This window comes from Pseudophryne corroboree, assembly GCF_028390025.1.
Source record: "Pseudophryne corroboree isolate aPseCor3 chromosome 3 unlocalized genomic scaffold, aPseCor3.hap2 SUPER_3_unloc_83, whole genome shotgun sequence".
Classification (NCBI taxonomy): Eukaryota; Metazoa; Chordata; class Amphibia; order Anura; family Myobatrachidae; genus Pseudophryne; species Pseudophryne corroboree.
Window position 1 is genome coordinate 333,413 of NW_026967578.1, and position 72,089 is coordinate 405,501.

The 72,089-nt window shown below is 45.9% G+C and overlaps 2 protein-coding genes across 2 annotated transcripts; one reads left to right on the forward strand and one right to left on the reverse strand.

Moving 5' to 3' along the window:
* Window positions 1-2,294: 2,294 nt before the first annotated feature.
* On the reverse strand, window positions 2,295-36,976 carry LOC134984820 (zinc finger protein 572-like). The gene is made up of 7 exons (XM_063950299.1): window positions 36,882-36,976; window positions 10,320-10,503; window positions 8,152-8,230; window positions 7,932-8,033; window positions 7,237-7,773; window positions 3,333-3,425; window positions 2,295-2,512 (listed from the first exon to the last, which is right to left on the reverse strand). The coding sequence occupies exons 3-7, from the start codon at window positions 8,183-8,185 to the stop codon at window positions 2,295-2,297; spliced, it is 984 nt and encodes a 327-aa protein (XP_063806369.1). The 5' UTR covers window positions 8,186-8,230; window positions 10,320-10,503; window positions 36,882-36,976.
* A 150-nt stretch (window positions 36,977-37,126) lies between these two features.
* Window positions 37,127-53,631, forward strand: LOC134984821 (zinc finger protein 391-like). The gene is made up of 6 exons (XM_063950300.1): window positions 37,127-37,237; window positions 40,522-40,602; window positions 44,459-44,813; window positions 52,042-52,323; window positions 52,408-52,879; window positions 53,472-53,631. Exons 1-6 carry the CDS (start codon window positions 37,127-37,129, stop codon window positions 53,629-53,631), a joined length of 1,461 nt encoding a protein of 486 aa, XP_063806370.1.
* Window positions 53,632-72,089: the final 18,458 nt, after the last annotated feature.

The window sequence follows — 72,089 nt, forward strand, 5'->3', positions numbered from 1 at the left end:
AGAGGAGGGTTACACATTTAAATATTTAAATGTGCCTCCCCTGCTAATGCACCGTCCATATCCCTAAGAGTACTCCAGTGACCACTAGTGGATGAAAAAGAAATATACAACCACAGCGCTTTTATCCAATATGAAGTCCGCAGACCTCAACACAGTATGTGCTCCCCTCTCCTTCTATAACACCCTGGTACTTGTAACATCGATGTGTGAGGAGAAGCAGCGTTCAGGATCAGCACTCCGGCATCTCTGCAGGAGAAAATGGTGTCCAATGAGTGTTACTGGCAAGTCTGAGGAGAAGCCCCGCCCCCTGTAATGGCGCGATTCTACCTCAGTAATACAATATTTATACGGGCAGGGGTATGTACATCAGTGGCACACATGTATGTACTGTTATGCCAGTGAGAGTAAGGATTTTACCATGTTCCCCAGAGCGCGCCACCCTGCGCGCTCTGCACCCTGTGCTGAGTCATGCTGCGCTGGTACCTTTATGCCGCCATGATGACCGGAGGACCACTCTCTGCAGGTCTCCGGTAAATACTCACCAGCCTTCTGACTCTGTTAGGGGGTGGCGGCAGTGCTGTGGGAGTGAGCAGCAGCCAGGCTTGGGCTGTGTTCAGTACCCTTCAGGAGCTAATGGTGTCCTGTCAGCGGAAGCAGAGCCATTGAACTAAATGAGAAGGTATTCCTACTTCCCCCCCCTAAGTCCCACGAAGCAGGGAAGCTGTTGCCAGCAGCTTCCCTGTACAATAATAAACCTAACAAAGTATTTTTCCAGCAAAGCTCTGTAGAGCTCCACTAGTGTGCATCCAGTCTACCGGGCACATTTTCTAAACTGAGGTCTGGACGAGGGGCATAGAGGGAGGAGACATTTCACACTGCTAAAAATTCTTAAAGTGCCGAAGGCTCCTGCGGAACCATCTATACCCCATGATACTGAAATGGACCCCAGCATCCTATAGGACGTAAGAGAAATTGCGATTGCTTCACCATTTCTGTTTCATCTTCACAGCTTAGCTTGTCCCCCGTTTGTCCGCATCCCGTTCGCTCCACACCGCACTTGCAATGCTCTATTTTCTCCCTGGAAACGGAGCATTGCCCCCCCACCCCATGACCGTCTCTGCCTGATTAACACGGAGCAATCGCATTTTCTGCGCCCCCCCCACAGAGAATGCAGACACATGCACAGGACGGGCGCAGTGGATGCGCCCGCAACTTTTTCTCAATACTTCCATTTGGATCGCACACTGCAACCCAACCTGAATTAGGCCCAGAGTCACCATCTTACAGGCAGCCGGTGAAGGGAGCAGAGAATGGGTGTTATGTGGCAGGGACGGGCTGGTTAGGTAACAGTCTGGCTGCTGCGTTCTGTACAAGCTACAAGCGGTGCAATTCTTCTGCTGGGTGACCCAGGTAGAGGACATTGCAGTAGTCTATGTGTGATGATACAAGTGCATGTATGACTGTAGGTAGATCTTCTGAGGGAAAGACGTGCTGGAGTCTGGCTATGTTTCTCAGATGAGGATCTGATTGTGGCTGATACCTGATGTCTAAGTGTCACTCCACCATCCAGGATACCAAGATTCCGCACAGGATCAGTATTTTGTAACTCTGAACCCACAAGCGGAAGTCTGGTTGGTTTGCAAAGCTGAGCTGTAGCCCTGTCCTTTGTTGGTGAGCTTCTATCATAAGGACCTGTTTCACCAAAACTGAGTCACAGCCAACTGGCATCACCCACACCTGGAGCTCAGCTAGACAACCATTTAGGATTGGGACTGGTTTCTCAGTATCTGGAGCAAAAGACAGGTCATCTGCATAGCAGTGGTAGATGAGGACATTTGATTATTTCACCCAGTGGTAACATGTATACTGCAAAAAGCATAGAAGATAGGATAAGAACCTTGAAGAACATTACATGGCAAGTAGTATACTCCAGAAGACTAAAATGGTTCCTCATACAAAGAAAAAGGTTGCAGGTGCACAAATCAAACATTACCAATTTATTAATAATAATCATTGCAATAAAATTTTGCATTTTAGGCGAGGTTCTTCGCATAGTTATAGGATTGGGACTGGTTTCTCAGTATCTGGAGCAAAAGACAGGTCATCTGCATAGCAGTGGTAGACGATGGTATGACATCTGATTATTTCACTCAGTGGTAACATGTATATTGCAAAAAGCATAGGAGATAGGATAAGAACCTTGAAGAACAACGCATGGCAATGATGAGTATACTCCAGAAGATTAAAATGGTTCCTCACCTGAATGATGTCTATTGTGTCCAACAAAAGCTGATTTATTTCTCAGAGTATAGAAATGGCCTCTCACCTGTGTGACTTTGCTGATGTCTAACAAGATGTGATTTATGTGCAAAACCTTTCCCACACTCAGAACATGGAAATGGCCTCTCACCTGTGTGACTTCTGTGATATATAACAATATTTGATTTGTTTGCAAAACATTTCCCACACTCAGAGCATAGAAATGGCTTCTCACCTGTGACTTCGCTGATGTCTAACAAGATGTGATTTCCGGATAAAACATTTCCCACACTCAGAGCAAGAAAACGGCTTCTCACCTGTGTGACTTCTGTTATGTCTAACAAGATCTGATTTGCGTGCAAAACATTTTCCACACTCAGAACATGGAAATGGCTTCTCACCTGTGTGACTTCGCTGATGTATAACAAGTTGTGTTTTCGAGGTAAAACATTTCCCGCACTCAGAGCAAGGAAATGGATTCTCACCTCTGTGACTTTGCTGATGTGCAACAAGTTGTGATTTCCGTTCAAAACATTTCCCACACTCTGAACATGGAAATGGCTTCTCACCTGTGTGACTTCGCTGATGTGTAACAAGTTGTGATTTCTGTGCAAAATATTTCCCACACTCAGAGCAAGAAAATGGCTTCACACCTGTGTGACATCTCTGGTGTATAACAAGAACTGATTTGCATGCAAAACATTTCCCACACTCAGAACATGGAAATGGATTCTCACCTGTGTGACTTCGCTGATGTGTAACAAGTTGTGATTTCTGGATAAAACATTTCCAGCACTCAGAGCAAGAAAATGGCTTCTCACCTGTGTGACTTCTCTGATGTGTAATAAGATATGATTTCCGGATAAAACATTTCCCGCACTCAGAGCAAGAAAATGGCTTCTCACCTGTGTGACTTCTCTGATGTGTAATAAAATATGATTTCTGTGTAAAACATTTCCCACACTCAGAGCAAGAAAATGGCCTCTCACCTGTGTGACTTCTCTGATGTGTAACAAGATTTGCTTTCAATGTAAAACATTTCCCACACTCAGAACATGGAAATGGTCTCTCACCTGCTTTAGCTGCCTGATGGGTGATAAGCTTTGTGTTCTGTGTAAAACATTTGGCATCTATAGAACAGGGAAACACTGTATCTACTGTCAGAGCTGTAACAGATGCACCAATATCACAGTGATCAGGAGAACATTTCCCAGGATCAGGGGGATCAGCTGATAGAGCTGGATGTATAATTGGGGTAATGGGAGTAGCTCCTGGAGAATCCTGTCTACTGTCATTATCTGTTATTTCACAATCCGGGGATAACATTAGATGTCCTTCTGAGATATTCCTGCTTGTGTGTCCATCTGCTGGAAATAAAATACATTATGGAAATGTGACATTTTCTGTAACAATATTAATCTTGTAAACAATAGGAGAAGACGACTCTCTGGGACACTTAATTGTAAATGTGTGTGTATAATAAAACATAACGTTTAATGAAGGCTTTATAATATTGTGTCTCAATCATTGTGTCCACCCTCCTGAGAACACTCACAATAACAAATGTAATATTATAATAAGACATATATATATCTCTCTTGTACTGGTAACTAACCATGAAGTATAAATGGAGATGTAGTCACTCGCCAAGTCCTATGTCAGCACCAATGTAAAACAATGGATGGGGAACATATCGTATGAATTGGAGATTCTAGATGAACAATAACATCAGTCATATGAGCTGATGGATCAGAGAAATGTCTCCTAACGTTACTCCTGGAAGCATTGGTAAGGTAGCATTCCTTTATGTGTGTGCTCATACGCTTGTAAGCCTGTACATGTGTTACTTATATAAAGGTATATTCCTACAGCAGAGTACGTGTGTGGAACAAGGATATTTTACATGCAATACACCATATAATACACTGCAATCGTCATCATCTGCTAGGTTATAATCCACTTTTACACCCCCATCATCAGTGTCTTACCTCTATATTCTCAATAGTAATAAGGATGATGTGTGTACGGTAAGTATGATATAGAGAATTACGTATCAGAATCTATACAGCTGCCGCCATACTTCTGCTTCTCATACGTGTGCTACTGGCAGCAGTGAATATCTGAGTGAGAGTGCAGGGAAGACAGCAGAGTCTGATGAGAAAGAGATTGGATCTGCCTTTGCAGGGATGTACCACACCTGTCACCCCTGTTATTATATAAAATGATAAATAAGAGCGGCGTGGCCTGAGTCTATCCAGATGTGCTTTCTGGAGCTCTCCTCAGTAAGTGGCTTCTAATCTACCTGATAGCTCTCAGCCGCTGCTGGGACCAAGATCCAATCTATTAAGTCCCCCACTCCTTCTGCCCTAAAGCCGCTCGCTCTGCTCACTCTGAGCACTGTTCACTGCCGCAGCCTAGCTACGCCGCTGAAGCCACTGGCTGAATTTTGGGGATAAGTGCGCCCAGTCTTTCCTGCACGCTCCAAACACCTGACTTGGGGGACCCACTCACATGGGTGCGCAGCTCCCACTATTGCTGGGGACAGAACTGTCTGCCCACAGTCACCGAGCCCGGCAATGATATTGGGACGTGAGGTGGCTGCCATTTTGAATCCTGGTACCCGCCCATTGCATGCTTTGCCTTCAATAAGGTTTAAAATTGATATAAGCTGCTAAATAAGTGTCCTGATGGCTGGACCGGGGTCACTACACTAGAATTTGTTGGCAGATAAGAACCACTTGGCCCATCTAAATTGAAGCATTTGCCTGGAGGTGAAACTACCTTCTATTTATATGGTACCACCATAATCTACTTCCTCTCAGTCTACATGCAGAGCCCAGTATCAAGTATCGTCTGAGTACAGCGCATTACACTCTGATTACAACCTCACAGTATATTGTTTTGTGGATTTATCCACTGAATATATTTTGCCATTTGTGTCTCGCTGTGCTGAGTACTTCACGTCTGTGATCACGCTGACCTCTAGTGGAATATCTCGCTCATTACTGTGTTATTTAAGTTGCATTACATCATGTTTACTTGAAATTTTGGCTCAAAAGCCCCCGTCTCCACAAGAATGTCATTGTGAACAGAGTCATCTTGATGTAACCTCCTGACAGCGTACTACTGCTCCTTTTATTTATAGATTGTTTGTATTTTCCTATCTCTGAGAGGTCTGTCTCTTTGTAGCCGGCTTTCCATACCTCCAAGAAAGGTTAAAAGATACCAAATCTGCCCCACCTGTCCATCTCTTTGGGGGTGTAGTATGGCTGACCGGCGGTCTCCTGACGACGCCGGGATCCCGGCAGCATACCAACGCCGGGATCCCAGCGGGGAGGGGCGAGTGCAGCAAGCCCCTTGCGGGCTCGCTGCGCTCGCCAAGCTGCGGGCTCGATGGCGACCTGCGGTCGCCACAGGTTCTATTTCCACTCTATGGTTGTCGTGGACACCCACGAGTGGAAATAGTCCCTGTTGGTAGGTATGCCGACCATCGGGAAAGTGAGCCGTCGGGCTCGTGGAGGAGGTTATGTGACTGTCGGTCAGCTGACCGGCGGTCACATGAATACCACCCCTCTTTGGTATCTCAAATTCAGGTAGTCCATCTGAGACCGCTACAACATCATCTGCTTCTTCTTGTCAGGCGCACAGCCCAGCTGTAATGGCTGAAGACATCTTAAGACATCCTAGATGATCCTATTACTCTACGCTCTATACATTCTATGTTATCTACATTTAAGGACTGAAATAACTTCAGAACTTAACTCTAATATTCAAGCTTTGAGGTCCGATATCAGTGAGATTGGCACACGTACAGATTAAGATGAAAGAGATTGTTGCGTCTCACAAAGATCTGATTTCAGCACATGACACCGTTCAGGAAGACACTGTCTGTATTCGTGATAAAGTCATTGATTTAGAAGACAGGTCTCGGAGAAATAATATCAGAATAATGGGCATTCCGAATTCTGTTACAAATGCTGAGCTTTATGATTATGCCACGGTCCTCTATTCAGAAGCTTTCACCAAAGGCTTCTGCCATGGACCTTCTTATTGATAGGATCCATAGACTCCCAAAGTCCAAAATGGCCCCTATCCAGGCACCAAGGGACACTCGGCTCAGGGTCCATTTTTTCATATTAAAGAATGCATTCTACAAGTCGCTTTGTCTTCCTCATCCACAGCTGAGTGCCTGGATAATCTGCAGCTATTTCTGGATATTTCTCCTGTGACGCTGGCCAAAAGGCATCTATTCCACCCAAGGAAATGTGCAATACAAATGGGGCTTTCCTACTAAGATTATTGTGATGCAAAACGATGCCTTCACAGTGATACCATCACCCGAGGATGGCCCTGCTATTCTGAAAAAGTGGGATATTCCTGTTGACAGTCCTTCATGACACTTTACCTAAACCAATCCCGGAGGAGTTGTCTTCCGTCTCCAAGTAATATGCTAAAGGAGTAAGACTGTTACAGACACTCAGAGTTTGTTTCTTACTGTAACATGTGCCAACTGGGACTAAGTTACTGGGCATGGATCTATTTTTGGGCCAGATTTATTTGTTCTTGTTATGGGTATAAAGCATACAGTATATTTTTTGCTTTATTTCCTTTGCTATTTAATTGCTATATAGTATATGGCCTGACATTCTTTCCACTGTTACGTTTCATAATACCTTTCAAGAATGTTTGGGTGTTCAGGCAAAGCATGACTGACTCGTCTAAGATACTGTTGCCCTTAGAGTGTGGAGTGGAGACTGGTCAGATGTCTGGGCTGGTAAAACACACAGTGACATGATGTAAGGAGAAGAGCAGGAGTATAATAGGGGCTGATGTCTCCTGACTCCCCAACGGGGAAAATACATATTCCTCATTAGTTTGTACTAACAGAGGCTGTAGTATAAGAGATTGCTGTAGTGACTGAGCAAGGAGAATATGTCACTATGTGACTCTGTTCTATAATAAGTGTTTATTACTCACCTGTGCTGATATCTGTAGGGATCTCCTCCTCCTTACACTGCTGATCACCCCTCACATACGTCTCTTCTTCTCCCTCTGTATCTTCTGCCTTCATATCAGTCACATACGTCTCTTCTTCTCCCTCTATATCTTCTGCCTTTATATCAGTCATATACGTCCCTTCTTCTTCCTCTACATCTTCTGCCTTTATATCAGTCACATACGTCTCTTCTTCTCCCTCTATATCTTCTGCCTTTATATCAGTCACATACGTCTCTTCTTCTCCCTCTATATCTTCTGCCTTCATATCAGTCACATACGTCTCTTCTTCTCCCTCTGTATCTTCTGCCTTTATATCAGTCACATACGTCTCTTCTTCTCCCTCTATATCTTCTGCCTTTATATCAGTCACATACGTCTCTTCTCCCTCTATATCTTCTGCCTTTATATCAGTCACATACGTCTCTTCTTCTCCCTCTGTATCTTCTACCTTCATATCAGTCACATACGTCTCTTCTTCTCCTTCTATATCTTCTGTTTTAATATTAGACAGACGTTCTACCTAAAAAAACACACAAAACACTATAATGATATTTCAATACAGTCAGATTAAACTGAGGTGAAACAGTATAATATCAGTGTATAATACACACAGCTTCTCTACAGATCATATAGTGACAGTCACTTTGGTATATTGGGGAGACCCTAAATCCCACCTACCTGATCCTCCTGTGGGGTCCTGTGATTCTCCTCTGTACAGTCCTGGGAATACAGAGGACGGGGACATCTCTCTGGGGTATCTCTGTTACTGGGTCCATCTGTAGGAGACACACAGTGACTGAGTACAGTGTATATATGTGATTATCAGGTGATGTGTGTATATAGGGGCCCCCATACCTGCTCTCCCCTGTACAATACATGACAGTCTCCTCTTACCCAGTGATGTGAGGGGCCGGTGATTCTCCATCATCACGTCCTTGTACAGACCCCTGTGTTCCTCTATATACTCCCCCTCCTGCATGGAGACATAGACAGTGACATCCTGACACCTTGTAGGAACCTGACACACACAGTGATACAGTCATCACCCAGACGCATCCGCTGGTGTTACTGTATAATGTCCCATTCCCAGCAGTCACCTCTGCAGTCATCACCCAGACACATCCCCCGATGTTACTGTATAATGTCCCATTCCCGGCAGCCACCTCTCCATTCATCACCCAGACACGTCCCCTGGTGTTACTGTATAATGTCCCATTCCCAGCAGTCACCTCTCCAGTCATCACCCAGACGCATCATCTGGTGTTACTGAATAATGTCCCATTCCCAGCAGCCACCTCTCCATTCATCACCCAGACACGTCCCCTGGTGTTACTGTATTAATGCCCCATTCCAAGCAGCCACCTCTCCAGTCATCACCCAGACACATCCCCTGGTGATACTGTATAATGTCCCATTCCCAGCAGTCACCTCTCCAGTCATCACCCAGACACGAACCCTGGTGTTACTGTATAATGTCCCATTCCCAGCAGTCACCTCTCCAGTCATCACCCAGACACGTCCCCTGGTGTTACTGTATAATGTCCCATTCGCAGCAGTCACCACTCCAGTCATCACCCAGACATGTCCCCCGTTATTACTGTATAATGTGCCATTCCCAGCTGTCACCTCTCCAGTCATCTCCCAGACACATCCCCTGGTGTTACTGTATAATATCCCATTCCCAGCAGTCATCACCCAGACATGACCCCTGGTGTTACTGTATAATGTCCCATTCCCAGCAGTCACCTCTCCAGTCATCACCTAGACACGACCCCTGGTGGTACTGTATAATGTCCCATTCCCAGCAGTAACCTCTCCAGTCATCACACAGACACATCCCCTGGTGTTACTGTATAATGTTCCATTCCCAGCAGTAACCTCTCCAGTCATCACCCAGACACATCCCCTGGTGTTACTGTATAATGCCCCATTCCCAGCAGTCACCTCTTCAATCATCACCCAGACACATACCCCAGTGTCACTGTATAATGCCCCATTCCCAGCAGTCACCTCTCCAGTCATTACCCGGACACGTCCCCTGGTGTTACTGTATAATGTCCTATTGCCGGCAGTCACCTCACCAGTCATCACCCAGACACGTCCCCTGGTGTTACTGTATAATGTCCCATTCCCAGCAGTCACCTCTCCAGTCATCACCCAGACATCCCCTGGTGTTACTGTGTAATGTCCCATTCCCGGCAGTCAACTCTCCAGTCATCACCCAGACACATCCCCTGGTGTTACTGTATAATGTTCCATTCACAGCAGTCACCTCTCCAGTCATCACCCAGACACATCCCCTGGTGTTACTGTATAATGAACCATTCCCAGCAGTCACCTCTCCAGTCATCACCCAGACACATACCCCAGTGTCCCTGTATAATGCCCCATTCCCAGCAGTCACCTCTCCAGTCATTACCCGGACATGTCCCCTGGTGTTACTGTATAATGTCCCATTGCCGGCAGTCACCTCTCCAGACATCACCCAGACACGTCCCCTGGTGTTACTGTATAATTTTACATTCCCAGCAGTCACCTCTCCAGTCATCACCCAGACATCCCCTGGTGTTACTGTGTAATGTCCCATTCCCGGCAGTCAACTCTCCAGTCATCACCCAGACACGTCCACTGGTGTTACTGTATAATGTCTCATTACCAGCAGTCACCTCTCCAGTCATCACACAGATACATTCCCTGGTGTTACTGTATAATGTCCCATTCCCGGCAATCACCTCTCCAGTCATCGCCCAGACACATCCCCTGGTGTTACCGTATAATGCCCCATTCCTGGCAGTCACCTCTCCAGTCATCACCCAGACACATCCCCTGGTGTTACTGTATAATGTCCCATTCCCTGCAGTCACCTCTCCAGTCATCACCCAGACACATCCCCTGGTGTTACTGTATAATGTCCCATTCCCGGCAATCACCTCTCCAGTCATCGCCCAGACACATCCCCTGGTGTTACCGTATAATGCCCCATTCCCGGCAGTCACCTCTCCAGTCATCACCCAGACACATCCCCTGGTGTTACTGTATAATGTTCCATTCCCAGCAGTCACCTCTCCAGTCAGCAGATGAATAATCTTGTTGGTGAGTTCCTGGAACTTCTGGTCACTGTGTCTCTCATGTATCAGTGAGTGAGGTGGAGGCACCGTGATGGTGCTCTGGGACCTGCTCAGTCCTCCTGACACACGAGGATGGCTGCTGGGTGTCTCATGCTCACCAGATGTCTTCTTCACAACTCTGTGAAATGGGGAGACATCAATATCACTGTAAATACGCCCAGATCCCCTCACCTCCACAGTCATGTACTTACCAGATAAATCCTTTTCTTTGAATCCACAGGGGGCACTTGAGTACTCTTGGGATATGGACGGTGCGATAGCAGGGATAGGCACATTTAAAAATTTGAATGTGTAACATTCCTAGCCCTTCCATACTCCCAAGATGCCTTAGTGTTTTTTTGCTGATCCAAATAGGAGTGAAAGAGAGGATGAACAATGGAGAATTACATATAACATAACAGACAACTAGAAAGTTGACACGACAATAGATAACAATCACCTTAGCATTTGATCAAGTCGGTGAAAATATGTTACCATAAGAACTATTGAACTTACCACCAGCCAGGTGAAACTGCTCTGGGTGGGTGTCCAGTGCCCCCTGTGGATGTAAAGAAAAGGATTTATCTGTTAAGTACCAAAATCTTATTTTTTTCATCCATTAGGGGTCACTGGAGTACACTTGGGACGTACCAAAGTTTCCCCCTTGGGCGGGAGAGCTGGTAGGCACCGTAGCACTAGATGGTCAAAGCTAGAAGCTGATGCCGCAGAATTATCAAACTTGTAAAAGCGCACAAACGTCTGCACTGATGGCCATGTAACCGCATGGCAAGGTTGCGTCATAGAAGCTCCATGACCTGCTGCCCACGACGTTCCCACAGAACGCGTGGAATGTGCTGAAACAGATGCAGTCGGTGTTAGACTAGCATGAAAGTACACCGGACGAATGGTCAGGTTAATCTATCTGGCCAAGGTCTGTTTGGAAGCTGGCCAACCTATCTTGACTGCATAATAGAGGACAAAGTATCCGTTTTATGTACTGTTGATGTTCGGGATACATTAACGCAGAGTTCGCGTACCACATCCAAAGTAGCCGGAGTTCCTGAATCTTCTGAAAAACAGGAAATGTGATTGGTTGATTGATGTGAGAGAAGATACTACCTGTGGTAGAAAAGTGGGATTTGTCCAAAGTTCCGCTCTGTCAGTATGAAATACCAGATACGGTGGCTTGCATGACAAGGCACCCAATTGTGCAACACGCCTTGCCGAAGCTAAGGTTAGGAGAATCACATTTTTCCTAGTTATAAACTTACCATCCACGTGTTACAAGGGTTCAAAACTTGACTGCAAAAACATGCAAAACTAGATTCAAGTCCCATGGAGCTGTAGGTGGAATGAATGGAGGTTGAACACCTTGCAGGAAATGATGAACTGTTAGCAAAAGAGCCAAACGCCTTTGAAAGAAAACTGACAAGACAGAGACCTGCACCATTAGTGTTGCGAAACGTAGTCCTCCATCTAACCCCTGCCTGTAAAAAGAGCAAAAGATGGTATAACTTGAAAGAAGATGTCGGAAACAGCCTAGCATCACACCAACCTATATAAGCTCGCCAAATCCTGTGATAATGAGCTGCTGAAACTGGCTTCCTAGCACGTAACATGGTTGGTATAAACCAACTGCGGAATGCCCTCTCGTCTTGAGAGTGGTCTCAACAGACACCCCGTAAAACGCAGCCGCGCTAAATCGGGGTAAAGGAACGACCCCTGCTGTAGTAGGTCTGGACGTAGCGGAATCAGCCAGGGATCATCTGCAAGTAGACCATGGAGATCCGAGAACCACACTCTCCGAGGCCAATGAGATGCCACTAGTATGACGGTTTGATCCGCTTTAGCAACCGAGGAAGCAGCGGAAAATAAGATTTTACTTACCGGTAAATCAATTTCTCGTAGTCCGTAGTGGATGCTGGGGACTCCGTAAGGACCATGGGGAATAGACGGGCTCCGCAGGAGACTGGGCACTCTAAAGAAAGATTAGGTACTATCTGGTGTGCACTGGCTCCTCCCTCTATGCCCCTCCTCCAGACTTCAGTTAAGGAAACTGTGCCCGGAAGAGCTGACAGTACAAGGAAAGGATTTTGGAATCCAGGGTAAGACTCATACCAGCCACACCAATCACACCGTATAACTCGTGACAAACTTACCCAGTTAACAGCATGAACAACAACAGAGCATCAACCAATGGATGCCAACATAACATAACCCTTTATTAGGCAATAACTAAATACACGTATTGCAGAAAGTCGGCACTTGGGACGGGCGCCCAGTATCCACTACGAACTACGAGAAATAGATTTACCGGTAAGTAAAATCTTATTTTCTCTAACGTCCTAGTGGATGCTGGGGACTGTAATGCCGAGACCCCTCGGGCAGCCGCCCAAGAAGAGCCCACCTTCCTTGTGGAATGGGCTTTCACTGATTTTGGTAGCGGCAATCCCGCCGCAGAATGAGCCTGCTGAATCGTGTTACAGATCCAGAGAGCAATAGTTTGCTTTGAAGCAGGAGCACCCAGCTTGTTGGATATATACAGGATAAACAGCGACTCAGTTTTCCTGACTCTAGCCGTTCTGGCTACATAAACCTTCAAAGCCCTGACTACATCCAGTAACTTGGAATCCTCCAAGTCACGAGTAGCCACTGGCACCACAATAGGTTGGTTCATATGGAAAGATGACACCACTTTTGGCAGAAATTGCGGACGAGTCCGCAATTCTGCCCTGTCCATATGGAAAACCAGATAGGGGCTTTTATGTGACAAAGCCGCCAATTCTGACACACGCCTAGCTGAAGCCAAGGCTAACAGCATGACCACCTTCCACGTGAGATATTTTAACTCCACGGTTTTAAGTGGCTCAAACCAGTGTGATTTCAGGAAACTCAACACCACGTTAAGATCCCAAGGTGCCACTGGAGGCACAAACGAGGGCTGAATATGCAGCACTCCCTTTACAAAAGTCTGAACTTCAGGATAAGAAGCCAGTTCTTTTTGAAAGAAAATGGATAGGGCCGAAATCTGGACCTTAATGGACCCCAATTTTAGGCCCAAAGTCACTCCTGCCTGTAGGAAGTGAAGGAAACGGCCCAGTTGGAATTCCTCTGTAGGAGCATTCCTGGCCTAACACCAAGCAACATATTTCCGCCATATACGGTGATAATGTTTAGCCGTCACGTCCTTCCTAGCTTTTATCAACGTAGGGATAACCTTATCCGGGATCCCTTTTTCTGCTAGGGTCCGGCGTTCAACCGCCATGCCGTTAAACGCAGCTGCGGTAAGTCTTGGAACAGACAGGGCCCCTGCTGCAACAGATCCTGCCCTAGAGGCAGAGGCCATGGGTCCTCTGTGAGCATTTCTTGCAGCTCTGGATACCAAGACCTTCTTGGCCAATCCGGAACGAGTATTGTTCTCACTCCTCTTTTTTTTATGATCCTCAGCACCTTGGATATGAGAGGAAGAGGAGGAAACACATAACTGACTGGAACACCCACGGTGTCACCCATGCGTCTACAGCTATCGCCTGAGGGTCTCTTGACCTGGCGCAATACCTTTGTAGCTTTTTGTTGAGGCGGGATGCCATCATGTCCACCTGTGGCAGTTCACACCGACCTGCAATCTGCGCGAAGACTTCTTGATGAAGTCCCCACTCTCCCGGGTGGAGGTCGTGCCTGCTGAGGAAGTCTGCTTCCCAGTTGTCCACTCCCGGAATGAACACTGCTGACAGTGCTCGTACGTGATTCTCCGCCCATCGAAGAATTCTGATGGCTTCCGCCATCGCCACCCTGCTCCTTGTGCCGCCTTGGTGGTTTACATGAGCCACTGCGGTGATGTTGTCTGATTGAATCAGCACCGACTTGTTGCAAAGCAGGACCTCTGCTTGACTTAGGGCGTTGTATATGGCCCTTAGCTCCAGGATATTGATGTGAAGGCAAGTCTCCTGACTTGACCACAGCCCTTGGAAATTTCTTCCCTGAGTGACTGCCCCCCACCCTCGGAGGCTTGCATTCGTGGTCACCAGGACTCAGTCCTGAATGCCGAACTTGCGGCCCTCGAGAAGGTGAGCACTCTGCAGCCACCACAGAAGAGACACCCTGGCCCTGGGGAATAGGGTGTTCAGCCGATGCATCTGTAGATGCGATCCGGACCACTTGTCCAACAGATCCCATTGAAAGGTCCTCGCATGGAACCTGCCGAAGGGAATGGCCTCGTATGACGCCACTATCTTTCGCAGGACTCGAGTGCAGTGATGCACCGACACCTGTTTTGGTTTGAGGAGGTCTCTGACCAGTGTCATGAGTTCCTGAGCCTTCTCCGTCGGGAGAAAAACCTTCTTCTGGTCTGTGTCCAGAATCATGCCCAGGAAGGGCAGACGCATCGTAGGAATCAGCTGCGACTTTGGAATATTCAGAATCCAGCCGTGCTGTTGTAACACTTCCCGAGAGCGTGCCACACTGATCAGCAACTGCTCTCTGGACCTCGCCTTTATGAGGAGATCGTCCAAGTATGGGATAATTGTGACTCCCTGCTTTCGCAGGAGCACCATCATCTCTGCCATCACCGTGGTAAATACTCTCGGTGCCGTGGACAGACCAAACGGCAACGTCTGGAATTGGTAATGACAATCCTGTACCACAAATCTGAGGTACTCCTGATGAGGTGGATACATGGGGACATGAAGGTAAGCATCCTTTATGTCCAGAGACACCATGAAATCCCCCTCTTCCAGGCTTGCGATGACCGCTCTGAGCGATTCCAACTTGAACTTGAACCTTTTCAGGTATATGTTCAGGAATTTTAAATTCAATATGGGTCTGAACGAACCGCCCGGTTTCGGTACCACAAACAATGTCGAATAGCAACCCTTTCCCTGTTGAAGGAGGGGAACCTTGACCACCACCTGCTGAAGATACAATTTGTGAATTTCTGCTAGCACTATTTCCCTCTCTATGGGGGAAGCCGGCAGGGACGATTTTAGGTAACGGTGAGGGGGCATCACTTCGAATTCCAGCTTGTATCCCTGAGACACAATCTCTATAGCCCAGGGATCCACCTGTGAGTGAACCCACTTGTGGCTGAAATTTCGGAGACGCGCCTTCCCCCGGGCCTGGCTCCGCCTGTGGAGCCCCAGCGTCATGCGGTGGATTTAGTGGAAGCCGGGGAGGACTTCTGTTCCTGGGAACTAGCTGTGTTGTGCAGCTTGTTTCCTCTTCCCCTGCCTCTGGCAAGAAAGGACGCACCTTGGACTTTCTTGTGTTTTTGTGATCGAAAGGACTGCATTTGGTAATACGGTGCTTTCTTAGGTTGTGAGGGAACATATGGCAAAAAGTTTGACTTTCCAGCAGTAGCTGTGGAGACCAGGTCAGAGAGACTGTCCCCAAACAACTCCTCACCCCTGTAAGGTAAAACCTCCATGTGCCTTTTGTCAGGAATCGACTTACCAAGCTGACATCCGTCCGCCGCTGCGGACTCCGTCCTGGCTCCCTGCGGTCGCCTGTCACCTGTGTCCCTGCCATGGGACACCATCGCGGGCCTGGGAGCGCTCCTGTGACAGCGGGCGTGTAGCGCGCCGCGTTCCCGCTGGGCCGCGGCGTGGGCGCCGCCATGACAGTTTACAAACAGCCAGTATACAGCGGCCAATCCGGTGCTTGGCCGCACCCACTTTCCCTCACTCATCCAATGCCTGTGAACCAAGGGGTACATAAGAGACTGCAGGATCAGTCTGCAGGCATCCTGGACTTTGTGTCACTCCTGCGACCCATGTGAAAGGATCTGTTCCTGTTCCTTCCGTGTTCCTGGCTCTCTGCTTAAAGACTTGTACTCCTGGTTACTCTGCACAGCTCCGTGGAACTTCAAGGCCCAGCAATACCTGCAATCTTCAAACAGGCTTCACACTCATCACCACCTTGTGTGCTTCAGCCTTGCAGTTGAGACTGACTCCAGGTGTGTTCCATTCCTCCACCTGTGATACAGCTTGCTGCTGTCAGTGCTTCACCACCTGCACTGTGGATAGTCAGACTCCTGCCTCTGCTACCAGGTTTGCCGTTTAACATCTCACTGCCAAGTTTCATGTTTTAAACCTGCACTGGTTTCCAAACCAGCATCATCTTTTCAAGCACCTGTTCTTCTGTTTATCATATTACCGGTTATTATTTCTCCAGTCATCTGTCATCCAGTTGCCATAGACTTTCAGCTATTACGCTGTGTGATTGACATTTCCATTTGTTATTATTATTTCTGCTGCCATTCTGTTCATATCATCTGCTAATAAATATCATTGCGCTCATGCGCAGGAACGTTATCCAGCCTCCTCGTTTTCTCCCATCTACCTCCACTGACCCACTAGCGCCCCCTCCGGGGACACAGCCAAAACACAATCTGACAGTAAGTCCAGGATCGATGGACTCGGATGGTGGACGGAGTGTGGGGTCAGAGGCCTTGCAAAATCTGGTCTCCCGTCTGGATGGTCAAGAGGCTGCGCAGCAGCAGATGTTTCAATTCCTGCAAGGGATGTCCTCCCGGATAGATACACTACAGCAATCCCTGCCTAGTGTACTCACTCCTACTGTTCCTGTTACTCCAGCACCTGCCAGTGCTGTGAGTTCCTCTATGCCGACTGCATCAGCTCCAGTGTCACGTCTGCATCTGCCCGTGCCGAGCAAGTATGATGGCAGTCCAAAGTTATGTCGCGGGTTTCTCAACCAATGTGAAATCCAGTTTGAGTTGTTGCCACATAATTTCCCCACGCCAAGATCCAAGGTTGCCTACATCATCTCCTTACTTTCTGGATCTGCTCTGAGCTGGGTGTCTCCTCTGTGGGAACGTGCTGACCCTCTGATTAACAACTACACAGACTTCGTGTCAACCTTCAGACGGATCTTTGACGAGCCTGGTCGTGCAACATCAGCTTCTGCTGACCTGATTCAACTCCGTCAAGGTACCCGTAGTATGGAACAATATGTCATTCAGTTCCAGACGTTGGCCGCAGAGATTCAGTGGAATAATCAGGCCCTGGTAGCAGCTTTCTGGCATGGACTTTCTGACCGGATCAAAGATGAACTGGCGACCCGCGACCTTCCTGTACAATTGTCTGAATTGATCTCCTTGTGCATTAAGTTGGACTCTCGCATCCGCGAACACAATAATGAACGCGCTCGGAGTGAGCCACGCAGATCAAGGATAATACCTTCTGTACAGTTCCAGTCTCCCTCTTCTGACGAGCCTATGCAGATAAATAGGTCCCGCCTAACTCCTGAAGAGCGGGCAAGAAGAATACGTGAGAGACTCTGTCTGTACTGTGCGGCTGCAGGCCACCAGATTAACTCCTGCACGGTGCGTTCGGGAAACGCCAGATCCTGACTTGTAAAGGAGGAGTCAAGTTGGGATCTTTTAGTCAAGCTCCTTCTAATCAAGACCTTATCCTTCCTGTGACGTTAGAGACTTCAGTTGGGCTCCAGTCTGCGTCAGCATTAGTGGACTGTGGAGCTGCAGGAAACTTCATCACCCAAGCTGCGGTAAATAAATTTTGCTTACCTATATGTGAACTTTCCTGTCCAGTTTATATTACCGCCGTGGATGGCAGTCGAATCTCCAAGGGGAACATTTCTCATCAAACTGCCCCAGTGGTCCTGGGAGTTGGATTCCTACACTCTGAACTGATTAAGTTCTTGGTCATCCCTCAAGCCACCCAGGAGATCGTCTTGGGCATGCCCTGGCTCCAGCTACATAATCCACAGTTTGACTGGTCAACGTTGCAGCTTACCTCATGGGGTTCACATTGTCATCAGTCCTGTTTAGCCCAAGTGTGTCCCATTAAGTCTACCGAAGTAAAGACACAGTCAAGTCTCCCAGCAGCTTATCAAGACTTTTCAGATGTCTTCAGTGAGAAGGCTGCTGATGTCCTACCGCCCCATAGGGAATGGGATTGTCCCATCGATCTCCTTCCTGGCAAGAAGCCGCCTAGGGGGCGCACCTACCCGTTGTCTGTTCCTGAAACTGAGGCGATGAGCGATTACATCAGGGAGAATCTACTGAAGGGATTCATCCGTCCTTCATCATCACCCGCTGGTGCAGGTTTCTTCTTTGTTAAAAAGAAGGATGGAGGACTGCGTCCATGCATTGACTACCGGGGTCTCAATGACATTACCATCAAAAATAGTTATCCATTACCACTCATTACCAAATTATTTGACAGAGTTAAAGGAGCCCGCATCTTCACCAAGTTAGATCTCCGCGGTGCCTACAATCTCATCAGAATTCGGAGTGGTGACGAGTGGAAGACAGCTTTTAACACTCGAGATGGCCATTACGAATACCTGGTAATGCCATTCGGGTTGAGTAATGCTCCAGCAGTGTTCCAACACTTTGTGAACGAAATCTTTTGTGATGTCCTGTATAAGTACCTCGTTGTTTACTTGGATGATATCCTCATCTTCTCCCAAGACCTTCCATCTCATCGTCTACAAGTCCGTGAAGTCCTCCGACGTCTTCGTGAGAACCGGCTCTACGGTAAACTATCTAAATGCACCTTTGAAGTTCCCTCTATACCCTTCCTGGGTTATATAATTTCCGGATCGGATCTTCAGATGGACCCGACAAAATTGGAAGCTATTGCCAATTGGTCCATTCCAAATTCTCTCAAGTCTATCCAGCGGTTCCTGGGTTTCGCCAACTACTATAGGAAATTTATTCGGGGATTCTCCACTCTCATCGCTCCTATTACCAGCCTGACTCGGAAAGGGGCAAACCATTCCAACTGGTCAGAAGAAGCCTTAGCAGCCTTCCAGAAGATCAAGCTGGCCTTTATGTCTGCTCCAGTTCTGTCTCAGCCAGATGTAAACAGACCGTTCGAGTTGGAGGTGGACGCCTCTACAGTTGGGGTTGGAGCTGTTCTCTCCCAGAAGGGACCCGATGGGAAAGTCCACCCTTGTGGATTTTATTCTCGCAAATTTCTTCCTGCAGAGGCTAACTACTCCGTTGGAGATCAAGAACTACTGGCGATCAAGCTGGCTCTCGAGGAATGGAGATATCTCCTAGAAGGGGCCAAACATCCGTTCAACATCTACACGGATCATAAAAACCTGCTATATTTAAAGGCAGCTCAGTGCCTTAATCCTCGCCAGTCCAGGTGGGCTATGTTTTTCTCACGTTTTAATTTTAAGCTTCATTTCCGCCCAGGTTCGCAAAATGTGAAAGCTGATGCTTTATCCCGATCTATGGAATCCGAAGAGGAAACGCCTGACTCAGTGCCTCATTCCATCCTGAGTCCAGTGGTATTCGCTGCATCTCAAGTCTCCCCAGCTCCTCCTCCTGGTAAGACTTTTGTTTCCCCAGAACTCCGTCCCAAGTTGCTATCTTGGGCCCATCAATCCAAGTTCACCGGTCATCCTGGTGTCCTGAAGACCTTCAAGTTTCTCTCTGAGACATATTGGTGGCCAAAGATGAGGGATGACATCAAGGATTTCGTGGCATCCTGTCCTAAGTGTGTGCAGCATAAGACTCCTCGTCAGTCTCCAGCAGGTCAGTTACAACCACTGTCTGTTCCTAGTCGTCCCTGGTCACATCTGTCCATGGATTTTATCACCGACCTTCCTCCTTCTCAAGGACACAATACCATCTGGGTTGTAGTGGACAGATTCACCAAGATGGCTCATTTTGTTCCTCTCCAGGGTCTCCTTTCTGCCCCGAAACTTGCCCAAATCTTCCTACGGGAGATTTTCCGCTTACATGGTCTACCCTCAGAAATAATATCTGACCGGGGGGTACAGTTTGTAGCGAGGTTTTGGAGGGCCCTCTGTTCTGCCATGAAGGTCAAACTGAAGTTTTCGTCATCATACCATCCTCAGACGAATGGGCAGACAGAGAGGGTTAATCAAGAACTAGAGACGTTTTTAAGGTTGTATGTTTCATCTTCCCAGGATGACTGGTTCGATCTGCTCCCATGGGCTGAGTTTGCCCACAACTTCCGATACCATACTGCTACTGAAACAACACCATTCTTTGCAGTATATGGGCAACATCCCCGTGTTCCAGACTTCCAAGAACTCCCTCATATGGATGTTCCTGCTGCCACTACTGCTCTGACTCAGTTCTCGTCAATTTGGAGAAAGATTCACGTGTCTCTCAAAAAGGCCTCCAGCCGGTACAAGTACTTTGCCGACCGCAAGAGACGTGCGGTTCCTAACCTGAAACCTGGGGACAAGGTTTGGCTGTCAACCCGTAACCTCCGTCTTAGGGTCCCGTCCATGAAGTTTGCACCACGCTTCATTGGTCCTTTCCCTGTCAAAAGAGTCATCAACCCTGTGGCCTACAAACTCAAGTTACCACCTTCTCTTCGAATACCTAACGCTTTTCATGTTTCTCTCCTCAGACCTCTAGTCCTGAACCGTTTTCAGAGTGCTCTTCCAGTTGGCCCCAAAATTCGAACTCAGCGGGGCGTGGAATTCGAGATCAGCAAAATTCTGGACTCCCGTTGCCGGTATGGACGTCTCCAGTACCTGGTCGATTGGTCCGGTTATGGCCCAGAGGAGAGAAGTTGGGTAAATTCGTCAGATGTCCATGCTCCAAGGTTGGTCCGTGTCTTCCACAGCACTCATCCTTCCAAGCCACGTGGGTGTTCGGTGTCCACCCTTAAAGGGGGGGGTACTGTCAGGAATCGACTTACCAAGCTGACATCCGTCCGCCGCTGCGGACTCCGTCCTGGCTCCCTGCGGTCGCCTGTCACCTGTGTCCCTGCCATGGGACACCATCGCGGGCCTGGGAGCGCTCCTGTGACAGCGGGCGTGTAGCGCGCCGCGTTCCCGCTGGGCCGCGGCGTGGGCGCCGCCATGACAGTTTACAAACAGCCAGTATACAGCGGCCAATCCGGTGCTTGGCCGCACCCACTTTCCCTCACTCATCCAATGCCTGTGAACCAAGGGGTACATAAGAGACTGCAGGATCAGTCTGCAGGCATCCTGGACTTTGTGTCACTCCTGCGACCCATGTGAAAGGATCTGTTCCTGTTCCTTCCGTGTTCCTGGCTCTCTGCTTAAAGACTTGTACTCCTGGTTACTCTGCACAGCTCCGTGGAACTTCAAGGCCCAGCAATACCTGCAATCTTCAAACAGGCTTCACACTCATCACCACCTTGTGTGCTTCAGCCTTGCAGTTGAGACTGACTCCAGGTGTGTTCCATTCCTCCACCTGTGATACAGCTTGCTGCTGTCAGTGCTTCACCACCTGCACTGTGGATAGTCAGACTCCTGCCTCTGCTACCAGGTTTGCCGTTTAACATCTCACTGCCAAGTTTCATGTTTTAAACCTGCACTGGTTTCCAAACCAGCATCATCTTTTCAAGCACCTGTTCTTCTGTTTATCATATTACCGGTTATTATTTCTCCAGTCATCTGTCATCCAGTTGCCATAGACTTTCAGCTATTACGCTGTGTGATTGACATTTCCATTTGTTATTATTATTTCTGCTGCCATTCTGTTCATATCATCTGCTAATAAATATCATTGCGCTCATGCGCAGGAACGTTATCCAGCCTCCTCGTTTTCTCCCATCTACCTCCACTGACCCACTAGCGCCCCCTCCGGGGACACAGCCAAAACACAATCTGACACCTTTTTGAGTCGGCATCACCTGTCCATTGCCGAGTCCACAGGACCCTTCTGCAGAAATCGACATTGCATTTATTCTAGAGCCCAGAAGGCTAATGTCTCTTTGAGCATCTCTCGTATATAGGACAGCGTCTTTTATATGCCCCAGAGTCATTAATATAGTATCCTTGTCCAAGGTATCAAGTTCCTCAGATAAGGTATCCGTCCATGCTGCTACAGCACTATACACAGGCCGACGCAATTACCGGCCTTAGTAAGGTACCTGAATGTGTATAAATGGACTTCAGGGTACCCTCTTGTTTTCTATCCGCAGCATCTTTTAGGGTGGCCGTATCCTGTGACGGCAGGGCTACCCTCTAGGATAAGCGTGTTAGAGCTTTGTCCACCCTAGGGGAGGATTCCCAGCGTAAACTGTCCGTTGGCGGGAAAGGATACGCCATAAGCATCCGTCTGGAAATCTGCAGTTTCCTATCTGGAGATTCCCAAGCCTTTTCACATAACTCATTTAACTCATGTGAAGGGGGAAAGGTCACCACCTGCCTTTTTTCCCCATACATATGAACCCTCTTGTCAGGGACTGGGGTTTCCTCTGTGATGTGTAACACATCTTTCATTGCTATAATCATGTAACGGATGGCTTTAGCCATTTTAGGCTGTAACTTTGCATCATCGCCATCGACACTGGAGTCAGAATCCGTGTCGATATCTGTGTCAACAATCTGGGATAGTGGGCGCTTCTGAGACCCTGACGGCCTCTGCGCTGTAGGATCAGGCATGGGTTGAGACCCTGACTGTCCCAAGGCTTCAGCTTTATCCAACCTTTTATGCAAAGAATTAACATTATCATTTAAAACCTTCCACATATCCATCCAATCGGGTGTCGGCACCGTCGGCTGCGACCCCACATTCATTTGTACCCGCTGTTTCCACATTGCCTTCCTCGTCAAACATGCAGACACAAACGTACAGACACACCACACACACAGGGGATGCTCTATTTGAAGACAGTTCCCCCACAAGGCCTTTTGGAGAGACAGAGAGAGAGAGTATGCCAGCACACACCCCAGCGCTATATGTTCCAGGAATCACACAGTAACTTAGTGTTAACCCATTAGCTGCTGTATAATTGTTTTTGCACCAAATTTATGTGCACCACCCCCCCCCCTCTCTTTTTACCCTCTTTCTACCGTGATTCTGCAGGGGAGAGCCTGGGGAGCGTCCTCTCAGCGGAGCTGTGGAGAGAAAATGGCGCTGGTGAGTGCTGAGGAAGAAGTCCTGCCCCCTCAGCGGCGGGCTTCTGTCCCGCGGTCTGTGTAAAAATAATGGCGGGGGCTCATGCATATATACAGTGCCCAGCTGTATATATGCTGCTTTTGCCAAGAGGTACCTAATTGCTGCCCAGGGCGCCCTCCCCCTGCGTCCTGCACCCTACAGTGACCGGAGTGTGTGGGTTTAGAGTGGGAGCAATGGCGCACAGCTGCAGTGCTGTGCGCTACCTCATATGAAGACTGGAGTCTTCTGCCGCCGATTTCAAAGTCTTCTTGCTTCTCACGCCGGCTTCTGTCTTCTGGCTCTGCGAGGGGGATGGCGGCGCGGCTCTGGGATCGGATGACGAAGGTGAGATCCTGTGTACGATCCCTCTGGAGCTAATGGTGTCCAGTAGCCTAAGAAGCAGGACCTGTCTTCTGGTGAGTAGGGCTGCTTCTTTCCCCTCAGTCCCACGTAACAGAGAGTCTGTTGCCAGCAGATCTCTCTGAAAATAAAAAATCCAAACAAAATACTTTCTTTCTCAGCAAGCTCAGGAGAGCTCACTAAGGTGCACCCAGCTCGTCCGGGCACAGATTCAAACTGAGGTCTGGAGGAGGGACATAGAGGGAGGAGCCAGAGCACACCAGTATCCAAATTCTTTCTTAGAGTGCCCTGTCTCCTGCGGAGCCCGTCTATTCCCCATGGTCCTTATGGAGTCCCCAGCATCCACTAGGAAGTTAGAGAAAAGGTGGAAATAGATACATGAGGCTGTACGACCACGCTATGGTGAGAGCATCCACTGCCACTGTCTTTGGATCTCTTGTTCTGGACACATAACTGTCTGATGATTATGGCGAGAAGCCATTAGATCCACCTTTGGGTAACTCCACTGCTGGACTAACATCTGGAACACTTCTGGATGTAAGGCCCATTCACACTTGATTTTGATTTTTAAGTTGACAATCCAACCGTACTGAACTAGTACACCGTACAACAGTAAGGCATGTTAAAGTATTTGTTGAGACGAAGCCTTGATGAGAAGGTCATCTAAGTACGGAACGATTATCACTCCCAGGGATCGGAGATGAACTATCATCACAGACATCAACTTTGTGAATACCCGAGGCACTTGTTGTACTGCAAACTTAAGTACGCCTGATGCGGTGGCCAAATTGGAATGTGTAAGTATGCATCCTAGAGATCCCTCGAAATCATGAATTGCTGCGGTTCCAAACCTGCAATCACTGACCGTAGGGATTCCATCTTGAATGTGTAGTAAGTGACGTACCGATTGAACCCCTTTAGGTTCCATATGTGTGTGACCGAGCCATCCGGTTTTGGTACTACAAAAAGATTGGAATAAAACCCTTGACCTAGTTGGTGTACTGGAACCAGAACCAAAACTCTGTACGAGAGACTCAATAGCGGTCTGCAGACCTGCTCACTTGTCTGCTGACACAGGCAGACGTCTTGAAAAACCGCATTGGTGGTAGACAATCGAACTCAGTTTTGAAACCTTTGAAAACAAAATTGCGGATCCCCCTGTCTGTGATGTCTGAAGCCACGCAAAGTGAAACTTCTGAAGGCGTGCTCCCACAACTGAAGAGCCAAGATGGGCTGGAGGACTGTCATGTGTCCTGACGACGGTTAGTGGTTTGTTGAAAACCACGTCCCTCTGCATGGTTGTTCCTCTAGCCCAGCCTCGAAAGGACCGAGATCTAAAAGATTTGAACGCTGGTCCATCGTATTTCCCTTTAGGAACAGGTGCAGGCAATGGCAGGACAACAGATCCCCCCCCCCCCCCCATACCCCATTGACTGAGAATCTATTTGTTCAAATCAGGACCAAATGACATCAGTAGAAGGCAACGCCTCTATTCCTCGTTTTGACTCTGCCTCGGCCTGTCAAGAACACAACCACAGCGGCTGTTGGGCCGCAAAGCAAGAACAAACTTGTCCGACATCCAAAGAAGCCGTACCTAAATACTCAACCAATATACAAATGTGATCGGTAAGAAATATAAGCTGGACTGAGGAAAAACCCTGTTGTAGGCCTAACCTGAGCTGTTTCGCCCATGCAACTACAGCCTTGTTAACCCAAACTCCAGCGCAAACAGGTGTAAGCATCACCCCTGTTGCTGTATACATGGACTTTAGCATGGCCTCCAGCTTACTCTCCGAGGGGTCTTTAAGCGTAGCTGCACCTGGGACTGTAATAGTTAATTTTAGTGAAAGTTTAAAAACTGAAGACTCTACCGATGGCGATTTAGTTGTCATAGCCTGTGGGAAAAGATATTTAGACAGAAATCGTGTTGTCCCAGAAAAGTGTTTTACTGGATTTAGCCATGCTTCTATTAACTGCTTATTAAGAGATATGAATAAGAAAAACACACAGTCGCCCATAGTCTGCTAGCAATAAAACCTCTTATGTTTCAGTGCAACCTAGCAGCTGGCGTACCGCTCTAATGAGATCATCATAGCTCGGGCTATTAGTGACCTCACTATCTGACTCCTGACCCAATGCTGAGATATCAGATGTGGCATTGAATCGTCAGAATGTGATTATGAGACAAACGATGACCATTCTTAGAAATTGAACTATACATGGACTTTGTAACCCAGCAAAGTTCTAGAAACATCCTGAGCCCACATTGGCTGCTCACACGGTATTAACCGTGAATTAGACTTAGCCGCCTCACGGTCTTTTCATGCAGCGGACAACTTTGACTGCAAACAGACATTCTCACAGTTATCACAGACAAGCTGCTGTTTCTCATATTGTCATGCAGACAGACAGACAATAATACAGTGAGACAACGTCCGCACAACTCAGTGAAAATAACTGTAGCGTCTATAATACCGCGTGCACCGCACTGTGTTATAGAGGAAACCTATGATGGTCACTGTGCCACCTACTAAACACCCCTGCCCCCTCCAGTGGCCGTGTGTTGTAGGACTGACATATTCCTGTAGGAAGAAGCAGGAAGTAGGTGTGTAACCTTTGTGTGAAAACGGCGTCCCAGCATGTGCATCTGACTATAACCTATGACCCCCAAAAGCACTCATAACCTAGGCTTAATTAGCCTGTTATGTCCCTTATAGCCCTGGCCACCATCCCTTATATTTAGGGGAACCGCTGAACTAGGGACCACCATGACCTCCCCCAATGCTTAAAGCAGTGAGCCGCACCTAGCTTCTTCCACCCACACCCCCCGCATCGTATACCTAGTGCCGGCTCTGAGTGGCGGTGCCCTGCAGCAGCAGCACCTACCCACCGTGGTCTGTGCGCTTGTGGAAGTCGGAGAGCGGGGTAGATGTGTGATGTGACGGGCGTCCAGTGCCGGCAGTGTAATCTGTCTGCTGATGGGAGCTGCGCTGCCAGGAGCCACTTCTCTAGAACCGTGAGATGTAGCCTGACAGGTGCCCAGCGGCAGCATTATTTGACCACTGCTGGAAGCCGCTTCCCAGTTGTCTAGAGGGGCAGATTGTAGAGGCCAGCGGCAGCTGTTTGGAGCTGCGCTGCCAGGAGCCGGGTAGCGGACAGGTGTGGAGCGACGCAGGCGCCCAGTGGCAGTATGTGTCTGACCGCTGGTGGGAGCCGGGAAGCAGGGGAGATTGAGCCAGTAAAGCTATACCTTAGTAAGCAGCTCATACAAAACACATTCCCCGCACATGGAGGGGCGGCAGCAGGAGCTGACTGCCCCACTATCACAGCAACAAACAGGTCCAACGGAGCGGCAGCAGCATAAGCTGTTCTCACAGTTATCACAGACAAGCTGCTGTTTCTGATTTTGTCATGCAGACAGACAGACAACGCTGATGAAGGTCTATGGGGGGCTTCCCTGTCTAAGCACCAATAAGCCTTCGCTGCACAACAGCAGCACACTCACGGACCCACGCTTGCTAATAAGCTGGGAAGGGAGTGTGATTGATACAAGAAAAAATATTTAGAAAATTTAAAGTAAACCCTGGAATGACTCCAGAATGTGACCTTCCCTGGTGAAGGCACAGAGATCACTGAGGCATCTTGGGAGTATGGAGGGTGGAAAAAGGGTTACACATTTAAATGTGCCTATCCCTGCTATCGCACCGTTCATATCCCAAGAGTACTACAGTGCCCCCTAGTGGATGAAAAAATAAGATTTTACTTACCGATAAATCTATTTCTCGTAGTCCGTAGTGGATGCTGGGACTCCGTCAGGACCATGGGGAATAGCGGCTCCGCAGGAGACAGGGCACAAAATAAAAGCTTGAACGTCAGGTGGTGTGCACTGGCTCCTCCCCCTATGACCCTCCTCCAAGCCAGCTAGGATACTGTGCCCGGACGAGCGTACATAATAAGGAAGGATATTGAATCCCGGGTAAGACTCATACCAGCCACACCAATCACACCGTACAACCTGTGATCTGAACCCAGTTAACAGTATGATAACAACGAAGGAGCCTCTAAAAAGATGGCTCACAACAAGAATAACCCGATTTTTGTAACAATAACTATATACAAGTATTGCAGACAATCCGCACTTGGGATGGGCGCCCAGCATCCACTACGGACTACGAGAAATAGATTTATCGGTAAGTAAAATCTTATTTTCTCTGACGTCCTAGTGGATGCTGGGACTCCGTCAGGACCATGGGGATTATACCAAAGCTCCCAAACGGGCGGGAGAGTGCGGATGACTCTGCAGCACCGAATGAGAGAACTCCAGGTCCTCCTCAGCCAGGGTATCAAATTTGTAGAATTTTGCAAACGTGTTTGCCCCTGACCAAGTAGCTGCTCGGCAAAGTTGTAAAGCCGAGACCCCTCGGGCAGCCGCCCAAGATGAGCCCACTTTCCTTGTGGAATGGGCTTTTACTGATTTTGGTTGTGGCAATCCCGCCACAGAATGTGCCAGCTGAATTGTACTACAAATCCAGCGAGCAATCGTCTGCTTTGAAGCAGGAGCACCCAGCTTGTTGGGTGCATACAAAATAAACAGCGAATCAGATTTTCTGACTCCAGCCGTCCTGGAAACATATATTTTCAAGGCCCTGACAACGTCCAGCAACTTAGAGTCCTCTAAGTCCCTAGTAGCCGCAGGTACCACAATAGGTTGGTTCATGTGAAACGCAGAAACCACCTTAGGTAGAAATTGAGGTCGAGTCCTCAATTCCGCCCTGTCAGAATGAAAAATTAAGTAAGGGCTTTTACATGATAAAGCCGCCAATTCTGACACACGCCTGGCTGAAGCCAAGGCCAACAACATCGACACCTTCCACGTGAGATATTTTAAATCTACCGTAGCCAATGGTTCAAACCAGTGCGATTTTAGAAATCTCAACACAACATTGAGATCCCAAGGTGCCACTGGAGGCACAAAAGGAGGCTGTATGTGCAGCACCCCTTTTACAAAAGTCTGAACTTCAGGTACTGAAGCCAATTCTTTCTGGAAGAATATTGACAAGGCCGAAATTTGAACCTTAATGGACCCTAATTTTAGGCCCATAGACAGTCCTGTTTGCAGGAAATGCAAGAAACGACCCAGTTGAAATTCCTCTGTAGGGGCCTTCTTGGCCTCACACCACGCAACATATTTACGCCAAATGCGGTGATAATGTTTTGCGGTTACTTCCTTTCTGGCTTTTACCAGAGTAGGGATGACTTCTTCTGGAATGCCCTTGTCCTTTAGGATCCGGCGTTCAACCGCCATGCCGTCAAACGCAGCCGCGGTAAGTCTTGGAACAGACAAGGCCCCTGCTGGAGCAGGTCCTTTCTTAGAGGTAGAGGCCACGGTTCGTCCGTAAGCATCTCTTGAAGTTCCGGGTACCAAGACCTTCTTGGCCAATCCGGAACCACGAGTATAGTTCTTACTCCTCTCCTTCTTATTATTCTCAATACTTTTGGTATGAGGGGCAGAGGAGGGAACACATACACTGACTGGTACACCCACGGCGTTACCAGAGCGTCCACTGCTATTGCCTGAGGGTCCCTTGACCTGGCGCAATATCTGTCCAGTTTTTTGTTTAGACGTGACGCCATCATGTCCACCTTTGGTTTTTCCCAAAGGTTTACAATTTGTTGGAAGACTTCTGGGTGAAGTCCCCACTCTCCCGGGTGAAGGTTGTGTCTGCTGAGGAAGTCTGCTTCCCAGTTGTCCACTCCCGGAATGAACACTGCCGACAGTGCTATCACATGATTCTCCGCCCAGCGAAGAATCCTTGCAGTCTCTGCCATTGCCCTTCTGCTTCTCGTGCCGCCCTGCCTGTTTACGTGGGCGACTGACGTGATGTTGTCCGATTGGATCAACACCGCCTGACCCTGAAGCAGAGGTTTTGCTTGAATTAAGGCATTGTAAATGGCCCTTAGTTCCAGAATGTTTATATGAAGAGATGTTTCCATGCTTGACCACAAGCCCTGGAAATTTCTTCCCTGTGTGACTGCTCCCCAGCCTCTCAGGCTGGCATCCGTGGTTACCAGGATCCAATCCTGAATGCCAAATCTGCGGCCCTCTAGTAGATGAGCACTCCGCAGCCACCACAGGAGCGACACCCTTGTCCTTGGCGACAGGGTTATCCGTTGATGCATCTGAAGATGCGATCCGGACCATTTTCCCAGTAGATCCCACTGAAAAGTTCTTGCATGGAATCTTCCGAATGGAATCGCTTCGTAAGAAGCCACCATTTTTCCCAGGACCCTCGTGCACTGATGTACTGAGACCTGTCCTGGTTTTAGGAGGTTCCTGACTAGCTCGGATAACTCCCTGGCCTTCTCCTCCGGGAGAAACACCTTCTTCTGGACTGTGTCCAGAATCATTCCTAAGAACAGTAGCCGTGTCGTTGGAATCAGCTGCGATTTTGGGATATTTAGAATCCATCCGTGCTGTTTTAGCACTACCTGAGTTAGTGCCACTCCGACTTCTAACTGTTCCTTGGTTCTTGCCCTTATCAGGAGATCGTCCAAGTAAGGGATAATTAAGATGCCTTTTCTTCGTAGGAGCATCATCATTTCGGCCATTACCTTGGTAAAGACCCGAGGCGCCGTGGACAATCCAAACGGCAGCGTCTGAAACTGATAATGACAGTTTTGTACTACAAACCTGAGGTACCCTTGGTGAGAAGGGTATATTGGGACGTGGAGATAAGCATCTTTTATGTCCAGCGACACCATATAGTCCCCCTCTTCCAGGTTTGCTATCACCGCTCTGAGTGACTCCATCTTGAATTTGAACTTCTTTATGTAAATGTTCAAAGCTTTTAGATTTAAGATTGGTCTCACCGAGCCGTCCGGCTTCGGTACCACAAATAGTGTGGAATAATACCCCTTCCCTTGTTGTAAGAGGGGTACCTTGATTATCACCTGCTGGGAGTACAGCTTGTGAATGGCTTCCAGAACTGCCTCCCTGTCGGGGGGAGACTTTGGTAAAGCAGACTTGAGGAAACGATGAGGAGGAAACGCCTCGAATTCCAGTTTGTACCCCTGTGATACTACCTGTAAAATCCAAGGATCCACTTGCGAGTGAGCCCACTGCGCTTTGAAATTCTTGAGACGGGCCCCCACCGTGTCTAAGTCTACTTGTAAATCCCCAGCGTCATGCTGAAGACTTGGCAGAAGCAGGGGAGGGCTTCTGCTCCTGGGAAGCGGCTGCGTGATGCTGCCTTTTCCCTCTTCCTCTGCCCTTGGGCAGAAAGGATTGGCCCTTTGCTCGCTTATACTTGTGGGAACGAAAGGACTGAGTTTGAAAAGACTGTGTCTTTTTCTGCTGATGTGAAGTACCCTGGGGTAAAAAGGTGGATTTTCCAGCCGTTGCCGTGGCCACCAGGTCTGTTAGACCAGCCCCAAATAACTCCTCCCCCTTATACGGCAATACTTCCATGTGCCGTTTGGAATCTGCGTCCCCTGACCACTGTCGGGTCCATAATGCTCTTCTGGCAGAAATGGACATTGCGCTTACTCTTGATGCCAGGGTACAAATATCCCTCTGCGCATCACGCATATATAGCAATGCGTCCTTTAAATGGTCTATAGTTAACAAAATATTGTCCCTATCCAGGGTATCAATATTCTCAGTCAGGGAATCCGCCCATGCAACTCCAGCACTGCACATCCAGGCTGATGCGATTGCTGGTCGCAGTATAACACCAGTATGTGTGTATATACTTTTTAGGATATTTTCCAGCCTCCTATCAGCTGGTTCTTTGAGGGTGGCCGTATCAGGAGACGGTAACGCTACTTGTTTAGATAAACGTGTAAGCGCCTTATCTACCCTAGGGGGTGTTTCCCACCGCGCCCTAACCTCTGGCGGGAAAGGGTATAGTGCTAATAATTTATTTGAAATTAGCTGTTTTTTATCAGGGGAAACCCACGCTTTATCACACACCTCATTTATTTCATCTGACTCTGGAAAAACTATAGGCAGTTTTTTCACACCCCACATAATACCCGCCTTTGTGGTACTTGTAGTGTCAGAAAGATTTAATGCCTCTTTCATTGCCGTGATCATGTAACGTGTGGCCCTACTGGACATTACGTTTGTCTCGTCACCGTCGACACTAGACCCAGTATCAGTATCTGGATCCGTGTCGACCCACTGAGGTAGCGGCCGTTTTAGGGCCCCTGAGGGTGTCTGAGACGCCTGAACAGGCACTAATTGATTTGCCGGCTTTCTCATGTCGTCAACAGTTTTTTGCAAATTGCTGACATTATCACTTAATTGTTTAAACACAATCATCCAGTCAGGTGTCGACTCCCTAGGGGGTGACATCACTAACACAGGCAACTGCTCCGCCTCCAACTCATTTTCCTCCTCATACATGTCGACACACGCGTACCGACACACAGCACACACACCGGGAATGCTCTGATAGAGGACAGGACCCCACTTAGCCCTTTGGAGAGACAGAGGGAGAGTCTGCCAGCACACACCCAGCGCTATATATATATACAGGGATAACCTTATATAAGTGTTATTCCTATAGCTGCTGTTAATTATTTGCTGCCACAATGCCCCCCCTTCTCTTTTTTACCCTGAATCAGATGCAGTACTGCAGGGGAGAATCAGGGAGCCGTCCTTCCAGCGGAGCTGTGAGGGAAAAATGGCGCCAGTGTGCTGAGGAGATAGGCCCCGCCCCTTCACGACGTCCTTAACTCCCGCTTTTTTGTGTAAAATGGCAGGGGGAAAAATACATCCATATAGCCCTGGAGCTATATGTGATGTATTCCTTTAGCCCGCTAAGGTGTCTGATTATATTGCGTCTCAGGGCGCTCCCCCCCCAGCGCCCTGCACCCTCAGTGACCGGAGTGTGAAGTGTGCTGAGAGCAATGGCGCACAGCTGCGGTGCTGTGCGCTACCTTAGTCTTGAAGACAGGATGTCTTCTGCCGCCGATTTCACCGGACCTCTTCGTCTCTTCAGCATCTGCAAGGGGGACGGCGGCGCGGCTCCGGTGACCCATCCAGGCTGAACCTGTGATCGTCCCTCTGGAGCTAACGTCCAGTAGCCTAAGAAGCCCAATCCACTCTGCACTCAGGTGAGTTCGCTTCTTCTCCCCTTAGTCCCACGTTGCAGTGAGCCTGTTGCCAGCAGGACTCACTGAAATAAAAAAAAAAACCTAACTAAACTTTTATTCTAAGCAGCTCTGGAGAGCCACTTAGTTTGCACCCTTCTCGGCCGGGCACAAAAATCTAACTGGCTTGGAGGAGGGTCATAGGGGGAGGAGCCAGTGCACACCACCTGACGTTCAAGCTTTTATTTTGTGCCCTGTCTCCTGCGGAGCCGCTATTCCCCATGGTCCTGACGGAGTCCCAGCATCCACTAGGACGTCAGAGAAATAAATAAGTGATGTCACTGTGACACTCCCAGATCCCCTAACCTCCCCAGTCATGTCCCTGTATTATTACTATAGATATAAGTGATGTCACTGTGACGCTCCCAGATCCTCTCACCTCCCACTCACACCCCTGTATTATTACTATAGATATAAGTGATGTTACTGTGATTCTCCCAGATCCCCCTCACCTCCCCAGTCATGTCCCTGTATTATTACTACAAATATAAGTGACGTCACTGTGACACTGGTATATGTACAAAGAGAAAAAGTATGACTCTTGTTTGGGCGCACTCTTGTTATCTTTTCTTAGAAGATAGTCAGTAGGTGATAATCTATAACTTTGATGTTGTCGTCTTTAGCTAGAACCCTTCTTCACACATAAGAACTCAAAAAAAGGGGTAAATTCAACATAAGTAGTCATGATTAATAGGTGCGGGAAATATGTCCGGAAGAAAAAAAACTTTTTTATTTCAGAAATGTGTAAGGAATGTTCAGATCTTAATTATGCCTGGATAAATGCATGCAGGAAAAGTAGCTACATCACAAGCTACCTCCGTCTGCCCAAGATCTGTACAAACTTAGTTTGTATTGATGCGGCCCTAGTTGGGTTAAATTCGTGAGTGGGAGAACCCACACACTATTAACAATTCTAATGTTTTGCCACTGTCTTTGGTAGGTAAGTCAACACAGTTGGAGATTAAAGAAGTGGTTGGATTGAGTATAAGTGGTGATACTGCTGTTGGCGTTTTTACTATAGGGAAGAGAAAAAACGCCAACAGCAGTATCACCACTTATACTCAATCCAACCACTTCTTTAATCTCCAACTGTGTTGACTTACCTACCAAAGACAGTGGCAAAACATTAGAATTGTTAATAGTGTGTGGGTTCTCCCACTCACGAATTTAACCCAACTAGGGCCGCATCAATACAAACTAAGTTTGTACAGATCTTGGGCAGACGGAGGTAGCTTGTGATGTAGCTACTTTTCCTGCATGCATTTATCCAGGCATAATTAAGATCTGAACATTCCTTACACATTTCTGAAATAAAAAAGTTTTTTTTCTTACGGACATATTTCCCGCACCTATTAATCATGACTACCTATGTTGAATTTACCCCTTTTTTTGAGTTCTTATGTGTGAAGAAGGGTTCTAGCTAAAGACGACAACATCAAAGTTATAGATTATCACCTACTGACTATCTTCTAAGAAAAGATAACAAGAGTGCGCCCAAACAAGAGTCATACTTTTTCTCTTTGTACATATACCATTGCCTACTATTATGACTCCGGGCGCACCGCCACACGGACAGACAGGAATTTCCAAATATTATTGTCCATTTCTGGCCTTCAGTTAATTTTTTGTGAATTTTTGAATCCAGGTTTGTGCAGGATCAAAAACTTTTGTTCCGTCACTGTGACACTCCCAGATCCCCCTCACCTCCCCAGTCATGTCCCTGTATTATTACTATAGATATAAGTGATGTCACTGTGTTGCTCACAGATCCTATCACATCCCACTCATGTCCCTGTATTATTACTATTGATATAAGTGATGTCACCGTGACACCCCCAGATCCCCCTCACCTCCCCAGTCATGTCCCTGTATAACTATAGATATAAGTGATGTCACTGTGACGCTCCCAGATCACCTCACCTCCCCAGTCATGTCCCTGTATTATTACTACAGATATAAGTGACGTCACTGTGACACCACCAGATCCCCCTTACCTTCCCAGTCATGTCCCTGTATTATTACTATAGATATAAGTGATGTCACTGTGACGCTCCCAGATCCTCTCACCTCCCACTCATGTCCCTGTATTATTACTATAGATATAAGTGATGTCACTGTGACACCCCCAGATCCCCCTCACCTCCCAGTCATGTCCCTGTATTATTACTATAGATATAAGTGATGTCACTGTGACATCACCACCACTCCCAAAGTATAATATTAATAATAATAATAAATAATACCAGGACACCACAGGCTGCTCCCCCATTATAATAATAACCATACACAAAAACCTGCTCCCCCTGTATTGTACTAATAACAACAGGACACCCCATTCTGCTCTCCCTGTATATTAAAAATAAAATGACACCATAGGCTGCTCCCTATGCAAAAAAATAATAATAATAGGACACAACAGGCTGTTCCCAATCTATAATAATAATAACAACAACAACAACAGGACACCACAGGCCGCTCCCTTTTGTATAATAATAATAATAATAATAATGCTTCCCCTGTATAATAATAACAGGACACCACAGGTTGCTCATCCTGTATAAAAACAGGATACCACAGGCTGCTCCTACTGTACAATAATAATAACAGGACACCACAGGCTGCTCCCCCTGTATAATAATAATAATAATAATAATAATCAGACACCACTGGCTGCTGCCCCTGTATTATAATAATAATAATAATAATAATAATAATAACTGTACACCACAGGCTGCTTCTCCTGTATAATAATAATAATAATAATAACAAGACGCCACAGGCTGATACTTCTGTATTATAATAATAATAACAACAAAAACAACAACAGGACACCACAGGCTGCTCCCCCTGTAGAGTAGGATGCCACAGGCTGCTCCTCCTGTCTATTACGACAACACAGGATGCTACCCCTGTATATTATTGCAACACAGGCTGCTCCTACTGTATACTATGACAACACAAGATGTTACCCCTGTATATTATCACAACACAGGCCACTCCCCATGTATACTATTGACAGCACGGGATGCTACCCCTGTATATTATGACAACACAGGCTGCTCCTCCTGTGTACATTGACAACACAGGCCGCTCCCCGTGTACAGCACAATGCCACAGGTCACAACACCTGCAATGTCCCGTGTATAGAATTACGGTAACAGTGTGGTCTTGTGCCACATGTATTACGGTAATGGCACGGTCCGCGCCACCTGTATTACGGTAACGGCGGGGTCTGTGCCACCTGTATTATGGTAACGGTGGGGTCTGCGCCTCCTGTATTACGGTAATGGCGGGGTCTGCGTCACTTGTATTTTGGTAACCGCAGTGTCTTGTGCCTGCTGTATTACGGTAATGGCGGGGTCTGCGCCACCTGTATAACGGTAACGGCGGGGTCTGCGCCACCTGTATTACGGTAACGGCGGGGTCTGCGCCACCTAAATTACGGTAACGGCGGAGTCTGCGCCACCTGTATAACGGTAACGGCGGAGTCTGCGCCACCTGTATTACGGTAACGGCGGGGTCTGCGCCACCTGTATTACGGTAACGGCGGATTCTGTGCCACCTGTATTATGGTAACGGCGGGGTCTGCGCCACCTGTATTACGGTAACGGCGGAGTCTGCGCCACCTGTATAACGGTAACGGCGGGGTCTGCGCCACCTGTATTACGGTAACGGCGGGGTCTGCGCCACCTGTATTACGGTAACGGCGGATTCTGCGCCACCTGTATTATGGTAACAGCGGGGTCTGCGCCACCTGTATTACGGTAACGGCGGGGTCTGCGTCACCTGTATTACGGTAACGGCGGATTCTGAGCCACCTGTATTATGGTAATGGCGGGGTCTGCGCCACCTGTATTACGGTAACGGCGGGGTCTGCGCCACCTGTATCACGGTAACGGCGGGGTCTGCGCCACCTGTATTACGGTAACGGCGGGGTCTGCGCCACCTGTATTACAGTAATAGGACACTAGAGTGTCAGCCACCTGTACAGGGATAATGCAGCACCAGAGGCTGCTCCAGCTGCACTATAACAAGGCACCAGAGGCTGCTCCCCCTGTAGTACAGAACCTGACACCAGAGCTGCTCAGCCTATAGAATAATAATAATAATATCATTACCTGCTGCCAGACACAGCAATGGCTGCTCTCTGCTCCTGCTGCCTTGTGGGAATGATAGAAGGAAGGCGGAGCTCAGACCAGGGGAAAATGGCCGCCGCTCCTGACGTCACTACAAACTATTGCTGCTGCCAGACTGGTCTACAAGAAAATGGCCGCCGGCATACTGCACTGAGGACAGAGGACGGGCCTGTGGGCGGGGTGTAGGAGGGGAGGGTCCAATCACCAGGAAGCATCCTGCGCCAATCATGCCCTACTTCCTGCCTTTGCGTTCCACCTTACTTCCGGGTTGTGCGGTCCACATGCAGGAAGTGACTTTTCATCGACTGCTGCAGCCTCCCAGTGTCCGTGGAGATCAGGTAATGGCGTCTTACTGTACAGGGGGAGCAGCCTGTGGTGTCCTGTTATTATTATTATACAGGGGGAGCAGCCTGTGGTGCCCTGATATTATTATTATTATACAGGGGGAGCAGCCTGAGGTGTCCTGTTATTATTATACAGGGGGAGCAGCCTGTAGTGTCGCTATTTTTATTATTATACAGGGGGAGCAGCCTGTGGTGTCCTGTAGTAGTTGTTGTTATTATTATTATTTTACAGAACAAGCAGCCTGTGATGTCCTGTTATTATTATTATTATTATTATTATTATTATTATTATACACATACCTCCCAACTGTCCCGATTTTCGCGGGACAGTCCCGTTTTTTGGGGACAGTCCCACTCGTGGGCCGCAGTGTCCCGCGGTGGGGAAGGGGGGCAGTTGGGAGGCTCTGTCTCTCGCTGCCCTGCTTAGCATACGCACAGCGTCTATTCATTGGAGACAGAGGGAGACGGGGCATGCCAGTAGCTCACAGAGCGCTGGGCATGCCCCTTCAGTGACGAAAACGGGAAGTGGCTCGCGATCGCGGGTCCCCCCGAGAAGCCACGCCCCCTTTCCATAGGCCACGTCCCCTTTTACGCTTTGCCGCGCGTGTGTCCCTCTTTAAAGAAGAGACAAGTTGGGAGGTATGTTATACAGGTTGAGCAGCCTGTGGTGTCCTGTTATTATTATACAGGGGGAGCAGCCTGTAGTGTCCTGTTATTATTTAGAGGAAGTAGCCTGTGGTGTCTTTTTATTATTATTATTATTATTATTATACAGGGGGAGCAGCCTGTGGTGTCCTGTTGTTGTTGTTATTATTATTATTATTATTATACAGGCGGAGCAGCCTGTCGTGTCCTTTTATTATTATTATTATTATTATACAGAGGGAGCAGCCTGTGGTGTGTTTTTATTGTTGTTGTTATTAATATAATAATAATAATAATACAGGGGGAGCGGACTGTGGTGTCTTATTATTATTTAGAGGGAGCAGCCTGTGTTGTCCTGTTGTTGTTGTTGTTATCACCATCATCATCATTATTATTATTATTATTATAATACAGGGGGAGCAGCCTTTGGTGTCCTGTTATTATAATACAGTAGTAGCAGCCTGTGGGGTCCTGTTATTATTATAATAAAGGAGGAGCAACCTGTGGAATCCAGTCATTATTATACAGGAGAAGCAGCCTGTGGAATACAGTTATTATTATTATTATTATTCAGAGGGAGCAGCAGCCTGTGGTGTCCTGTAATTATAATAAAGGGGGAGTAGCCTGTGGTGTCCTGTTAATAAAGACATATGTTATTATTTTTATACTGGGGTGCAGCCTTTCGTGTCGTTGTTGTTGTTATTATTATTATTATTAATAATTTTATTATATGAAATTGTGGGGTTTGAAAATATTGCTCAAATTCTAGGATATATTAAGGCAGAGACCATAATATCCCTGGCATGTGTAACAGATGCTAATTGGAGCAGTATGAAGCAAATGTATATCATACTCCTGGCAGTGTCACAGTGACATCACATATCTATAGTAATAATACATGGACATGACTGGGGAGGTAAGGGGATCTGGGAGTATCACTTATATCTATAGTAATAATACAGGGACATGACTGGGGAGGTGAGGGGGTCTGGGATAGTCACTCTGACGTCACTTATATATATAGAAATAATACAGGGACATGACTGGGGAGGTGAGGGAGTCTGGGATAGTCACTCTGATGTCACTTATATATATAGAAATAATACAGGGACATGACTGGGGAGGTGAGGGGGTCTGGGAGAGTCACTTTGACATCACTTATATCTATAGTAATAATGCAGAGACATGTCTGCGGAGGTGAGGGGATCTGGGAATGTATCAGTGACATCACTTATATCTATAGTAATAATACAGGGACATGACTGGGGAGGTGAGGGGGACCTGGGAGTGTCACAGTGACAAGAGAAAGAATGTAGACTTCTTTGTGGGCGCACTCTTGTAAAGAAATATTGAGATATTCTCAAATAATAAAATGTAACTTTTATTACAAATGATTAACAATTTATTCAATCTCCTGAGAACAAATAATGTCTCCTGCCACCTTTCCCTTGCCTGTCTCCTGCCGCCTTTCCCCTGCCTGTCTCCTGTCGCCTTTCCCCTGCCTGTCTCCTGCCGCCTTTCCCCTGCCTGTCTCCTGCCACCTTTCCCCTGCCTGTCTCCTGCCACCTTTCCCCTGCCTGTCTCCTGCCGCCTTTACCCTGCCTGTCTCCTGTCGCCTTTCCCCTGCCTGTCTCCTGCCACCCCCACCCTGCTGCCCACCTGCCTGTCTCCTGCCACCTTTCCCCTGCCTGTCTCCTGCCACCTTTCCCTTGCCTGTCTCCTGCCTGTCTCCTGCTGCCTTTCCACTGCCTGTCTCCTGCCGCCTTTCCCTTGCCTGTCTCCTGCCGCCTTTCCCCTGCCTGTCTCCTGCCGCCTTTCCCCTACCTGTCTCCTGCCGCCTTTCCCCTGCTTGTCTCCTGCCACCTTTCCCCTGCCTGTCTCCTGCCACCTTTCACCTGCCTGTCTCCTGCAACCTTTTCCCTGCCTGTCGCCTGCAACCTTTTCCCTGCCTGTCGCCTGCAACCTTCTGCCTGTCTCCAGCAACCTTTCCCTTGCCTGTCTCCTGCAGCCTTTCCCTGCCTGTCTCCAGCAACCTTTCCCTTGCCTGTCTCCTGCCACCTTTCCCTTGCCTGTCTCCTGCCACCTTTCCCTTGCCTGTCTCCTGCAACCTTTCCCTGCCTGTCTCCTGCCGCCTTTGCTACACCATCGGCTGGATGTGTGGAACCTGACGTCACGGAGAATGTACGCTGCAGCTTCATGAATGAGGCCATGAAATTTCCCTCAGGAGACCCTGTCCCTTCACAACCATTTCTCACCCTTACACCACTTCATGGCTGCAGCCATACTCGTCTGACAACTCAGGACACCTAGAGCACATGCTCCGTACGGGTCGTGCACATGAGCGGTGTACGGAACATCAGCTCATTGTGACTCCACCCACAATAGCGCTACACTCTAGATCAGGCCCACTATGCAGTACAGCCTTATGGGGCTGGGTCACCGGAACCTCAGAGACACTGACCAGGACTCTATGGCTGTGGGGAAATAGGAGACTTAATGACCACTCTATTCCATATTTACTATGTTACATGTGCAATATGTTTTATGTATTATATTTATTCTAAGGAACTCCAGCTGTGAGGAACGGAGTCTTTATTACACATCACATGTTCTGTATTCTCTCTGATTCACAGAGGATGGACAAGCACAGGAGTCACAGGACAGAGAGGATAATAAATATCACCCTGGAGATCATCTACCTGCTGACTGGGGAGGTGAGTGGATCTGGGAGCATCACAGTGACCTCATATCTATGGTAATAATACAGGGACATGACTGGGGAGGTGAGAAGATCTGGGAGTGTCAAAGTGACATCACTTATATCTATAGTAATAATACAGGGACACGACTGGGATGGTGAGTGGATCTGGGAGCGTAAAAGTGACCTTATATCTATAGTAATAATACAGGGATATGACTGGGGTGGTGAGTGGATCTGGGAGCATAACAGTGACCTTATATCTATAGTAATAATACAGAGACATGACTGGGGAGGTGATAGGATCTGTGAGCATCACTGTGACCTTATATCTATAGTAATAATTCAGGGACATGACTGGGGAGGTGAGGGAATCTGGGAGCATCACTGTGGCATCACTTTTATCTAAATTAATAATACAAGGACATGATTGGGGAGGTGTGGCGGATCTGGGAGTGTCACAGTGATGTCACTTATATCTATAGTAATAAAACAGGGACATGACTGGGGAGGTGAGGGTATCTGGGTGCGTCACTGTGACATCACTAATATCTATAGTCATAATACAGGAATATGACTGGGGAGGTGAGGGAATCGAAGCATCACTGTGAGGTAACATATCTATAGTAATAATACAGGGATGTCACTGGGGAGGTGAGGGGTCTTAGAGCATCACAGGGACATCACTTATATCTATAGTAATAATACAGGGACATGACTGGGGAGGTGAGGGGATTTTGAAGCGTTACTGATAAGTAACTTATATCTATATTAATAATACAGGGACTTGACTGTGGAAGTGGGGGGATTTGGGATCGTCACAGTGACATCACTTATATCAACAGTAATAATACAGAGTCATGACTGGAGAGGTGAGGGGATCTGGGAACGTCACAGTGACATCACATATCTATAGTAATAATACAGAGACATGACTGGGGAGGTGATAGGATCTGTGAGCATCACTGTGACCTTATATCTATAGTAATAATTCAGGGACATGACTGGGGAGGTGAGGGAATCTGGGAGCATCACTGTGGCATCACTTATATCTAAATTAATAATACAAGGACATGACTGGGGAGGTGTGGCGGATCTGGGAGTGTCACAGTGATGTCACTTATATCTATAGTAATAAAACAGGGACATGACTGGGGAGGTGAGGGTATCTGGGTGCGTCACTGAGACATCACTAATATCTATAGTCATAATACAGGAATATGACTGGGGAGGTGAGGGAATCGAAGCATCACCGTGAGGTAACATATCTATAGTAATAATACAGGGATGTCACTGGGGAGGTGAGGGGTCTTAGAGCATCACAGGGACATCACTTATATCTATAGTAATAATACAGGGACATGACTGGGGAGGTGAGGGGATTTTGAAGCGTTACTGATAAGTAACTTATATCTATATTAATAATACAGGGACTTGACTGTGGAAGTGGGGGGATTTGGGATCGTCACAGTGACATCACTTATATCAACAGTAATAATACAGAGTCATGACTGGGGAGGTGAGGGGATCTGGGAACGTCACAGTGACATCACATATCTATAGTAATAATACAGAGACATGAGTGGGGAAGTGAGGGGATCTGGGAGTGTCACAGTGGCATCACTTATATTTATAGTAATAATACAGGGACGTGACTGGGGAGGTATGGGGATCTGCGAGCAGTACAGTGATGTCACTTATATCTGTAGTAATTATACAGGGACATAACTGGGGAGAAAAGGGATCTGGGAGTGTCACAGTGACATCACATATCTATACTAATAATACAGTGACATGACTGGGGAGGTGAAGGGATCTGGGAGCATCACTTTGACGTCACATTTATCTATAGCAATAATACAGTGACATGACTGGGGAGGTGAGGGGATTTGGGAGCGTCACAGTGATATCACTTTTGTCTATTGTAATAATACAAAGACATGATTGGGAATGTGAGGGAATCTGGGAGTGTCACAGTGACATCACATATCTATAGTAATAATTCAGGGACATGACTGGGGAGGTGAGGCGATCTGGGTGCGTCACAGTGACATCACTTATATCTATAGTAATAATTCCGGGACATGACTGGGGAGGTGAGGGGATCTGGGAGTGTCACAGTGACATCACTTAGATCTATAGTAATAATACAGGGATATGAATGGGGAGGTGAAGTGATCTGGGAGTGTCACAGTGACATCACCTTTATCTATAGTAATAATACAGGGACATGACTGGGGAGGTGAGAGGATCTGTAAATGTCACAGTGACATCACTTACATCTATAGTAATAATATAGAGACATGACTGCGGAGGTGAGGGGATCTGGGAGTGTCACAGTGACATCACATATCTATAGTAATAATACAGGGAAATAACTGTGGAGGTGTGGGAATCTGGGAGTTTCACACTGACGTCACTTATTTCTATAGTAATAATACAGGGACATGACTGGGCAGGTGAGGGGATCTGTGAGCGTCACAGTGACATCACATATCTATAGTAATAATACAGTGACATGACTGGGGAGGTGAGGGGATCTTGGAGTTTATATATTGATATATGATGTCTCCACCATTACACAGGATTGCACAATAGTGAAGAAGACATCCAATGAGTATGAGACACCCAGCAGCCATCCCCGTGTATTAGGAGGACTGAGTAGAACCCAGAGCCCAATCACGGTGCCTCCACCTCACTCACTGACACATGAGAGACACAATGACCAGAAGATCCTGGAACTCACCAACAAGATCATTCAGTTGCTGACTGGAGAGGTGACTGCTGGGAATGGGGCATTATACAGTAACAACAAGGGACGTGTCTGGACGATGACTGGAGAGGTGACTGCTGGGAATGGGGCATTATACAGTAACACCAGGGAATGTGTCTGGGTGATGACTGGAGAGGTGACTGTTGGGAATGGGGCATTATACAGTAACACCAGGGGACGTGTCTGGGTGATGACTGGAGAGGTGACTGCTGGGAATGGGTCATTCTACAGTAACACCAGGGGACATGTCTAGGTGATGACTGGAGAGGTGACTGCTGGGAATGGGGCATTATACAGTAACACCAGGGGATGTGTCTGGGTGATGACTGGAGAGGTGACTGCTGGGAATGGGACATTATACAGTAACACCAGGGGGGGTGTCTGGGTGATGACTGGAGAGGTGACTGCTGGGAATGGGGCATTATACAGTAACACCAGGGGATGTGTCTGGGTGATGACTGGAGAGGTGACTGCTGGGAATGGGACATTATACAGTAACACCGGGGGATGTGTCTGGGTGATGACTGGAGAGGTGACTGCTGGGAATGGGGCATTATACAGTAACACCAGGGGATGTGTCTGGGTGATGACTGTATCACTGTGTGTGTCAGGTTCCTATAAGGTTTCAGGATGTCACTGTCTATGTCTCCATGCAGGAGGGGGAGTATATAGAGGAACACAGGGGTCTGTACAAGGACATGATGTTGGAGAATCACCGGCCCCTCACATCACTGGGTAAGAGGAGACTGTCATGTATTGTACAGGGGAGAGCAGGTATGGGGGCCCCCTATATACACACATCATCTGATAATCACATTTATACACTGTACTCAGTCACTGTGTGTCTCCTACAGATGGACCCAGTAACAGAGATACCCCAGAGAGATGTCCCCGTCCTCTGTATTCCCAGGATTGTACAGAGGAGAATCACAGGATCCCACAGGAGGATCATGTAGGTGGGATTTAGGGTCTCACCCATATACCAAAGTGACTGTCACTATATGATCTGTAGAGCAGCTGTGTGTGTTATTATATTTGTATTGTTTAATCTATTACTGAAATCAACAATTTTACAATCTTTTATTAATGGTTTACATAGGGTGAAGCCCAATTAAATAATATTAAAGTCAAAGATACAGAGGGAGAAGAAGAGACGTGTGTGACTGATATAAAGGCAGAAGATATAGAGGGAGAAGAAGAGACGTATGTGACTGATATAAAGGCAGAAGATACAGAGGGAGAAGAAGAGACGTATGTGACTGATATAAAGGCAGAAGATACAGAGGGAGAAGAAGAGACGTATGTGACTGATATAAAGGCAGAAGATATAGAGGGAGAAGAAGAGACGTATGTGACTGATATGAAGGCAGAAGATATAGAGGGAGAAGAAGAGATGTATGTGAGGGGTGATCAGCAGTGTAAGGAGAAGGAGATCCCTACAGATATCAGCACAGGTGAGTAATAAACAATTATTACAGAAAAGAGTCACATATTCTCCTTGCTCAGTCACTACAACAATCTCTTATCCTACACCCTCCTCTGTCAGTACAGACTAATGCGGAATATGCATTTTCCAAGTGTGGAGTCAGGAGCCATCAGCCCCTATTTTACTCCTGCTCTCCCCCTCACATCATGTCACTGTGTGTTACCAGCCCAGAGATCTGACCAGTCTCCTCTCCAAACTCTCTGGTGTATCTCATACATCAGGAGCCATCAGCCCCTATTATAGTCCTGCTCTCCCCCTCACATCATGTCACTGTGTGTTACCAGCCCAGAGATCTGACCAGTCTCCTCCCCACACTCTCTGGTGTATCTCATACATCAGGAGCCGAGCCATCAGCCCCTATTATACTCCTGCTCTCCCCCTCACATCATGTCACTGTGTTACCAGCCCAGAGATCTGACCAGTCTCCTCCCCACACTCTCTGGTGTATCTCATACATCAGGAGCCATCAGCCCCTATTATACTCCTGCTCTCCCCCTCACATCATGTCACTGTGTGTTACCAGCCCAGAGATCTGACCAGTCTCCTCCCCACACTCTCTGGTGTATCTCATATATCAGGAGACATCAGCCCCTATTATACTCCTGCTCTCCCCCTCACATCATGTCACTGTGTGTTACCAGCCCAGAGATCTGACCAGTCTCCTCTCCACACTCTCTGGTGTATCTCATACATCAGGAGCCATCAGCTCCTATTATACTCCTGCTCTCCTCCTCATATCATGTTACTGTGTGTTACCAGCCCAGAGATCTGACCAGTCTCCTCCCCACACTCTCTGGTGTATATCATACATCAGGAGCCATCAGCCCCTATTATACTCCTGCTCTCCTCTTCACATCATGTCACTGTGTGTTATCAGCCCAGAGATCTGACCAGTCTCCTCCCACACTCTCTGGTGTATCTCATACATCAGGAGACATCAGCCCCTATTATACTCCTGCTCTCCTCCTCACATCATTTCACTGTGTGTTACCAGCCCAGAGATCTGACCAGTCTCCTCCCCACACTCTCTGGTGTATCTCATACATCAGGAGCCTTCAGCCCCTATTATACTCCTGCTCTCCCCCTCACATCATGTCACTGTGTGTTACCAGCCCAGAGATCTGACCAGTCTCCTCCCCACACTCTCTGGTGTATATCATACATAAGGAGACATCAGCCCCTATTATACTCCTGCTCTCCCCCTCACATCATGTCACTGTGTGTTACCAGCCCAGAGATCTGACCAGTCTCCTCCCCACAATCCCTGGTGTATCTCATACATCAGGGGCCAGCAGCCCCTATTATACTCCTGCTCTCCTCCTCACATCATGTCACTGTGTGTTACCAGCCCAGAGATCTGACCAGTCTCCTCCCCACTCTCTCTGGTGTATCTCATACATCAGGAGCCTTCAGCCCCTATTATACTCCTGCTCTCCCCTCACATCATGTCACTGTGTGTTACCAGCCCAGAGATCTGACCAGTCTCCTCCCCACACTCTCTGGTGTATCTCATACATCAGGAGACATCAGCCCCTATTATACTCCTGCTCTCCCCCTCACATCATGTCACTGTGTGTTACCAGCCCAGAGATCTGACCAGTCTCCTCCCCACACTCTCTGGTGTATATCATACATAAGGAGACATCAGCCCCTATTATACTCATGCTCTCCCCCTCACATCATGTCACTGTGTGTTACCAGCCCAGAGATCTGACCAGTCTTCTCCCCACACTCTCTGGTGTATCTCATACATCAGGAGCCATCAGCCCCTATTATACTCCTGCTCTCCCCCTCACATCATGTCACTGTGTGTTACCAGCCTAGAGATCTGACCAGTCTCCTCCCCACACTCTCTGGTGTATATCATACATCAGGAGCCATCAGCCCCTATTATACTCCTGCTCTCCCCCTCACATCATGTCACTGTGTTTTACCAGCCCAGAGATCTGACCAGTCTCCTCCCCACACTCTCTGGTGTATCTCATACATCAGGAGACATCAGCCCCTATTATACTCCTGCTCTCCCCCTCACATCATGTCACTGTGTGTTACCAGCCCAGAAATCTGACCAGTCTCCTCCCCACTCTCTCTGGTGTATCTCATACATCAGGAGCCATCAGCCCCTATTATACTCCTGCTCTCACCCCTCACATCATGTCACTGTGTGTTACCAGCCCAGAGATCTGACCAGTCTCCTCCCCACACTCTCTGGTGTATCTCATACATCAGGAGCCATCAGCCCCTATTATAATACTGCTCCCCTCTCACATCATGTCACTGTGTGTTACCAGCAGCCATATTGTGTGCTAGCAGTACCCCTGCCTATGGTATTACATGCCCTGAGAGTGTCACTATTAGCACACGCCGGTCTATATATAAATCACTTATTTCTGGCATGGTGCGGCTGCTTGCTGGGGCACAGGCTCAGGGCTCCTCATGCCACGTGACACAATGCTTAGGAAATATCTGGTGCAGCCCCTGTCATGTATCCACATGCTCCTGTAACAGCCGGCCTCAGGGAATTGGCTAATGAACGGCTCCTGTTACTGAGTTGGCAGCACCAGAGTCTTGCTACCGTCGTCTTAGGTATATAATACATTTATTGAGCTTGTGTATGGGAACCAATCCTGCACATTCCCTGCTGATTACCTGTCCCCTGGCACTAGGATGACGGCCTTCTCTGGCTTCTGATCCATGGCCTTAAGAGCACACCTATGGTTCATAATGGAAGTATATTCAGGAGCGTTCATGTCTAAGTAGGAGGACAGTGCCTCTTGCAAAATTCTGGTGCCTTCAGCATCCATTAATATATAATCCTGCAATCTCCAAGGTGGTAAAGGAGGAGTAGCGGGAAAAGGCGACCAGGACCCTATCAGAGGGGTGTGATCAGACCATGAAATTGTTGTCGGTAGAAAAATTCAAGTGACCAGGTTCTGGGATACACTGTGATAAATATGGAGACTGACACAGGACATATTATAAAGGATAATCATTTATTTCACTAAGTTACAACAATGAGAACCTGCAAATAACAAGTTATACTCAGTTACAGTAATAGCAAGAACAAATTAGAATATTCAGCTCTTATCTCAGATGTTTCATGATCTGTCCCAGATGATGGTCATCGATTACATAGTTTAAACAATATAGTTCAGTCGCCCTCAGGGTCCCTCTTTTTAATAACTCTGTCTGAATTTATTAAGCTGAGGTGGGTTTATAGAAGTCTATATCCGCTGCAGACAGAACCAGCTTCAATCAGAACTAACCTGCTATGTGTAAGTCTCTAGGCTTTATACCCTGCAAGGATACACTAACATTGTCTTACCAGATATTACATTCAGGGTCTGTGATGCTGGGTGCAGTAGTCATTCAGTATAACATCATTTATCTTATCCTGGACAACTGTCCCCTTTCACCTACTTATGAATACAATACCCCAAACATCTTACTAGACCGTTTCCATCTGAGATACTGATAATAGGAAGATATATTTATTATAAGCATCCAGCCTAAAAGTTGTGTATATTCTTTCCACTCACTATGTCCTTCACACTAGGTCAAAGGTCAAATTCAGCTAATAAATGGGGGCATGAGGAAGCTACGGAACGGACGACATTACTGGTCTGTTCATCAGTAGTGGAGGATCTATCAAGATGAGGGTCTGGAGCAAGAGTAACATCTCCCATAAGGAGAAGTGCAATTTCTGGTAGCTTTTGCAAATAAATATTTAAGAAATCGGGGCTGTCTGGCATGAGGGGCATAGAGAGAAGTGAGGGTGACATATTTATTATGAATCTTCCCAACTAGAATCCAATATCTACCATTGCAATCCACCCACTTGCTTTCCAGATGAATGGGGCAGGATCTATTAGAAAGGATGGCTACACCACAGGAGATATAGCATGTTGGGTAGTTATTGGTAAACTGAGGGTAAGAGTGCAATGGAACATGTGATTCCTGAATGTCTACCACCGCCTCCTTCTGGTCAGTGAAATATGTTATTGCAAGACATCTCTTACTGGGAGAATTAAGACCTTTTACATTAAGACTTAAAAACTTCACCATGATAGGGATCAGATCATGGTATGAAACATCTAAGATCATCTGTATAAAGTCCAATAGAGTCTGTAGGACGTGTGCATACTTCAAACTATCAAATAACCCAAAAAATTAAATAGGGAACAAATATGGGAGACAAACAGAAATAGTGTCCATAAAGGAGCTAGAGATTCCGTCACTAGGGTACCGTGACAGAAAGGTAGAAAAAGGTGGCGGTCGGGCCTAAAAGGCAAACCCACCGACTACCCCAAGTAGCCATACGAGAGTGCAAAATCTAGTCATCATAGTAACAATTGTACAAAGAAATATCAAATCTCAATGTATCCAAAGAAGGTAAAGGCTAAGAACATGGCCTGATATCCAATTTAGGTACTACCAACACAGGTATAAGGGCAACAGGATGTTAGACGGATCAGTCATGCTTTGCCTGAACAACCAAATATTCTAGAAAGGTATTATGAAACGTAACAGTGGAAAGATTATCAGACCATATAGCAATTAAGTAGGTCAGGAAATAAAGATAAAAAGATACGTTTTTAAACCTATAACGAGTAAATAAATCTGGGCCAAATAGAGATCCATGCCCAGTAACTTAGTCCCAGTTGGCACATGTTACAGTAGGAAACAAACTCTGAGTGTCTCTAACAGTCTTACTCCTTTATCATATTACTTAGACACTGAAGACAACTCATCCGGGATTGGTTTAGGTGAAGTGTCAAGAAGGACTGTCAACACGAATGTCCCACTTTTTCAGAATAGCAGGGCCATCCTCGGGTGAAGGTATCACTGTGAAGGCGCTATTTCGCATTACAATAAGCTTAGTAGGAAAACCCTATTTGTATTGTCCAGTTCCTTGTGTGGAATAGAAGCCTTTGGGCCAGCGTCACAGGAGAAATATCCGAAAATATCTGCAGATTATCCAGGCACTCAGCTGTGGATGAGGAAGACAAAGCAGCCTGTAGAATGCATTCCTTAATATGAAAAAGTGGACCCTGAGCAGAGTGTCCCTCGGTGCTTGGATAGGGGCCTGTTTTGACTTAGGGAGTCTGGATCCTATTAATAAGAAGGTCCGCGGCAGAAGCCTTCGGTGAAAGTTTCTGAAAAGAGGACCGTGGCCTAATCATAAATATTAGCATTTGTAACAGAATCCGGAACGCCCATTATTCTGATATTATTTCTCCGAGACCTGTCTTCTAAATCAATGACTTTATCACGAATAGAGACCGGGTCTTCCTGAAGGGTGTCATGTGCTGAAATCAGATCTTTGTGAGACACAACAATCTCTTTCATCTCAGTCTGTACGTGTGCCAATCTCACTGATATCTGACCTCAAAGCTTGAATATTAGAGTTAAGTTCTGAGGTTATTTCAGTCCTTAAATGTAGATAACATAGAATGTATAGAGCATAAAGTAACAGAACTATCTAGAGTGTCTTAAGACATCTTGAGCCATTACTGCTGGGCTGTGCAAGAAGAAGCAGATGATGATATAGCAGTCTCAGAAGGACCACCTGAATTTGAGGTACCAAAGAGATGGACAGGTGGGGGTGATTTGGTACCTTTTTAACCTTTTTTGAAAGCATGGTATGCCAGCTCCAAAGAGACTAACATTTCAGAGATAGGAAAATTCAAACAATCTATAAACAAAAGGAGCAGTAGTACGCTGTCAGGAGGTTACATCAAGATGACTCCATTCAAAATGACTTTCTTAGTCGTGGTGACAGGGGTATCTGAGCCAAAATTTCAAGTAAACATGATGTAATGCAACTCAAATAACACAGTAATGACCGAGAAATTCCACTAGAGGTCAGCGTGATCACAGACGTGAAGTACTCAGCACAGAGAGACAGAAATGGCAAAATATATTCAGTGGATAAATCCACAAAATAATATACTGTGAGGTTGTAATCAGAGTGTAACGAGCTGTACTCAGACGATACTTGATACTGGGCTCTGCATGTAGACTGAGAGGAAGTAGATTATAGCGGTACCATATAAATAGAAGGTAGTTTCACCTCCATGCAAATGCCTCAATTTAGTGTAGTGACCCCGGTCCAGCCATCAGGTAGCAGCTTATATCAATTTTAAACCTTATTGAAGGCAAAGTATGCGATGGTTGGGCACCATGATCCAAAATGGCAGCCATGTCACTTCCCAATATCTCTGCCGGGTTCCGGTGACTGTGGGCAGCCTGTTCTGTCCCCAGCAGTAGCGGGAGAGCATTTGCTCCCACCTAAGGCAAAAGCGACTCCAAGTCAGGTGGACAGAGCATGCAGGAAACACTGGGCACACTTAGCCCCAGAATTCAGCCCATGGCTTCAGCGGCGTCGCTAGGCTGCGGCAGTGAACAGTGACTGGAGTGTGCAGAGCAATCAGCTTTAGGGCAGGAGGAGTGGGGGACTTAATAGATTGGGTCTTGGTCCCAGCGGCGGCTGAGGGCTATCAGGTAGGGTAGATAAGAAGCCACTTAGTGAGGAGAGCTCCAGAAAGCACGTCTGGATGGACCACGCTCCTCTTATTTATTATTTTATATAATAACAGGGGTGACAGGTGTAGTACATCCCTGCAAAGGCAGATCCAATCTCTTTCTCATCAGACTCTGCTGTCTTCCCTGCACTCTCACTCAGATGTTCACTGCTGCCAGTAGCACACGTATGAGAAGCAGACGTATGGCGGCAGCTGTATAGATTCTGATATGTAATTCTCTGTGTCATACTTACCATACACACATCATCCTTATTACTATTGAGAGAATAGATGTAAGACACTGATGATGGGGGTGTAAAAGTGAATTATAACCTAGCAGATGATGATTACAGGGTATTATATGGTGTATTGCATGTAAAATACCTTGTTCCACACCTACTCTGCTGTAGCAATATACCTTATATAAGGGTGAGTAACACATGTACAGGCTTACCAGCGTATGAGCACACACATAAAGGAATGCTACCTTACCAATGCTTCCAGGAGTAACATTAGGAGACATTATTATAAAGCCTTCAGTAAAAGTTATGTTTTATTATACACACACATTTACAATTAACTGTCCCAGAGAGTCGTCTTCTCCTATTGTTTACAAGATTAATATTGTTACAGAAAATGTCACATTTGCATAATGTATTTTATTTCCAGCAGATGGACACACAAGCAGGAACATCTCAGAAGGACATCTAATGTTATCCCCGGATTGTGACATAAAAGATAATGACAGTAGACAGGATTCTCCGGGAGATAACCCCATTACCCCAATTATACATCCAACTATATCAGCTGATCCCTCTGATCCTGGGAAATGTTCTCCTGATCACTCTGATATTGGTGCATCTGTTACAGCTCTGAGAGTAGATACAGTGTTTCCCTGTTCTGTAGATGCCAAATGTTTTACACAGAACACAAAGCTTATTAACCAACAGACAGGTAAGGTAGGTGAGAGGCCACTGATATGCTCTGAGTGTGGGGAATGTTTTACGCACAAATCACATCTTGTTATACATCAGAAAAGTCACACAGGCGAGAAGCCAATTTCTTGTTCTGAGTGTGGGAAATGTTTTGCGCAGAAATCACATCTTGTTATACACCAGAGAAGTCACACAGGTGAGAAGCCATTTTTCTGCTCTGAGTGTGGGAAATGTTTTGCACGGAAATCAGATCTTGTTAGACATCAGAGAAGTCACACAGGTGAGAATCCATTTTCTTGCTCTGAGTGTGGGAAATGTTTTGCACTCAAATCAGATCTTGTTAGACATCAGAGAAGTCACACAGGTGAGAAGCCATTTTCTTGCTCTGAGTGTGGGAAATGTTTTGCACGGAAATCAGATCTTGTTATACATCAGAGAAGTCACACAGGTGAGAATCCATTTCCATGTTCTGAGTGTGGGAAATGTTTTGCAATCAAATCAGATCTTGTTAGACATCAGAGAAGTCACACAGGTGAGAAGCCATTTTCTTGCTCTGAGTGTGGGAAATTTTTTGCACAGAAATCAAATCTTATTAATCACGAGAGAAGTCACACAGGTGAAGGCCATTTTCTTGCACTGAGTGTGGGAAATGTTTTGCACGGAAATCAGTTCTTTTAAGACATCAGCAAACTCACACAGGTGAGAAGCCATTTTCTTGCACTGAGTGTGGGAAATGTTTTGCACAGAAATCACATCTTATTCATCATGAGAGAAGTCACACAGGTGAGAAGCCATTTTCTTGCTCTGAGAAATAAATCATCTCATGTTGCACACAATAGACATCACTCATAATAAACTTACCTGACCCTTGCCTGGAAACGTCCATGTATGAAGGTATGGGAGATACCTGCTGCAGTCCCTTCTACTTACATTTGGGAGGTACGGTTGTTTTGTGGGAATTACAGCAAATAGTAAATGATACATTGGCTCCATAACGTCTCGCTGACCCTCTGATTTTTACAAAGGCATGTTACACAAAATGACATTTGCATTAACAACCATTAATTAAACAAAAACACAACGCAATTTTTCCCCAAAAAATTTTATCTATAAAAAAAATATATTAAAAAATTGCCAATTCTGGTCTTCCTTCATTGACTCTATCAGGAGAACAAGAGCCTTTTTTGCAAGGACTGTGCCAACAGTAGCCAGTAGAGGAATCAGGCGTATCCCACAGAATATCTTTGCTACCACCATACATTGGGGAGAGAAGATAAAGTGCAGATTTCTGAACATTGCTTTTAGAAAGAACTTAAGAAGTGCATAGATCACAATGATCAGAAGTCCGGGACAATGAGGTCAAGAAACCAACGCTGGGGTACTAATCACCTCAATACAGGACACTTGGAGCAAGAGACTAGGGTAAGGGCAACAACAATTTTTGAAACAACTAAAAAACCAGTTTGAAAAAAATCTAATAATTTAAAAAATGAGTATCGTCCAGTACAGAGGACTGTGTACTCAGCATGTCTAAGTACGTACCACTGGACGACGCGCTGGATTGGGAGGAGGGGGTGGGCTGTGTGGGTCCTGGCTGAAAACAGCTCGATTGTTGAGGGTTTCCTGGTGCATACTGCATGGGTTGGTGATGTGGGTAGGTGGGTGGGGTCACATTTGGGGGACAGCATCTGGCAGGTGGTGTTATCTCACATGCCTTGACAAGACACTCATCATTTGCATGTCAGATAGCATCAAGTACCAGATGCTTGTAGATCTTCTTTTGACCCTCATTCATCAGTCGCATCTCCGCCGCGATGTAATTGCCAAGTTTGCTCCAGTCCAGGGCCCTATTAAGAACCTCCTCAACGTGAGTAAACAACTGTTGTGATCTGGGCGGGGCAGAAGATGGTTTCCAGATGAACTCCGCTATTTCAGGGGTCGTGGCTGTGGGGTTGGGTTGTCCACTTCAGTTGCCCCACTCATGGTAGACTCCACTTCCAACTCCGGTGTAATATCCTGCAATATAAAACAAAACTGAACTCCATGTAAAAATGTGTGTGTACAATACAATACAAATGTGTGTATTTACCAGATCCAGACTCTCCGATGTCTCCTCTTCCACAAGAGTGGGAGAATCCGGATCCAGATTACACTGTGACCTTATCCTTGGCTCTTGCTCCAAAGTGATTTTCATGAGGTCATAAAACCACAGCGTTGGCTTGTAAACCTCATCCGTCCCGTCTCCTGAATGTTGTGAATACATGTACTTCTTGTGCTCCTATAAAAACACTGTTAGCTGTTCCTGTCTCTACTGTGTCTGATCAGCTGGTCATATGCCCGATTCCTCTGTGTCCTGTTGGTATAGTCCACGCTTATCACACGGCACAGGAACTCGTTCTCGTGATACAATTCAATGAATTCAGACCAGAATTTGTGATTTTCCTCTGCTGACACATCTGTGGGAAAAATATTATACACAATTTATCTACAAAGTACAAGTGTAATGTACACACCTATGTCATACAACCTGTATAGTAACGCACAAATAGCAACTTCATTTATGAGCACCCAGCTGAAAATAGAAACCCATCTCCAGCACCGTTACACATTATTACACACTGTTATGCCCATTACATCTAATGCTACACACCGTAATGCTCATTACACATTATTACACACCGTAATGCCCATTACACCTAATGCTACACACTGTTATGCCCATTACACATTATTACACACCGTAATGCCCATTACACCTAATGCTACACACCGTTATGCCCATTACACATTATTACACACTGTTATGCCCATTACACCTAATGCTATACACCGTTATGCCCATTACACATTATTACACACTGTTATGCCCATTACACCTAATGCTATACACCGTTATGCCCATTACACATTATTACACACTGTTATGCCCATTACACCTAATGCTACACACCGTAATGCTCATTATACATTATTACACACCGTAATGCCCATTACACCTAATGCTACACACTGTTAAGCCCATTACACATTATTATACATCCGTTACACATTATTACACAGCGTAATGCCCATTGCACATTATTACACAGTGTAATGCCCATTGCACAGTATTACACATCCGTAATACCATTAACATATTATGCTGCAAACCGTTATGCCCATTACACATTATTACACACCTATGCCCATTATACATTATTATTGCGCTACTTGTAATAGGTCTACCTCATTCAGTGGGATAACAGCAGATGTCATTTTTTTTTTTTTACATTTATTGGTTTTTTTTCAATTTACATGAACAAAATAAGACATAAAAGACAAAGTCATATTAGAAAAATTTAGCACGACCGACACATGATTTACATCTAGCATAGAAATTTCCAAAATAAAGGGAAAACATATTTTCCAGATGTGTGTTGTATATAGCAATAAGCTCTCATTAGGGGTTAAACTAAATAGGCATAGTGATACTGTATTTTTCAGCCGGCAGTACGCCTTTGACGTATTTATCGTACAGATTCTGTATAACAGTAAAAATATATAGACAAACTAACAAAGAACATAAGAAGGAAAGAAAGAAAGAATAGAGAGGGGGGATTTGAGGGGGTTGGATGAGGGGTAGTTTGGGGTTTGTCTCCTAAATCTGCCAGGATCCATCGATATATCGTAACTGACTTAACTTCAAACTATTCAGCAATTGTATTGATTCAGTAAATACTTAAAGGGGGAGCAGCTATCCACCTAAACATCTCAGAAATACTTGTGACTTATAGCTAAGGTTATCTAGACGTATCTAGGGAGACATAGATGTAGGCTTGCATCTCCATTGATTTTGATGAAATGAAAACTCCCCACTTCCGGAGAAAGTTCAAATCTTTCTCCGGGTTGTCTTGAGTCGTCTCATATCGATCATAATACATATACCTCATAAGGAGATCATCTACCTCTCTCAGTGATGGAGTGTGACTAGAGATCCAAGAATTCATAATCACTTTTTTTGCCACTGTCACAAGGTTCATCAGAAAAGGAATCGAGAGTTAGACACCCCCAATTTCCAATTGTCAAATGATCGAAAAGTAGGGGACTAGGGTCCAAATTTACATGTAGTGCTAGAGTGGAGTTTATATAAGAAACTACTTTATACCAAAACATTTTAATTTTTCTGCAGTTCCATATATTTTGAAATATTGTCGCTGAGGGAGCACCACACTTTGGACATCGTCCAGATACGTCCTCTATGTAGTGCTTTCTCTGACCTTGGGCCACATATGCTCTAAAAAGCATTTTGACATGAACCTCCTGTAAGACGGAGGCTCTTAGTGTCCTAAGGGTTCTGTCATAATATTTAAATAAGGTATTGTCCTTTAATAAAGATGGTATATCCTTAAACCAGGGCTTCCGAAAATGATCAATTCATTTGGGTGTGTTGGTTTTCATTAGTATCCCATACAGTATTCTGGTTTTATACTTTTTTTCTGAAAACCTAGAGAGGACATGGTTTAAAGGGTCTAAAGTCAATTCTGTCACAGAGCTAGAGGGTATAGACATGGTGAATTGTGTGACTTGCATCAGGGAAAATAGGCTACTACTAGGAAGATTAAATTCACATTGTAAAACCCTATAAGATTTTATATTACCTCCAGGGTCAAACATTTGCGATACGTCTCGAAGCTCCTTCGAGATCAGTCTCAAACAGGCCAAGTTCTCCATTCCTGGTGTAAAGGAGGGGTTACCCCAAATGGGTATCCACTCCCTTCTGGTCGTATTTCTTTGCAATGTGACGTTCACTGCGCCCCATGCTTCATCTATAGCAGGTTAGTACTAATATGTTTAGGAAGAAGACGTCTCTGGGTAAGTAGAAGAGCTCCCGGAGAGTATGGATAAAAGTAACCTCGTTCTAGTTCATAATCCGTGAACAAGCTACCCTCTGTCAGCCAATCTAGTGCGAATCTAACTAAAAGTGCTCTGGAGTAATGCGGAAGATCCAGTAAGCCCAATCCTCCATTTGATTTTGGGCATCTCATTTTCCATGAGGCAATTCTAGGTTTCTTAGATTTCCAAATACATTTGGAGCAAATCTTATCAATATGTTTAATGTCTTTCTTAGTCAATTTAAGTGGCAGCATTTGCATTGGGTACATCAGTTTGGGTAGGAGAATAGACTTGACCACCTCCAACCTGCCTAACAATGAAAAAGGTAAATCGTGCCACTGTTCCAAAGATTTTTCCATTTTTGAAATGACGGAGCTAAAAGTCAAAGTATATATCACAGCTAAATTGTTAGATATGAGGATACATATGGAGAAAGAGAGAGAGGCTGTATTGTCGATGCACAAAGAAGGGAGTAATCTGGTTGTCACACCCGTCTGAAAAATTCCTTAAATATAACTTTTATTCATATAAGGTTTAAAATAGTGTGACAATAACTAACACACAAACTATGAGTGTAGACGAAACATAGAGGTTAAAATCAAGACATATACAACATATACCACAAGTGCAATAAAGATAATAAATGTGATTATAGATTAAAAGTGTATCCGCGTATTTGTTCCTATGTCCTATTATCTATTATTGCTCTTAATTGTACACGAGTCTGATAATTCTTGTCAACATTTAATATATATATATATATATATATATAGATATAATTGAAGACTACGGCGCTTAGGTGCAGCTTTGTGTTATCTATACCTTAAGTGAGAGTAACCTTGTGTAACAGAATAAAATACACTTTTCAATATATTATATGAGCGGCAGCTTATAGTACATACACATGTGCTTGGTATTGCCAGAGTCAAATATATCCTAAAAACAGTAAGCTATGTACAAATACAGCGAGCGCACACACAGTCAATAACCTTTTAAACCTTAAACACAGAATATGCTTATACTGTAAACCTTAGTACTGAGATACTGTAATGATGTAACACTGGTTAACCTTGTTATTAAGCAAGCTGTTTGAGCGATTGAGATGCTCAGAAACACTTAGTAATAAATGGTGAAATACACAAAACTTGGTAAGGATCCAACACCTTCTTAGAAGATTCTTTAGTATATATATATAAATATATATATAAGGGAAAAACAATTACAGCTTATACACTACAAACCTAACATCAATATCTAAACAGAATAACAAGAAATAAGATATAAACATTAGCAATGCGATCGCAAATACAAGCACACATATATAGAATGAATGGCATACACAAAGAGAAAGAATGGCTATAGTGAACTTACATACATGGGAATAAATCGCAATGGCAGTCCTGGAAACCAGCCTCCAGCCTTCAGTGTGAAAACTTTGCAGAGAGTGTGAGACTGCCCCAGCAATGGTGGTCCTTATATTTACAACATACAGTAACAATACAATGGTCCCTACAATCTCATTGTTCATTGGACACAGGAATGTTTCTCTGCATTATTACAAAAGGTCATAGGTGGGTTCGTACAGGGGGGATGTGTCTCTCTCCAACCGCTCAGGTGGGAGGTATACTCAGGATTCCCACCGCATGTGTAATAAAACAGCAAATACATTTAAAGTCCATAAACTACTTTTATACATAACTATACGCTGGAGCGACAGATCTCTTCCTAACCAACACCGAAATATTACTAGTAAAATAATCTACAGCTGGATACTAAACACCACCGCTCAAACTCTATCTGACCCTTTGTATGATGCAAAGAGGAATTCCCTTGTCCACGAACCGCTTACACTGAACAAACTTGCTGATATTGTTAAGGGGAATATTACCTATAAAACACACTATTTTGTTTAACTATGTAGCGATCGAGTCGCTCACTAGACGCACACAAACTCTACCATAAATGCGCATACCACGCGCCAAAGCGCACGGCTGTGGAAGCGCCGTCACGCAACTGCGAATATGCGCACGCACGGGAGAGCATGTGTACGCGCAGCGGGCATGTGCATGGGGTTAGTGCTAGGCATGGTGGATTATAATATTGTTCGACTTTGACAGTATGCACACACATAAGTATTTAAAAGAATTGGTGAATACAAGCGCCCAAGAGTGTAATTTGTATAACAAGGTGAAAATAATGAAGGTATCAAGAAAGGCTATGGTAAAGCCAGTTTAGACAACTTATCTTAAAACCAGAGAAGCTTAGTTTAAGGGGTACTTCTTTGTCCCTTAATACATGTAGAAAAAACAAAGAAGAGCAAACATAGTGTGTACCGTTTTAAAATTTCACAATCATATCACTGCCGAGACTCATTAGGCTCAATTAGGGAACCAGCATATTCCCAAGGTACAATCAATAAATAGCCTGGGCAGTGTATATATAAAAGATATAAATATTTAATACACGAGATGACGTAAAAGAACATAAAAATACATAAAAGTACAAGAATAGCTGTATATCATGCGTACAGAATAAAAGATTATATCAAGCTTATCTGTCCATAAAATATCTGTAATGCATGCGTACAGAATTCAGAAATATATATGGCTTATCTGTCCATAAGAGGAAGTGTCAGCAGGTAGTCCCAACGCGTTTCGTCCGTCATCAACAGGACTTCATCAAGGGCTGACGAAGCTGTCAGAGTAACGTCGGAACACGCGTGTGGGCAGCGTTTGTCCGCGATTTGTCTATGTCCTTGCTCTAATATTAATGAAATGTTTAACCAGTTCTGTTTAATGTGACTAGTAAATTCCACTAGCATTTATGGTACTAGCTAGCAGATAGACAGGAGATTAAGCTACAGCTAACTACACTTCTTTCAATGTTTAGTTCAAACAGTATCAGATTAACTAACAAATGTTCTGCTGCAGTGTAACAGATAGACAGTGATTGCCTGAACGTAGCAGACAAGTGCTGTGTACTCAAGTCAGTAAGCCAGCAGTGATTCTGAGGGTTGGAATTTAACAAATAGACAGGAATGCAACATTGTTTCACAGCTAATTCCCGAGGCTGCCTGGCAGTCATTTAGAGACATACAAGATACAAGTTAACCAGTGCAAATAGACTGAGTATCTTGGCATTAACCAGTGCAACAGATATAGGAATATTATAGAGAGCAGTTGACAGGCTGTGCCATTTAAGAATAGTCGACACAATTAAAGGGGCATGCTTATATCTCTAAGGGCAGCAAGGAATCTATCAATATGCAAGGTCTCGTAATTCAAAAATTCAAAGAGAGATGCATTTATAAAATGAAAACACTTCCTTTCCGATTTAGATATACTTATTCCCTCATTACCAAAGGTGCCACCCCTAAGTGGCGTATTAGCATCCTGCATAGTTGATGAATACTCAATATATAGACATTAATGAGTGAGGAAGATATTCATCCCCACTGATTGAATAAGATATGATCCTGAATACAGATGCCTCATGTGACTACAGGGAGTCTCATTAAAGTCTTATTAAAGCTACAAGCACACCTCTGTACTGCATTCTACTAAGTATTGTCTATAAGTATAATAATGAGGAAGATATTCATCCTCACTGACTGAATAAGATATGGTCCTGAATACAGATGCCTCATGCGACTATAGGGAGTCTCATTAAAGTCTTATTAAAGCTACAAGCACACCTCTGTACTACATTCTACTAAGCATTGACATGAAGTATAACAAGCCTATAAGTACTAACCAGTATATTGAATGTGTGTTATGATTCCTGTACTCCAGACCGAAGGAGATCTTATGGCAGGGATCTGAGTACAGGAAAATAAGCTGGTTGTGGGAGCTGGATAGCCTAGTAACCCCTGGCGCCCTAACTCCGTTGTCTCGCCCGTGTTATCAGAAATCCCCTGCGAGACTATGGTTGCTTGAGCCCATGGCAGCCGCGTTCGAAGGGCGGATTATGTCTGCCCAACCCCGATGCCCCCGCAGGTCTTAATGGGAGACAAGGGGAAGTCCGAGACAGGGTGATAACAAGGGGCCCTCTGACTAAGCAACCAGGCCAGGGGTTACAAGCTAACTAACTAAATCAAAAGGTATGTGCGGACTAGCCGCCAGGGAAAAGGACAACCAAAGATCCACTGATCCGACACTCCTATCCGGCACCGCAGGACACCAGAGTGGATCTGTGGAAGCGGAATCCTCCGCAAAAGCTCCAGAACACAATTAAACAAAATAATAAATAGTAAGCGGACAAGCCGCAACACACGGCTGCGCCGCGACTCACGAACACCACCAGATGTTAAAGGTGCTCGGTCAGACTCCAGGAACAGATAGTAAACTTCCGAGTACAGGATCTCCGAGGTCAGGAACAACCAAATAGACCGGGACTGGGAACTCTCTGCAGCAGACACAGGCAAACAGGAAGCTATCACCGGCGTCTGTAAGAAGTCCTGAGGGTGCCTTTATTCAGGCACCCTCCAATCAAGATCCAGACAGGACAATCAAATAGAAATGCCGTGCAGCTTGCATGCTGCACGGCCAGCACATAATCAGGGTAATGAGGATAGCCCCAGCAACGGGGAACGCGGCTGCACGTGGCGTCCCCGTTGCTAAGGCCAGAGGCGGCTCCGTGCGCCCGGCGTCTTAGCGTTGCCAGGGAGCCGGCGGCTGAACGCGCACGGCGTCCCTGGTTGCTAGGCGCCGGGCCGCACGGCCGAGCGGACCCCGGTGCCTAACAATGTGCCAATTCCCAGGCAGAAGAATAATACCTGCATGCTTTATTTACACTATTTACCATTGATGACATATAACAAAGAACATAACCTGATATGAGAACGAATGTGATTGAATAAGATCTACATATCCGACATTAAAGAACCCCATTGAGATTGGAAAAAACAGAGTGATCTTCCTGTATGATTGATATGGTACATATCTGCATCACATAATGTACATGCTAGTGGGATTAGATCAGCAGCTATAACGTAATCATAAGAGCGAGATAATCCCGACACTGCACGTATTAATAACTAGTCATATATATATATATATATATATATATAGATTAAATGTTGACAAGAATTATCAGACTGGTGTACAATTAAGAGCAATAATAGATAATAGGACATAGGAACAAATATGCGGATACACTTTTAATCTTTAATTACATTTATTATCTTTATTGCACTTGTGGTATATGTTGTATATGTCTTGATTTTAACCTCTATGTTTCGTCTACACTCATAGTTTGTGTGTTAGTTATTGTCACACTATTTTAAACCTTATATGAATAAAAGTTATATTTTAGGAATTTTTCAGACGGGTGTGACAACCAGATTACTCCCTTCTTTGTGCATCGACAATACAGCCTCTCTCTCTTTCTCCATATGTATTCACTTTAGCTGTAGTTGATAGCACCCCCATTATTAAAGGTAAATACCTGTAAAAACAAATTGGGGTCAATTTCGAAGCTTTATACTCCAAATCTTGTATCAAATAATTGAGTGTGTGCAGATACAACCCTATTCTCTAGATATGAGGATACCAAGATACTTCAGGTGAGAAGGCATCATTTTTATATTCCACGCTCCATCGTCCGCTCTCATATGTTGGTCCATCTTATTTATAAACAGTAGCTCTGATTTGCTCACATTTATCTTATAACCTGATATACTACCAAACTGAGAAATTAAATCCAAAATAACTGGTATAGAATGGGCCGGGTTAGACATATAAAGGAGCATATCATCTGCAAATAGAGATACTCTAAGGTCCCTGTTACCTATCTTAATTCCTTAATATGTCAGAAGTTGTCGTATAGCAATAGCCAAAGGCTCCAGTGCTAGTATAAATAATAGAGGGGAGAGGGGGCATCCTTGATGGATGCCCCTCATTATCGGGAAGGGGTCAGAGAGTAAACTGTTACATATAAATTTTGACTTGGGCTGTGTGTAAAGAGTCTGCAGAAAACCCACAAATCTAGGGATGGAGAAACACAGCAGTACATCATACAGGTGGTCCCAGAGCACCATGTCCGAATGCCTTTTCCGCATCCAAAGAGAGTATAGCCTGTGGAGCACTCGACACGGTGCCCTGAGAGCCTCCCACCGCTAACACCCTCCGCACACTGATCGCAGAGCTTCTCCCCTGCACAAATCCCATCTGATCCTCAGGAATAATAATATTAATAATAATAATATTAGGAAGAGCCAACTTCAAGCGATTTGCTAAAATTTTGGTCAACATTTTGAATTCGATATTCAATAATGAAATTGGCCTATATGATCCAGGCTCAGAGGGATTCCTGCCAGGCTTAAGAAGAACCCTGATGTGCGCTGTGTTATAATGTAACGGTCCCCTGAGTCTAATATAGAATTAAAAACCAGCAGTAAAATAGGAATAATGCGGGGATTCAAGATTTTATAAAGTTCAGGGGTAAATCCGTCTGGGCCCGGTGCCTTGACCATTATTATATGAGAGATTGTCGAGGCAACCTCCTCGTCAGAAATCTTAGAAATTAGAGTGTCTCCCATAGAATCTGACAGTTGCGGTATAGGCAAACCCTCCCAAAATGAGGCCTCCCCAGCCTTGTGTATGTGCGGATCTGAGTACAGGGTAGTATAATAATTCCTCAGTACCTCCGCTATCTGGGCACTTGATGAGGTAGTAGACCCATCTCCCTTTTTTAAAGGGTAAATCGTTGACGGCTTACGCTGTCCGCTCAGCAGGTTGGATAGTAATTTACTAGATTTATTGGCAAATCTATGAATTTTACAGCCTTTTGTAAAAGTGTAAGACGCCTCCATTTTAATAAACAAGTTTTCAAATTGTTGTCTGGCTTTTTATAAGAGGCTTTAGTAGTAATTGAGGGGTTGGATTTATAAAATTGAAAGGAGGAATTCAGCATATCTTGCGCTTGGGTGAACTGTAAAATGGAGCTTTTTTTTCTGGGAAACAGTATGTGATATTATGGCGGCCTGCCAATACAGCATAGGATTTGTTAATTTTGTCCGTTATCAATATCAAAATCATCCCAAGTTCGGAACACTACCTCTTTCAGGGATTGTGACCTATTAATGGATGAGGGACACCTCCAACGTATTGAGCTACCTCTATCTGGAGCCACTTGTAACTCAATCCAAATAACCGCATGATCTGAAATCGTTATTGGTTCCATCACTGCTTTAGAAATCTTTGGGATGAGAGCTATTGATGTCAATATATAATCTATCCTAGACAGTCGGCCCGTAGCAGCCGATAGGCATGAATAATCTCTGTCTGTCGGGTGTAATGTGCACCAAGAGTCTAACATCTGGAGTTTCCGAGCAAATTCTGGCACACCAAATTTTGTAACTTTAACATTAGAGGAGGTGAGGGATTGTCTGTCAAGATGGGGAAGGGAGATTAGATTCAGGTCCCCACCAAATAACAAGGGTAAGTGTGAGTGAGGTAATGAAATATTGACAAGTTTCGTCAGGAATTGTAAAGAGTACACATTCGGTGCATATACACAAACAGCATCTTTTCATACATCAATTTGCCTATTACATACCGACCCACAGGGTCAATTCCGATATCTGAAGTCTCAATCGATAAAGAGGATCTTGCTATAAGTGCAACACCCCGCGCCTTTGAATTATAAGAGGCAGACATCAGGACTCTTGCAGACATACAATGTCTAAACATAACTTTTTCAGATACATGAGAACACATTTGTGCTTTTTAGGGGAATTTAGTCCTACATTCCAGCTACCTACATGTAAGGCCATACCAGCACTTCTTTCCTCATATCAGGGGACAGTTCACTCAATGCATAATTACCTTCTACATTGGAGATAACATCAGAGTTACAGAGATACATAGGAGATGATAGGAGAGAGATAACCCAGTGGTGTTCCAAAATACGAACAGAGAGAACAAGAAAAAACAACAATTGTAACAACATCGGGGATACTTCCATATACAGAAAGCAGCACTAGCCGCTTAGGGAGGAAACCGCACCGGCCTGCCATCTGCTTAATAATAGCTATATGAAGGCAGCATAAAACCATTGTGTAACCAGTGAAGACACAGAATACAATATAGCAGGGGAACATATTTGAGTTGTTCAAACTTAACCAATCAGTCTTGGATTCCATGGGGTGGGGAGGGGTAGGTCCCTGAACATATCAGGAATCTCACTAGTTGGGGAGAGCATTGGGCTGAGCCAGGGAAGAAAAAATGGGTAAAATAAAGTTTCTCATACGTCTGTGAGGATACTGGGGATGACATCAAGACCATGGGGTATAGACGGGATCCGCAGGAGACATGGGCACTCTAAAGACTTTTCATTGGGTGTGAACTGGCTCCTTCCTCTATGCCCCTCCTCCAGACCTCAGTTTTAGAAATGTGCCCAGGCAGACTGGAGGCACTCTGAGGAGCTCTCCTGAGTTTCTCTGGAAAGACTTATGTTAGGTTTTTTATTTTCAGGGAGATCTGCTGGCATCAGACTCCCTGCTTCGTGGGACTGAGGGGGCAGAAGCAGAACCAACTTCCTCAGAGTTTCATGGCTCTGCTTCTGGCTGACAGGACACCATTAGCTCTTGAAGGGAACTGAACGCTAACCGTGTCTAGATGCTTACTCCCACAGCGCGCCGTCACCCCCTCGCAGAGCCAGAAGTCAGGTGAGTATGAGAAGAATGATCTTCTATCAAGTAAGTGACGACTGAGGTAGTGCGGCTGGCGGGAGCGCAGCATGCCATTGCTGCCCACACACACAGGCACTGCAGGTCGCGGGGGGGGGGGGATGCACCCCGGACAGCAAGAATAATACCTCAAACTGGCTAAAAGGGGGCATAAGATGCCGTTGGCACAGCCCTATCCCCTCCAGTATAAATAATAAGTCATATACTGAATGTAAGGACGCGCCATTGTGGGGGCGGAGCTTCTTCCCCAGTCAGCCAGCACACTACTCAGTGCCATTTTCTCTCTTTCCTCAGGCTGCAGAGAACACGCTGGTCCTCTCCTCCACTTCTGACAAGAACAGGGTGCTAAAAAAGGTGGGCAAAAAGCGATTGAGGTGCATTTGATAGTGTATATTACTATTTAAAAGCAATTTTGGGCTGTGGACATACTGTGTTCACAGGCAATACTGGCGCTGGGTTTGTGAACTGGCTGCTCCTATCCTGTGTCCCTCTGACAGATTTTAGTGTGGGTCTGTCCCCAAAATAAGTCCCAGTGTGTCTGTGAGTGTGGTGTACACGTGTGAGGCATGTGCATCAGGGAGTTTCTCCCCGGAGGAAGCCACTTTAGGGAAACAGAGTTCTGAGGTGGTGGCGCTACCGGCACACCAAGAGCCTGCATGGGTGAAAGAGCTATGTGACAGTATGCATCTGATTAACCGTAGATTAACCGTAGATTGGATAAATCTGAATCTAAGGCTGCATGCTGGAGAAAATCTGTGGAAGTTGTGATTTTTCAGGATGCTGTTATTCCCTCTGGGTCACGTAAGAGACCATTTGCAAATGTAATAAACACTGGTACCGACACAGATTCTGATGCTTGTGTCGACGATAGTGAATCCAGAGAGATAGATCATAAATTGGCAAAAAGAATACAATATATGATTGTGGCTATAAGGGACATGTTAGAGGTTACAGAAAGCACTCCTGTACCTCAGGAAAAAGCTTATTTATGTAAGGAAAAGAAATCCAAAGTCACGTTCCCTCCTTCACACGAACTAAATGCTCTGTTTGAAGGGATGTGGGTGAATCCTGATAAACAATTTCGTATTCCCAAAAGGATTCACATCGCTTATCCTTTCCCGGTCGAAGACAGGAAAAAATGGGAGTCACCCCCTATGTTAGATAGTGCACTATCCAGGTTGACAAAGAGGGTAATTCTCCCTGCTCCTGACACGGCTTCTCTTAAAGAGCCGGCAGACCGCAAAATGGAAACGACATTGAAATCCATTTATGTTACCAATGGTACACTGATTAGGCCCACTATTGCCTGCGCGTGGGTGAATCGCGCTATTGAAAAATGGTCAGAAAGCGTGTCATCAGAAATTGACACAATTGATAAAGATGAGATACTCCTTAAATTAGGGATTATCAAGGACGCTGCCGCCTACATGCTGGAAGCAATTAAGGATATTGGACTATTGAGTTCACAAGCCGCTACCATGGCAGTATCGGCTAGGCGGGCGTTGTGGATTCGCCAGTGGAACGCGGATGCAGATTCCAAAAGAAATATGGAGGCTCTCCCATATAAAGGTGAGGCCTTATTTGGCGATGGACTGGATGCGTTAGTCTCGACGGATACTGCAGGTAAGTCGACATTTTTGCTATCTGCACCTGCACCAGCAAAAAAGACCTATCACCTGCAAATGCAGACCTTTTGGCCCAATAAATACAAAAAGGCGAGAGGTTCCCCCTTCTTTGCTGGTAAGGGAAGGGGAAAGAAGCCCACAGCGGCTCCAGGTTCCCAAGAGCAGAAGTCTACCCCTACTTCTACCAAATCCCTAGTATGACGCTGGAGCACCCTTGCGGGAGGCCGCTCGGGTGGGGGCACATCTCAGTCTCTTCAGCCAGGATTGGATTCTATCTGGCCTGGATCCCTGGGTGTTGCAAATAGTGTCACAAGGATACAAACTGGAGTTTCAAGACGTTCCCCCATGCCGATTTTTCAAATTGACCTTGGCAGTTTCTAAGTCAGAAAGAGAAGCAGTAACAGCGGCAATACAAAAATTATGTCAAGACCAGGTCATAGTCCTGGTACCGTTGTCACAACAAGGGAGGGGTTTTTATTCAAGCCTCTTTGTAGTTCCGAAGCCGGACGGCTCGGTCAGACCGATCCTAAATCAAAAAGATCTGAATTTCTTCCTGAAAAAGTTCAAGATGGAATCACTTTGGGCGGCGATTGCCAGTCTGGAGGAGGGGGACTACTTAGTGTCGGTGGACATAAAGGATGCTTACCTGCATGTTCCCATTTATCCTCCTCACCAGGCTTATCTGAGATTCGTGATTCAGGATTGCCATTACCAATTCCAGACGTTACCTTTCGGTCTCTCCACGGCGCCGAGGGTATTCACCAAGGTGATGGCGGAGATGATGGTGCTTCTTCGTCAGAAAGGAGTCAATATAATCCCTTATCTGGATGACTTCCTGATAAAGGCGAGATCCAGGGAGCAGTTATTACAAAACATATCCCTCTCCCTGTCAATACTCCAGCAACACGGGTTGATCATAAATGACCCAAAGTCACAGTTGGAACCGACGACAAGGTTGTCTTTCCTCGGGATGATTCTGGACACAGAAGTTCAGAGAGTATTTCTTCTGCTGGAAAAGGCTCTGGAAATCCAGAAAATGGTAAAACAGATATTGAAACCATCAACTGTGTCGATCCATCAGTGCTTTCGGTTGTTGGGGAAGATGGTGGCAGCCTACGAGGCCATACAGTTTGGCAGGTTCCATGCCAGAGTATTCCAGTGGGTTCTTTTGGACAAGTGGTCGGGGTCACATCTACACATGCACAGAAAGATAATCCTGTCATCAAAAACCAGGATTTCCCTCCTGTGGTGGTTGCACAGCGCTCACCTGCTAGAGGGACGCAGGTACGGGATTCAGGACTGGGTCCTAGTAACCACGGATGCAAGTCTCCGAGGCTGGGGAGCAGTCTCTCAGGGAGAAAACTTCCAGGGACGTTGGTCACGACAGGAAGCCTGCCTTCACATAAACGTTCGGGAGCTAAGAGCCATTTACAACGGCCTTCAACAAGCGGTACATCTTCAAGACCGTCCCATGCAGATCCAGGCAGACAATGTAACAGCAGTCGCATACATAAACAGGCAGGGCGGAACAAAAAGCAGAGCAGCAATGGCAGAGGCAACAAAAATCCTCCGCTGGGCAGAAAAACATCTACAAGCTCTGTTGGCAATATTCATTCCGGGAGTAGACAACTGGGAAGCAGACTTCCTCAGCAGACACGATCTCCATCCAAGAGAGTGGGGCCTCCACCAAGAAGTCTTCGCAGAGGTAACAAGACTTTGGGGAGTTCCTCAAATAGACATGATGGCGTCTCGCCTCTACAAGAAGCTTCAGAGATACTGTTCCAGGTCGAGAGACCCTCAGGCAGTAGCAGTGGATGCACTGATGACCCAGTGGGTGTTTCAGTTAGTGTATGTTTTCCCTCCACTTCTGCTGATCCCAAAAGTACTCAGGATCATAAGAAAGACAAGGGTTCGAGCAATCTTCATTGCCCCAGACTGGCCAAGAAGGGCTTGGTACCCAGATCTTCAGCAGTTACTCATAGGAGATCCTCTGCCTCTTCCTCTTCGGAAAGGACCTGCTACAGCAGGGGCCGTGTGTGTACCAAGACTTACCGCGGCTACGTTTGACGGCATGGCTGTTGAGAGCTGGATCCTAGCCAGGAAGGGTATTCTTAAGGAGGTCATCCCCACCCTTATTCAGGCCAGAAAGGGAGTAACGTCAAAACATTACCACCGTATTTAGAGAAAATGTGTGTCTTGGTGTGAATCCAAGAAAGCTCCTATGGAAGAGTTTCACTTAGGACGTTTTCTCCATTTTTTGAAGGATGGTGTGGAGACGGGCCTACGATTGGGATCAATCAAGGTCCAGATTTCGACCTTGTCAGTATTCTTCCAAAAACAATTGGCCTCTATTCCAGAGGTTCAGACCTTCGTGAAAGGGGTTCTGCACATCCAGCATCCATTCGTGCCTCCAGTGGCACCATGGGACCTTAATGTGGTATTGCAGTTCTTTCAATCGGATTGGTTTGAGCCTCTACAAAAGGTAGAGTTGAAGTTTCTCACTTGGAAGTTGAAGTTTCTCACTTGGAAAGTGGTGATTTTTTGACATTGGCATCCGCAAAGCGGGTGTCTGAATTGGGGGCCTTGTCTCACAAGAGCCCTTACCTGATTTTCCATGAAGATAGGGCACAGTTACGAACTCGCTAACATTTTCTTCCAAAGGTGGTTTCTGCTTTCACATAAACCAACCTATGTGCCAGTAGTTACTGACACTTTCTCTGATTCAAAGTCTCTAGATGTGTTTAGAGCTTTGAAAATCTATGTTGCTAGAACAGCTCGTATACGGGAAACAGAGGTTCTGTTTGTCCTGTATGCTCCCAACAAGATTGGGTGTCCTGCTTCCAAGCAGACTATTGCACGTTGGATTAGAAATACGATTCAGCAAGCTCATACTACGTCTGTATTGCCGTTACCGATGTCGGTAAAGGCCCACTCCACTAGGAAGGTGGGCTCATCCTGGGTGGCTGCCCGGGGAGTCTCGGCATTACAACTTTGCCGAGCAGCTACTTGGTCAGGGTCAAACACATTTGCTAAGTTCTACAAGTTTGATACCTTGGCCGATGAGGACCTAAAGTTTGGTCAATTGGTGCTGCAGGGTCATCCGCACTCTCCCGCCCGTACTGGAGCTTTGGTATAGACCCCATGGTCTTGATGTCGTCCCCAGCATCCTCTAGGACGTATGAGAAAATAGGATTTTGATAACCTACCGGTAAATCCTTTTCTCCTAGTCCATAGAGGATGCTGGGCGCCCGTCCCAGTGCGTACTTTACCTGCAGTTTAGTTATTAGAGTTACACAAGTTGTGTTGTATTAGTTCAGCATGTTGCTGCAATTGGTTGATACCTGTTGGCGTGTGTTATGTTGATTGCCACGTTGTGCACCATGGTTGAAGTGTGAGCTGGTATGTATCTCACCACTAGTATGAAAGTAAATCCTTTCCTCGAAATGTCCATCTCCCTGGGCACAGTTCCTACAACTGAGGTCTGGAGGAGCATAGAGGGAGGAGCCAGTTCACACCCAATGAAAAGTCTTTAGAGTGCCTATGTCTCCTGCGGATCCCATCTATACCCCATGGTTTTGATGTCATCCCCAGCATCCTCTATGGACTAGGAGAAAAGGATTTACTGGTAGGTTATCAAAATCCTATTATTACATAATTCAGACAGTTTCACGTAAGATTATCTGACCATTTAAGCAAGCAGAAATTTAATCTAGAACCTTTCTGTCATTTGCTGACACAGGGGTCTCTGGACATCAATCTGAAGTGTTCCTTTGGGTTATGTAATCAGATCCGCATATTAAGGGGGATCGTAATGATCCTTATATGCTTGCAGCTATCAGACATTAGAAACCCCAGTATCTGCAGCTCAGCTGAAATTTATCTTCCAGACATAGAAAATATGAATAATTATGTAACAGCTGCAGTGAAGGTTGATATGAGAAATCTGAAATAAAGAAAGTCTTGACATCAGGGGTATGGGCACTTTGCAGATATCTCCTAAAAGTGATAATGTAAAAGAGAGGTAGAAAGTTTTCGTATGATGGAAGAAACCAGCTGTGAGTTCCTGATCCAAGAATTGCATCGCTGGCCTGTAGTATCAGAACCGAGCATCAAACAAGGTCCAAAAAAGGGACGATAATAATGAACATCTGTAAAAGGAATCTCGTCAATGATCAACCACAGTCAGACAGTCTTGAATCATTATTTTTGGCAGCAGATGCTTCCTTGAGATATGCCTCAGCGTCCAAGGGGGAAAGGAAGTCAACGAATTGTGAACCATTGTACAAGTGCAGCCGCGCTGGGTAAAGGAGGGCAAACTTCCTATTTTCCTGGATTAGGCGGGAACATAACGGGGCAAAGTCACGCCTAGCCTTCGACAGTTCAGCTGAATAGTCTTGAAATAAAATTTTATGACCATCCCATACAAGCTGTTTTATTTTACGAGACGCTGACCATAGTAATTCCTTTCGAAGAAAATTCAGGGGTTTAAATATCACCGGCCGGGTTCTGGCGTCATCCTGTGGTCGGACCGGGCCTAATGTGTGTGCTCTCTATAATGAGGTTGGAGCATCTGTCTTGCACACGAAGCATTTCAGGCAG

Bases quoted from the DNA above. Each gene is read 5' to 3' on its own strand.
- LOC134984821 (XM_063950300.1), top strand. From the start codon at position 37,127: ATGCCCTACTTCCTGCCTTTGCGTTCCACCTTACTTCCGGGTTGTGCG. The intron at 40,603-44,458 runs GTGAGTGGATCT...TGGTTTACATAG, and splicing joins TCTACCTGCTGACTGGGGAG to GGTGAAGCCCAATTAAATAA. The intron at 52,324-52,407 runs GTAAGGTAGGTG...TACATCAGAAAA, and splicing joins GCTTATTAACCAACAGACAG to GTCACACAGGCGAGAAGCCA.
- LOC134984820 (XM_063950299.1), bottom strand. From the start codon at position 8,185: ATGATGGAGAATCACCGGCCCCTCACATCACTGG. The intron at 8,034-8,151 runs GTAAGAGGAGAC...TGTCTCCTACAG, and splicing joins CCGGCCCCTCACATCACTGG to ATGGACCCAGTAACAGAGAT. The intron at 7,774-7,931 runs GTGGGATTTAGG...TTTTTTAGGTAG, and splicing joins CCCACAGGAGGATCAGGTAG to AACGTCTGTCTAATATTAAA.